Here is a 72,089-nt window from a genome sequence, read left to right on the forward strand (position 1 = left end):
AATTATTTACTTTACACAAGCTAGAAGCAAACTACAACGACCATTTTGATAGAATTCAACGACTAATTTGATATAACATCAATCTTAGACTAATACCATATCTCTAACTTTATCTCAAAATCAAAAAAGAAAGAAAGTGCAGAGATGAGAGAATAATTCCTCAAATTGAAATGGGATACTAAAAAAAGTTGAAATTTACAAAATAGGAGGAGCACAGGATAAGGAATTTGTTTACCAAGGATGTTGATGTACAAAGTTTTAAGTATTCCCACTAAGTTATTAAAAGTGGAATTTTCTTAAGTCAAAAGTACATACAAGATTGGGAATCAACTACAGATTTAAAAGTGATTAATTAAGCATTTATTTTAAATGGAGAAATTATTGAATCAACCTTGGGATAAAAGCATTAATCTTTTTTTTCTTAGTCAAAAGTGTGTACATCTTTGGGTTTCAACTTCAAAAGGTGTACATAGAAGCTTTGATTTGCTGCACCATTATATTTCTTTTGTTATAAAATAAGTTTTAAACATTTTTGTGGGGTGACCTATTATTTCTATTATATTATAGAAAAAATCAAAGAATCATAATAAACATATCAACAAAATTTGTTTCACCCATCTCTATCTTCGAATATTAATATAACAAAAAATATAAAGTTATTTTAAAAACGGTGAAATTTCTTATTTGTTAAAGGCACTAATATTTCTTTGGGTCCCAATAGTACTCTATTTGTTGATGTAACTTTGAAGGCATTGTTTCTTCTCATCAATTGGTTAGCATAAGTATGGACACATTGGCCCATGAATAGTTGGGCCAAGATATATTCATATATCAACATTGTGGTCTCTACTTAGCTACCTACTTAATCTAAAAATATGTTTAAGGATCTCTAATACTTTTGTGAATACTTTTGTTATCAGTCTCGTTTAATTGTTAATCGATATGCGAACCTATTGAGAGGAGTTATTGCTGTTGGAAGGGCTACACAAGTGCAACAAAGACATGTACATATAGCACTCTCTTTATATGGTGGATGTGTATCTCTTTTTCTTTTTCATCCTTTCTATGTTTTTTTGTGATCCTTTATGGTCATATTTCACTTTCTCATTTGTGTAGCTATAATCTTTTTATTTTCTTTCACAATTCATTCTTAGCATTACCTTTTTTTCTTTCTTTAAATCTTTTTTAAATGTGAGATAGCTTTTGTGTATATATATAGAAAAAAAAATACATTATTGTGTATACTTTCTTAAGTTTACAAAAAGTTTACATGTAATCATAAACAACAAGTGGATGTTTCATTATTTCATTATGATAAGTATTTGTTTGTTTATTTTTCAAATAAAATAAAATACTATTTTGGTAATTTTGATTTTAGGGCATAACTTTATTTCCCATTCTTATCTTTTTATACTACTTTCTTTCATTTCATTAATATACCTTTATTTATAAAGCTTTATTGATGATACTTTCTTAAAGGAAAAACAATTATTGTGAAATTTCGTTAAATGTTAATTTTCATAAATATAATAAACAGTCGAAATATTTACTAATGAAAAAGTCATAATTTTTTTAAATATTTCAGGTTTGTCCTTTCTTTTCACTATCTTTCTTCTCTTCCTCTTCTGCGATTTTTTTAGGTTCATCATCTTTTTCTCTTCTTCTTCTGCAGTTTTTATTTTTGTTTAAACTGTTATTTGGTTCAACATCGTGTAACAAAGATAAAATATATAAACTATGTGGTTGTTTCAAATATAAAAGATCGTGAAAAAAAACAGTTGGATATTGGATAGTCAAATCTAACGATCATGTACAAAGAATCTTTAAGAAAATCGTTTAGATTTGGGTAGCAAAATTTAAACGATCAAATCTAAATGATTGTGTTCCAAATATGAACAAATGTGTACCAACTCTAAACGATCATTTTTCAAATATAAATGATAATGTACCAAAAAAATCTTGAAAAAAAATCGTTGAGATTTGGGTAGCCATATTTAAACGATCTAATCTAAAGGATCAAGCTCCAAATATAAATAATCGTGTACCAAATCTAAACGATCGTGTGCCAAAAAACCTAAATCATTGAGATTTTGCTACCCAAATTTAAACAATCAAATCTAAACAAGTACCAAAAAATTATGAAAAATTAGTACCAAATAATTTAAACGATCGTAGTGTAGGAAAGAATAGTCAAATCTAAACAATCAAATCTATCTAAATAATCGTGTAGGAAAGAATAATAAAATTTGAACAATGGTTTCCCAAATATATTACGGATGTCAATTAATCGCGGGGCATTTTTGGTATTTCTCATTGTTGGCCTATGAGCTTTTTCCATTTTTGAAATTGTTTTATACCATATAAATATTTTGCCACTTTGTTATATTTTTAAAAAGATCCCTTAATTAAACTAATATAGTTTTACTAATAATCTATTTTGGAAATAGTTTAATAAACAAGCCATAAGCTAAGGAAATTAAAAAAAAAAATGTTATAATTAGATATAAAATAGCTTAACTCTCCCACGTGAATTAAACGTATGAAATAACTAATTTGTATCGATATAATTAACAAGTATAAGGTAAGATGACTATGGAAATACGTAACATGATGACTATGGAATGCGTAATAGGATTCTTACGTGGATGATAATAACAAGGCAATCAACCAAGGAAATTTTGTCAACGTTCTGCGAAAAAAGAAAAAACAACAAACATTAGCATGTGAATGGTGCATATAAATAAATAAATAGGTGTACACACTATACATTAAGATCATAGTTGAAATAAAAATGTTTATTTCTCCTTATAGGTAGACATCCCAAAAATGAAAGTAGAAAACATAAACCCTAAGCCCTAAACACTAAACTCTAATTATGAAAGATAAAATAAGCATTCTGCAAAATGGTACAATAATAAGAATACACCTATATATACTACTAGAAACTCTGAATCACTCTATGACGACTACACATCATGAACGGACCCTTCTTTACTTGCCAAGGTCCTTAACAATCGATTCTTTCTCTCACGGGAACATCAATGTCCACAATAGTAGGCTAGGTTGTTAGAACCACTGCAAGTAATATTTGAAGAAAAGGAATTTAGTGCTTACAAAGTGGTATAAGTCCTTCATGGTGTCATCTCTGCCAATGATGTGTGACACTAAAACTAAAACCAGAACTCTAGTTCATCATTGATGCATGGTAGAGGAAAAAAAATAACATCCATCTTTCTAAAGCACCATCATCTAGATCTAATTCTGTAAGCAAGGTCAAATCAAGAATCTAGAAGTTGTAAATAAAAACCAGATGCACAAAAGTCTTACGATTTATGAGAAAGCAATATCAAGGTCGATATACGAATCAAAATCTTTTCATTGTTCTAGTAGGACTAAGCTTCTCCTTCTTCAAGTTCAATATCACTATCTTCCATCTTTTTTCTGCACCATTTAGCTCTATTTCCTTCCTCGCAACCCTACCCCCACAAAAATGATTGAAAATCTACTCAAAAACAACAGAAAAATAACAACAACAAGAACAAAGAACAAGTCTTAAGTTTTGGGTTGAATTTAGAAAGTTATATGCTTTGCCATAAATCTTTATGACTTACATTTAAAAAAAATATATCTTGCTACTTTATTTTCAATCTCACACAATCAAAAAAATTTCTTACTCCTTTTTCAATTCTTTTTAAATTTAGAAATGTTTGTTGAAACACTAGCAACATATAAGAAAAAAAGATGCTTTAATACCTATTTGTTGAAGCTGACTCCAACAATGGCCAATTTATCCTAAAGTAAACTGAAGCTTTTGTATGCAAGAAGTTAGAAATTACCTGAAATAATTCATCAGACATGACGTGACTATTTGAAAAAAGAAAAGTACGAAAATATACCTAGTAGGGTGACCGACCGTCTGTGCGAAGCATCTGGAAGCGTGAAGCGTGAAGTATCGCATGCGTCAGCGTTGCCTGTGTGTGAGACGGTGGTTGTCCTCAGTCGTGTGTGGTGCTTGTGGAGGAAACGAATGGTTGTCGTACGTCTGCAATCGAAAAAGATTGTGTGCACAAACGGGCAAACGTACGTTGATGAACAAAAGTTGAACTAACGATTGGATGCTGACGAACGAAAGTTGAACTAACAATCTAGGAGGTGGTGGCGCACAAACGGATGTTGGAGATCAGCGAAGCCAAATGTATGTACAAACGTGTCGTTTGGTCATGGGAGATAATCGAGAAAGAAGAGGAAAAAAATTGGAGGAAAAAACTTAGGGTTTTTTTAGAAATTAGGGGAAAAAAGGAAATTTGGAAAAATAAAAAAGGGACATTTTCTTTTTTTTAGAAAATGATGAAAATATATATGAAAAATTGTCAAAAATAGCAAATTTGACAAAATATTTACAATACATAAGCAAAAAATTTTAGATCTTATCCATAATAAGCATTGATAGCCACTAATATGTTTTTATCAATGACATTGATAGACAGTGATAGAAGTCTATCGATGATTCTCATTGATAAAATCTAAATTTTCGCAATAGCTTGTAAATATTTTAATTTATTTTATTTTTTTAAATACCCCAATATATATTAGTTTACATTTCAAAAATGTCAAGTAATTACAACTATCTTGACTCTTTTAACATGTCAAGTATTTAAAATAAAAAAATAAAAAATTATATATTTTTCCACTCTGTTATTCTTGATGTTTTTTTTTTATGTTACTTGATAGTTTTTATTAGAAGCGTCAAGTATTTCAAAACTACAAACGTCAAGTATTGCCTCTTTTATAGTAATGAATTAAGCAAGATCTCAGTTCTTTACATATTATATTCTTGTAAATAGACATGTTGAGTAAATATTAATTTGTCCGTTACAAAAATTAATTGTGTTGTCTCTTAGAATAATTTTCCACAAAATAAATTTCAAGATTAAGCTATCTAATTATATACCTATATAAGAGCTTAAAATTGATTCAAACAAATCAAATTACTCATCCTATATCATTTTCACGCATAAGAGCTCAAAATAATTGAGACATCTAACTATATATATATCGTTTTATATATGTGTGTATACATACATAATACATTGTTTTTAAAAAAATATTAGTGAAAATAATGGGAAAAATGAAACACACATGAATAATGTATTCCTCGTCCTCATTATTATATTTTAACTCGAAGATAATTTTCAAATTTTATTGATCCCTTTCTCCATCCTCCACCTTATCAGATATGCAGGTTCCTATATTGTTAAAGTATTTAATATTATATGCAATAGCATTCTACTGGCCATCTTCAAGTCATACCTCTCTTCAACAACTCAGTCAATAATATAGCCCTTCTTGAGAATCCTTTAATGAACCAGTGATAGTAATCAGTCAATGATAGGGAAGCAGAGTAATTCTGTCACGAATGTGGGGGCTCTCCACTATTGGAACATCTTGAAGGAATATAGCCTAGACAGAGTGTCTAGACAGAACGTGTGCTTTCTCGCCCTGTGTCTCGCGTAGTGTATTGGTATCTCGCTTGGTCAGAATGCCTTCTTTAGTGAGCTGGCGTACTTGTTAAATTTTTTACTGGTCAAAATGCGTATTGATCAGCTCATTTGTTGCCTAGTCAAAACGCCTACTGTAAAAATGTACATAAATAAGTTAGAAGAAGGGTTGAGTCGCAGATGATCTCACTTTTTTTAAGACGTTTCACCACTCTACTCTTTTGTAAAAATAGATTTGTATCGCCCCGTCGTCCCCAGGATAAAACAATCGTGTTTCGTCAATCAAAACTACACCAAAATCTAATTGAAATACCAACACTCAAACAAACATTTTAATGCTCGATTTTGAGAGAAAGAAATCTTTGTGTTTGTTGTAGTGAAGATGAGAAGAGAAGTGAGGTACATACATAGTAAGCGGGGAGAGAGGCTCCTTAAATATATTATATTATAGCTCCTCTCCATGTCATGCCCGACTAACAGACGACAGCGACGCATACGAAGATATCGACAAACCTACTTTTGTCTATATATTCTTCCCTTTTAAACATAGGTGCCCCTTGAGCTCAAACCCATGAATGAATGTATAGGTTTATAAATGAGACTTTATCATTGCTATCGTAGCAATGTAGGAATGCATGTTTAGAATAAAATAATAATAAATATTTGTTTGCTCAAAATTTTCATTTAACATCCACTCCTTAATAGCTTGCAACTTATCCTCGTCCATTTGAATCTTTCCACATTCAATGACGTGACCCAGAAAATTGATACGTTGTTGAGCAAAAGCACATTTCTCTTTCTTAGCATATAACCAATAGATTATGTCGGAGCTTGTCAAAGACTAACTGAAGATGAACATGATGTTCTTCAAGACTGGAACTGAAAACCACAATGTCATCAAGATAAACCACCACAAACTAGTCTAAATACTTGTGGGATACCTAGTTTATCAAGGTGAAAAAGGTTGCGAGGGTGTTAGTCCAGCCGAAGGGCATTAATAGGAACTTGAAGGCCTTATACCTTGTTACGAAAGTAGTCTTCAATTGGTCCCCTTGTGTTATTTGAACTTGGCAATAGCCTAGCCAAAGGTCGAGCTTCGTAAAATACTGAGCTTCATTCAATTGGTCAAACAAATTCGTTATGATCGAGAGAGGGTACATGTTTCGAACTCTAAGCTTGTTTAAAGATGTGATACCACTTGTCACAATCGTAACCTTTCAAATACGGGACGGGCAACTGTGCGGTACTTGTTCTAACTGAGTGAACAAATCAGTTGTACTAAATCTGAAATTCGTGAGCAAACTCATGATATAATGTAACCTCCCTTTACGTTTTGAGAGAAAATGAATTTATAAAACGTGAGAGAGAAAGAAAAACATTGAAAACATCATTAAAGGAAGCATTGAAGAGTGTCAATTGTAAAGAAAGCTTAGATTGCAAATAGTATGACAAGGCTTAGTCGAGGATTCAACTAGTGGGTCTCTCCTATAGTACATTTTAAACATTTTTAGGTTTGACTGGCTTACATATGAAAAGTGTGAAATGTCACACACAAAGTCAGCGACATCAAAAGGAAAGCAATAAACTAAACTACATACAAAACATAAAGATAAGGTGGTTTGAGGAAGTTTGGGCATGCTCCATAGGCAAACAACACTTTGGACAAGAGAATCCATGAGGGAGAGTTTAACCTTCTAAGAGAAGTTAATCACTAAAGGAGAACCTATGGGAGAGCCTAAAAGAGTCTAGTGAAAGCTCAATAGACCCATGAAATGAACCTTATGTCACGTGGTTAGAGTTTTCAACTAATCAACCGTGCGACAGTTGGCTTGATTAAGTCGCCCCGAGTAGCCAAGTAATCCTTTAGAGAGGTTAGTGCACCAAGCACTATGAATAAACAACAAGAATATGGTAGTGGAAAATGAGTAGTGCAACAAAGGCAGTTAGAAAACAAAAGGGGTTAGGTAAGAGAGTGATGGAGAAAGTGTAGACAATGTGTTTGATAAAATGTCCAAGATAGCTCTTATTAGAGATTTCGAGGATTAATTACAAATGAACCCATTTGGGGTATTTATAGAAATTATACAACCAACTTACTAGCCTAAAACAACCTTCAAGTTCGGTAAAATTAATCTAGAAATGTCTCGAGCGTACATGACATTATGTGGCGTCATTGGGCGTGTCAGGGAGGTTCTAGAGCCTTCTATGGGTGTCTGGCGCGCGAGCGGGCCTTCCAAAGCCTTCTGCATGCATGTGTTTGTCTCCGCGTGCACTTTGTGAAGCGTCACGCGCCTTCGCGATTCTTCTGGAAGCTTCTCGACGCTTCTGGGCGTTGGGCGTGCGCATGCAGAGACGCGCATGCATGGTGCCGCGCGTGCCATGTCGTGTCTAGCATGGGCGACCGTTTGGTGGGCGTGGGCGCCTGTGTGCGTGCCTAGTGGGCTGGGCATCGTGTCATATGTAGTTGCCCATGAACATGGGCTATCTAGGTGGCATTGTGCCTAACGCCTGTCTGATGGTCGTGCCCATGGGATGTGCATCCATACAAGCACATGGGGTTGTCGTGGGCACGTGTCACAACATGCATGCGGGGCTCATGGGCTGCCTTTTGTGGGCACATGCCAATGTCATGGGCATGTGTCGTTGGCACATGTAGGCTGTCACATGGCCTTGTTGGGCTGCTGTTCGGGTGTGCTTGGCTCCTCCTTGGCTTTGTTTTGAAAGTCTTATAGCACGATTTGGTGTAAAAAGTGGGGTCATTTCGCGGAACATGACACTTAGTAGGCTTAGTAAGAGTTCAGTGGACTTATAAGTTGAGCTCAAGAGAAGCTTAGAGGCCTAAAAGAGAGCCTAAGAGCACTTATGGGTTCCACTAAGCTTAGGTAGGCTAAAGAAAAGCTTAAAGGAGCATAAGGGAGAGCTTAAGAGCATATGCTTACGAGAAGAAAGTCCACAAGAGCTAAAAGAGAGCTAAAGACGAGCTTAAACTTAAAAGAGTTCCTCCTACGAGGAACCATAGGAGGAGGATCTTCAAGGGAGAGCTTAGCCCATTTTGAAGAGCTCACAAGAGGAGAACCGATTAGGGAGAGTCCAGCCTCCTATGAAGAGATCACATAAGAAGAACCCACTATTAAGAGTCTAATCTCCTAAGAGGAAGAGGTCTCACTAGGGAGAGTCTAACCTCTTAAGACAAGAAGGATGCACAAGGAAAAACACTCCTAAGGCAATACTAAGGAGAGCTCAAATGATCCACAGAGGAAGACCTTTAAGCCATTATTGAATGAGAAATCATTCGAATTCCAAACGAACAAGTGCCATAGAGGGAGTCCTTGGGAGCATTTATGGGTCTGTCATAATGATAATGTAACCACCGATTAATTATCAACTCAACGGTTGTGGAAGTTTAAGAGGCGGAATTATGACATGAGCGTTGATTACGAGTCACCATATTATATAAACAACCAAGGTCATTGGTTGAATTTAGGTCCAAAGACACCTAAATATTCATTATTTTCTCTAATGTCTAGCTACTCGAAAACACAAGATTAACTTAAGCGTCGGAGTGTGTGTGGCTAGACACCTTAAACTTCAACTCAAATTAGATTGAGCACACTTTTTTACTAAATTAGATTGAAGGTTTTGATTATAAACTTAAATGTATCGTTACAAAAGAAGGATAAAATAAAAACATAACATCAAACGAAATCGAGTAACACTTTTCTTTTAAAAATATTAAATTTCCAATAGGATAAACTTAGCCTAACGTGATATATGGTATACTTTTTATTTTGTACAAGATGAGATGTATAATTTAAGGAAAAGAGAAAAGTGAGAGGGGTATGTACATAAATGTAACGAAGAAAATAATAAAAGAGTAAGAGAAAAGGAAAGTAGGTATAATAAATGAAAGAGAGGAAATTATGGGATGGAATTAAACACTGCCTTCTTACTTTTCCTTTGATATAATGTTGCTGTCTCTTTCTTCCTTTGTAGTTTGTAGTTTGTACATTCCTCAAATAGCTTGCCACGTGCTACACATTCTTCTTTTCCATGACATTGCCTTCACATCATCATCACCTCATCCCATTCTTTTTCAAAAACCCTCTTCTAATTATTAAATCAAGGAAGGAAAGGGTTTCCTTAATGCTTAAAATAACCCTCTCTCCCCTATTCTTTTCCAATAACTCTACTTCTCAACCACTACTTTTTTTCATTTCATTTCCACAACCAACCCTACTATCCTCTTTTTCCTCTATTTTTATATCTTATGTTCTTTACTTTTTGCCTTTTCATACTAACTTTTTCCCTTTTTTTCTTCCCTTGTGTGGTTAATTTAACCAATACACACAAATGTTTCTAAACTTTAAAAATTAATTCAATATTTTTTTTTGTTAGTTTTAATTCCAACCTAACTAATTTCAATAGTTATTATTGTAACTAAATAAAAAAAATATAAATATTTGGACTATTAACCCACACTGAAATCAGTATGATAAACTAAAGTTGTTGATGGATATATTGAAGTTTTAATTTTACACAAATTTCAATTTTCATGGATATTTATGAGAAAATTATAAAATATAAATTAGTAAATAAATATTTTATTATTTTTAAATAAGTAAACATGTATATTATTTATATTTGTTATTTTGATGTTTATTTATTGTGATTCATAGATTTTTTATTATGTAATTGAAATATCAATCCACCTCTTCTATCGATACTGAACCCATGAAAATGTAAAAATATTGATATAATATTGATTTATCGATGTAAACTTAAACTATGATTTTAATTTAAAATTTTGATTTTTATTTAGGGTCCTAACAAGTTTAGTGTAAAAATTAGATTAATGAAAGTATTTTATAACTTATTTTTTAAACAAAACTTAACAGATGGTAGATATATATTTTAATCATTTTCAAAAGCTTGAGGGCAATTTTTAAACTTTTGGAACTTTACGAGTATTTTTTATATAAATCACAAAACGAAGGGGTATTTTTTTAGTCAATTTTTCTATTTTTGAAAAAGCTCTTTTTTATAATTTAACCTTCTTCCCCAAAATGGTTTAACTTTTAAATAATTTTAATAGTAATAAAAGGTTAACAAAGAGAAATTGGCTTCTAGTTGATTCAATTCTTTTAAATCAATAAATAGACATTAATATCTTAAAGTGAGAGTGAACGTTTAATAAAATTGTCAAAGCCAAGAGTACAAATCTTGAAATTTAAATCCAACAAAAACAGGAACTCAAAATTCACATAGAAAACTATTTTAAATAAAATAATTCTAAAAATATTTATAAATATAAACAAAATATTATAATTATATTTGTATTAAATTATTTTAATATAAATAATAGTTTATTTGGATAGTTAATAAACTATAATATTTTGTTGTATGATTGATATGCTCGTTTGTGGAAATATATTATTCAATCAATACTCTAATCTCACATGCATATCCTTTATTTTTGTTATTCTTTTATCGGACTTTATTTAGGTTTTTAATACATAGGATTCAGATTGAGAAGATTTTAAAAGTGGATGATCAATTTTTTAAGATGTTTAATATACTTGGTCTATAGATTATACTATTTAGTTTATGAGATTTAAAGGCGTTTGATTTCTATTTGATTTAGTTTAGGATGTTTTAAAATACACCATATTCAAATTTAGAATAGATATAAACTATTATAATACACATTAATGTATCATATTGTTTACTTTTTTAAAAAAAAAAAAATTAGACCCAAAAATCTCATACATTTGGAATATTGTGAAATAATTCTCTCCTTGTCATGTGTGTTGGTAATTAATAGTCTTAATGATTCTCCCCATCCAACAAAGAATAATAAAGTCTCCTCTCAAATACAAATAATAAAGTCTCCTCTCAAATATTTATTTGTGTGTACTATTTGTCAACGTCAATTTTTTTACGGTGTGATTGGACACTAAAATAAAGTAAACAATTTGTAAATAAAATCAATAAAAAAAATGGTGTGTGAAAACTAAAGTTGAGTTTAAGAGTTATTTGTGCATAAAAAAGATGCTAGCATCTCACAATACTCATTTACAAAACAGTGACCAAGTTTTATATCTTGAATTAAAATCATTATTTAAATGAAATTTATCTAAAAAGGCTTTTTAAAATGTCTTATTTTCCTGCTCATCACTCTAATATTTGAAGCAATTATCTCATAGAATAAGTGGAAAGCACGATAGAAAATTAGGCAAACTCAACGAAAATTGAATAAAAAATTTACCCTAATTGCTCTTGATTAACAAGAATAATTAGGGTTAAGTGAAAATTTACCTTTGAAGCTTCATTTACTCGAAATTCATCACACAAACTCAACCGAACCACTATTAGAATTGATCTGCTATTCTCTAAACTCATAACCGAGTTATGGGACCTGGTGAGTAAAAAAACCTAGAGAGAGAAAGAGAAGGAAAATAAGGATGAAGGATTTTTCTAGTGAAATTGGGCTTTAGGGGCTTAAGAGAAGTTCTTTCAAAGAATAATTTTAATGATGATAAGAAGAATGACAAATTATGAGGTTTAGTTTGGATAAATAACAAATTTATTTTTAAATTATTAGAATAGCAAAACAGAAAAATTTAGAATAATAAAATAGATGGAACAATGTCTTAAATACCCCTACCTAAGTTAAAAACTTGATTTCTAAATAAAATTGTTCAATAAACCTTAAATATCTTATAATTAAATAAAACATCACACACACAACTAAACCTACAAAAAATCTAATTTTTCCCAAAAACTAAAAAATAGCATATATCATCATAGAAACTCCACTTAAGCTCTGCAAACGCGTTCCACATCTCCTTCAAATCGTGTAGGCATTGAAAGCTTTCCATTAATTTCTCGTTTTGAAAACCTAGGAACTTTTGAAAGGTCATCCATTCGCTTGAGTCCCACATCTCCAAAATATTCCGTTTGCTATCTATAGAGTTTGTTCCACCGAAAACCTTCAACTTTTTCAAATCGCTTCAAAACCTTGAAAACCTTCAATTTCTTCCTCCTACCTGTGGCTAAATCCATTAAGGTCATCAAGAAACTCGTTGGAACCGTCGTGAAACTCGCTCGAAACGCCGTGAACTTGCCAAAAACGCCGCTCAACCGTTCTATCCGCTTACTTATTTGAAACTTAACTGTTAAACTTAATTCTTGCATGACTCTTGATAGGTTGTTTTGTGAACTTTATCACTTGTAATTGTTGCCTTGATCTTAATTGATATGGCAATGAAATTGCAAACATCAGACGATTGCAAGATAGGTTTTGATTGAATGTCCAGGTTGAATAACTTTCCTAGGCTCCATTCTCGGTTGCTGGAATTTAATAATTTAAGTTATTGATTCTTTTCTATTATTTTTGTTGTTTCGTGTTGGGTGCCAAACTGAATTGATGTATCCAATAATTAATATATTTTAAATTGTTATTAAAAATATATTTTATGAATGGTCTAAAATATGTTATTTTAAGGGAGGATCTAAAATTCAATTTCAAATTGTTATTAAAACTATATTATGTATTATTTAATAAATTATTTAAAATATAAAAAAATTCAAAAATCTTGTATATATATTTGTCACTATTATACGAGAGGTTGCTCCAATTTTGTCCAGACACAAAATAGCAGATTTAGTTAAAATTTCACTATTTACAAAATATAGTGAGTTTATACTATTTTCAACATCTTGTCTCATTTTTTGACCTATTGAAATACATTGGATTTAGAATATGTGGATTATCCTATACCTAGGGAGTGATACTACATCTTGATAACCAATTTTTTTTTTACATTTTTGTGTCCCAAATCTGTTGTTTATAATATCATCCATACTCGGCATATACTATGTTTGGAAAATCTTAATTTTGTTGGGTATTATAAAGCTTGGTTAGTTAAACAACCGTGATTATGATTCAATGACACTATTTAAGAAACCGTTCTTATTGTGGTTTTGTAACAAATCTTCTTAATGTTAAGGTTTTTGGATTGGAAAAGTATATAATTATATAAGCAAATAAATATTAAATTTGAATATGTGATCATGATATAGATTAAGATACGACCTTTTGATCACAACTTGTTGAATCTATTCAGAATATAGTACAACCTGTTGAAACTGTTTAGAATACAACTTCGAAACTAAAATGCGTACATAATTGTATTTAAATTTAAGTTTTTTTATATATATTTTAGAATATAAATAATCAAAAAATGTTGAATTTATGTTTGTCTTTATTTGAGTGATATCAACAAAATAGCACGATTTTAGGGGATGATATAATTTTTAAAAAAATAAATAGATAATCGTAATTAGCACTATTTTAGGGAATGATAAAATTTTAAATTCAAATTGTTAATAATATAATCACGATTAGTAAGTTAATCATTCACAAGTTGTTTGTAATCTCGGTTTGGTCAAAATGTCGTTTTACCCTCAAGATTACATCTTGTTCCTTAAATTCCATTGATTCTCTAATGAACAATTAGTTTAAGGTCCAACCTATAAATCAAATCTCTATTTGGCGAATGAGAGGGTGGGGCCCTTGCTCAAGACTTAGATTCAATACTTAAAGGAACAACTTATCTACTAACCCTATAATGATTAGGAGTGAATTTCGTCATGTACCCCATATCTCAAGTTATTCACCCAATCTTATCCCTAAAATGGGAGGCATATTAAGCCAGATTTAAGGATAATCACATGCAAGCAAGAGTTCATAGTTAGGTCATCAGTTGTGAAACTTAAAATTTTTGGATGTTTGGAATTTATTAAGGATAAGAAAAAATGAGATTTAAGGGATTAAGGAAGTTAATCTTTGAAAATGTTAAAAATTGGAAAATAATTGGCTAAGTATCAAATAATAGCACATTGGGCGTTTAGAGGTTAGCATTGGGCGACCAAGGGAAGGAAAGAACCTCTAAAGGGGTTATTTGGCGTATTGAAGATGTGTCTAGACGTTTTGGGTTGGCTTGGCAAATAGTTATAGCAGTTAGAAAGAGGTTTTGAATGTTTAAGGTTGGCGAGAACGAAGGATCATAAAGGTTAGGCATTTTAGCTAACTTCAGTAAGGAGTTTCTCACAACTCACTTAGACATATTCAATCAAATTGGTCTTGAGGATCCAAAATTTGTGTCTAGTTTTATTAGGAGGGTTGCTGAGCGTTTTGAACTCAAGGAGGTTTGCATTTTGATCAAGAGAAGGCGAGAAGGTCATTTCTCAAGTGAATCAGAGCAAGGTGCACTATCAAAAGGCTACAAAACTCATCTTTTGACGTTTTGCTATGAAATTGTGAGGTAAGGAATTTAAGATATTTTAGACAAACTTTATAGCAAAAAGTTTCATCAAAAGAATTGTAGATTTTAAGTTATGATTTTTCTAAATCAGGTTATATAGTATGGACGAGAAATTAGGCTAGATGGTCATGAAGGCTAGCTTTGCGTTTTGAACAACTATGTGGCATATTTATAGTAAACAGTTTAAGGAATAATCTAAGTGTCTTAATCATATTCATATGAATTTTGATGTGGAGGTAAAGCTTGAGGTGTAATTAAGAGCTTAAGTGGTAAGTGTAATCGAGGTTGAAGTGTCAACATATTTTCATGCAAGGATTCATATAAATAGGCAACTTCAACATAGGATTTCTCACAACTCACTCGATCAAATTCCCTCAAATTAGTCTTAAAAGTTTAAAAATTATGTCTAGTTTTTTTTTATAAGGGATTTTAGACGTTTTGGATACAAGAAGGTTGTTGTTTTGATTAAGAGAATGCGAGAAGGTCACTTCTAGGGTGAATCAGAGCAAGGTGCACTCCAAAAAGGCTACAAAACTCATCGTTTGGCATTTGGCTCTGATATTTTGAGGTAAGGAAGCTATGACATTTTAAAGAAACTTTGTAGAAGGAAGTTTTGTGAAAGATTTATAAATTTTAGGTTATGATTTTTCTAATTCGAGTTATGTATTTTCGATGAGAAATTAAGCGAGATGGGAGAAATCGTTATGTTATAAAGGTTATTTTGGAAATTTTTAAGGAAAGTTTGAGATATTTTCATGTTCAAGGGATTAAATAAGGAATAAATATTAAAAGTATTATGACTAATAAATTATTTTTAATGTTATTTATAAAACATGATTTCAAGCTCTACCAGCAATAGCTCGTGAGTAACACTATGATTTCTAAATGATTTATTAAACATGTTTTCAAGCTTTACAAATAGTAGCTTGTGAAATGATTTGTTAAAACATGATTTCAAGTGAATATTTCAAGTTATGTTTTTGTTATAAATGTTTAATTATGAACTGTTTTTAAGTGATACCATGTTTGAATGATTTCACGATAAAGGAAATATTTCAAATACTTTCAAGGAAATATTTCGATGTTTTCAAATATTTTTGTGTCATGCCCAAATATAACATGAGACCTATTGTATACATATGGTTAACTTCATACTAATGATACGGTTGATGGACCTATTTTTAACTATGAGCCATCAAGATAGGTATATATATTTATGCCTTAAAGGAGAGGGATAGCTTCCCATTGATTGTTTTGTCTTCAGACGAAGGGGTACATACTGCCCGTGGTTATGAAGAACTGTCTTCGAAAATACAAAAAAAAAAAAAAAAAATTAATGTTTCAAGATTTTTGTTATAAAATGATTGTTCACTGATAAATGTATTTAAGCTTCAGTTTACAATAAAACTGTTTATGAAAACTTATTTTCTAAAACCGTTGCTCACTAAGTCTGTGAACTTACCCTTTCAAAAACGTTTTCAAACAATTGAATTAATTTTAAATAAAGATGGACAAAAATAGGTGGCTACACTCTTAGTTCTCTTTGAGTTTATGTTTTATCCAAGTGATGAAGCTCATTTTTTTCCAGAGCATATATACATATATCGAATTGTAGAAGATACAAGTCTTGACCATCAGTGGCGTATCCAGAAATCATATGTAGGAAACCCAAGATCCTGGAGTTTTAAAGGGGGCACAGTCACTATATCAAACACAAAATATAGTAAAAATAAAGCATTATTTCACGTATATTGTAATTTAACACTTCAAAATTAATATTAAAATACAAAAATCGAAAATGTGAGAGGGGGCACATGCCCCTTGGCCCCTTAATAGATCCGCCCATGTTGACCATTCATTTATCATAACTTTGATTGTACGTCCACCTCTCAAACAAAGTTAATTAAACACTTTTCTTTCTATCATATCATCTCGTGACATCACGCTTTATACTTTCATCTTTCCATTTGGTATCTTATTTTATAAAGTTTTTCTTACATGTTACGTTTAGTAAAATATACATGTATTGACCACTTCTAGTTTAATAGAACAATATTCTTTCATCTTTCGGCCTATTAGATCACCTTACTTAATAGAAATTACTTTAATCTTTTACTTTGACCTCTCTTGTTTGATAAATTAATTACTCCTCCAATTTCACACGTATAAAATCGAGATACTAGCCTAGGGGTATAGATCGATTTTCTAAGTGCTCTCCAATTTTCATATGACATTTAGAAATCCATCCCCTATATGTGATCACATGAATAGAGGTTTGAAAGTCATATTTCCTTTGTTTAATAAACGAAATATAAATAAGATTACACGTGATAGAGCTTAACAAGGTTAACAACCCTATAATTAAGCTACTATATATATATATATATATATATACACTTTAGGCATCCAATTGAAGAGCATTTGAATGTATAGACACATCCCAACTTAAAAGGGAGACATTTCAAGATCAAATATCTATATAGATTTAGAATTACTCCATTTCTAATCCATTGGGATTTGGGTTTTCAAGTTTTTTTTTTTTTTTTTTATATTGCAAGCAAACTAAAACACAAACAATCCAATTAACTACACTCTAACCACCTCCTCACAAATGATGAAGAAAATATTATCTAAAAAAACTCACCTTTTTGGATCAAAGAGCAGTTGACAGAGTTTTGTGTTTTATTTTGGATCATATCTTTCAAAACATTACGTTTATATTTTCGAGTTTTTGAGCTTTTCAGCTTTCATTTCATTTTTTCTTGAGAATATCCACTTGTAATCCTATTGCTAATGTCTATTAATTGATTTGAAGTAGTTTTAATTAATTAGTTTCACAACCTTTCAACACTAACAAAATTAATTTTGAATTAAATAACTTGAAGTCAACGCATAGATGAATTAGTAAAAATTTACGATAATAAAAGTGTGTAAATATATTGGAATGTAGAACCAAATGGCATATAAACATAAAACTTAGAGGGTAATATAAAAGGACGTAACACACATTTGGAAATGATCAATATTAATATAGAAGACGAATATTGGACCTCTTCTTCAAATTACCATAATAAATCACTATAATTAACTTAAAAACTAAAGTAAATAATTTTTGTAAAGAAACATTTGAAAATTGAAATTGAAATTTAAAAAGAAAAATGATCAAATGAATTGAAGTAGAATGTAATTCAAAGTAAAATTAAGATTCTTTTTAAATTAAAAAAACTATACACAAACTTGATTGCAAAAAATAACAAATTACATAATTGAACAAATTTTAGAAAAAAAAAAGTTTTAGAAGCATAATTATAATAAATCATATTGTTGAAAGGGTGATCAGTAAAGAAAAATAAAAGTAAAACAAACTAAAAATAAGAAAAGGACCTATGTCATTTCCCTCTCTTTAATTATCCACCAAACATTGTGCTCCCATAAATTAAATTTGAGTGTCCACTTATTCATTTCTCCAACCAATAATTTATATATTAAAAAAATTATATTGTCTTATCCTTAATTATTACCCAAATATCAATTTATATTCCTCAAGTTCAATCATTATATTAATTTAAACTAATTTTGACGTGGTAACAATTTAAATCATAAATTAATAGTTGTATCTACTGTTATAAATTTGGATTTCAATGACACAAGATATAAAGAGTTTCAATAACAATAGCTAGATTGGTGGGTTCGATGGCGAAGGCTTGTGGTGGTGACGATAGCAGTAGCTGGAGTGTGGAATCAATGGCGGTGAGTGGCAGAAAATTGAAAAAAGGCAAGGATTCTTCATAACGACGAGGTAGTTCACTTCGTTCCATGAGATTTTTTCGTGGCTTTGGTAGAGAGAGATATTTTGCGTTAAGGCTTCATTCAACGGCAGCGTTTTTGCTTAAGAGAAAATTTAAGGTTTTTATTTAGTTTTAATTGTGTGAGGGAGGTAAATAAATAAATTTTAAAATTTGGGGTTTTTTCATTTGGAAATTTTTTTAATGACACAAAAAATTTGTTGTAAATTAACGAAGCAAAAATTGTGTCAAAACAAATTAAATTGTGTCAAGACATAATCCATATTTTTATTTTTGATGACAATTTATTTCATCCCACCCTTTTTTTTACTTTTAACATCACACTGTCTTGATTAGTAGGGTCATTAAAACCCATTTTTTCTAGTAGTGATCAATTTAAATTTACCTTCAACTTTCACGAGCATATCCAAGTGAAGCATGATGGAGAATTTAAATTTTTTTACTTTTTTCTATAACGTCATGTTATATTAATTATTTAATACTAAAATATGTTTACGTATAATCCTTCCAAAACCTTGGATATTAATATTGTTTTATGAAAAAATAAATATATTTAGAGTAAAAGTTCATCTTACTTTATACTTTAATGTGTCTAGAAACAAAAGATATGATGTTAACCGGAACAAAGGCTAAAGCACATGAAAAGTTCGACTCCTCTTAAAAAGACATTTGAGAAGCAAACGTTGTACATGAACTTGAATCTAAAAGAAGCTAGATGACAGTTATACCACTAAGCCAGCTAATGATATTAGCGTTATGATTTTATTTCCATATATAAAGAGTTTAGAGTCGAAGGTTTTAGTCCATACTAAACTCATTTGTAGAAGTAATTAACTATTTTTGACAAAGTATGGAAGAACCAGATTTACATCAAAAAAGATGGATGTTTAATTATATTCACACATACAACAAAGGAAAGGAGGAACACTTTTTGGTGATTTATAATGAATCATCTCCCTTATTTATTAGTATTATTATTATTACTCTTAATAAGAAGAGTTTGACTTAGAGAGGATTAATAGAAAAAAGAAAAAGAAGAAATCATTAGTTTTTTTTTTTAAAATATAAAATATTTGGAAAAGTTTAGTCAAAACACAAAATAAAGAGTAGATGCAAAGTTTTTTATTACTATGAAAATGAGAATATTATTAATTGGGAATACTTAAATGTCCATGCACTCAATTCAAAACCCACACATATACTCTTTCCATTTCCAAACAATATTTTGTCTTTTTCTTCTTTAAACATCTGTTTCTACTTTTTAGTCACTAAGTAATGTGAAAGTGAATTTGAGGTGGAAAAGTTTTCGTTTAATCCAACTATACACACATCATTGTAACCACAAGTAAATCAATTTTAGTTTACTTTAACTACATTAACATCTGATGTGAGATTTCCTTTTGTAGAAGAAAAGAGTTTAGGTCATTTGTTACCCATCAAAGAATTAATACTCTTCTTTCTCAAGTAAAATGATTTATTTATATCAAAGAAAGCTCAATAAACTATTAATTAAGACTATTGGATATGGATTCAATAAATAATTTTAAATTTTAGAAGATTTATCCCACTATTTAAGTTGCAATCAAATTGATTTAGAAATATAGGACTCCAAATAAGAAAAGAAAGAAAGAAAGAAAGAAATAGAAGTGTGTATTGTAGTGGATATTTGAACAAGGTGAGGTACACGTGGAAAATGCACTAAATAATGCTCTTCAACTTATTTAGTGAAATTAAATTATAAGTCCAACCGCGGGAGAAAGTAAAAGTAAGAAATCAAACAAATACTGAAAATCATAATTAAATCAAATCTCCAGATTTTAATTTTGATTGTTGCTTTTTCTTTAATTAAAATCAAATAACAATTCCTCCAAATAACGCAAACAGACTAACCCCAACAAACTCTATAATAAACCATCATCACCATCATCATTATTATACTCAATTCTCTATTTTAAAAAAGCAAAAAGAAAAAGTGTAAAATTTTGAAAAATTATTGTAGATGAAAAATTGCAAAATTTAGCTATTTTTGGTTGTTCTTTTTAATATTTGAAAATGGTTTTCAAGTAAATATATTATTATTATTTCATTAATAGTAAAAAAAAAATAAAGTGACAAACAAGAGTTCTAAACTAAAATAAAAATCAGAAACTGAAAATCCCCCAAACAGCAAACAAAAACCAACTCAGGACAACAAACCCCAAATTCCGCCGCTGAATTCCGGGAACGCCAGCTTTGTCAAGACCCGACGCCTTGGGGGTAGGCGCAGCAGCAGTTTCATTAACACCGCCAACCACCGAAGTGGAAGGTGCAGCAGACGCGCCACCATGATCAGGGCGTGGAGCAGGACTTGGAGTACCAACAGGACTAACACTTCCGTCAAACACCAACACGCCTCTTGATTTCAAATTATCCGGTTTAAACTCATGCACTGCTGGAACACCCATACTGGAATCCACCGACGCCCCAACTTGCCAAACTTGGTTCAACGACGAAGACTTCTCCGGCACTTTCACGGTAACGAAGATCGCAAACAAATCGTCGGAAGATTGGGATGCAAGGTCCCAGAAGGGAAAGGAGAGCGTGGGGGAAGGACGAACGGAGTTATAAGAAGTAATGTTGAAAGTACGGACAGTGAGGGATTTGGTGAAGAAAGCGGCGAGGAAGGCTTGGGATCCAGCCATGCCGGTGGCGGTGGGGTTGACGGCCCAGGCGACCCAACCGGCGGTTGTGGGGGGAGGGGCGAGGAAGGCGATGGAGAGAGAGGAATTTTTGGGATTGTAAGACCAGTGGAGGAAGGCGTGGAGATAGGGGAGATCTTGGCAATTGGTGAAGGTTCTGTTTGGGAAGGATTGGGAAGAGCAAGTGAGGGAATGGGAGATGGAAAGGGAAGAGGAAATTAGGGTAAGGAAGAGGAAGAAAGTGGAGAAGGAAGCCATTGGAGAGGGAATGAGTATTGAGAATGGAAGAGAAAGAGGGGAAATGGTTTGTTTATATACAATAGAAAGATGGGAGTTTTGGTGTTGGGAGGTTGGGGGAAGATCATTCGTGTGGGAGGGAAGAATGCCACTGGGAACTTACTGCCCAATTAACTTCTTTTTCCTTTTTCTTTTTTCCTTTGATTTTGGGGTTACAATTTTTGACTTTCACTTTCACATTTCAGTTCACTTGGGCATTAAAGTTTTAAATATTATTTTGTTCATTCCACCTTACATTTGTTTCATTTAACTATTTGTGTTTGGATTTCAGTTTTTCAAATTTTAAGCATTTTCTATTTTGATGCAACTAAAATGGTTATTTTACTTTATCTACTAAATTTAACGTTTTAGTTTTGATCTTCTAAAATTTGCAATGTCATGGAGAGGATGGAAATTCATAATCTTTTCACTTTTGTGTGATAAAGTGTATAAACATGTATATAATAATAATAAAAATAAAAGTAATGAAATTATTTAGATTAAATACCAAATTTAATTTAAAATATAAAGTTAAGATTGATAGAGTTAAAAAAGAGATTGATTTATTTATTTTGGTAATGGGGTGGGGGAAGATCAAGAGTTGAAAATAAATAAGAAAAGTGAAGGTGGTTGAGATTTTAGGAGGGAGGGTGGGAGAGGGAGCATTATGAATAAGGGAGTTTAATTGTTGAAGTTCCCTGTTTTTTTCTTTCCCTAAAATTAGAGATGTTTGTGTCACATTATTAGTTAACAATATTTGTTTTCAAATAATACTTTTTTTTTAATAATTTGGGAATACTTCAATAACCGCTTTCTTTTCTAATATTTCTACTTGAAAATGTTTTTGTGATTAATTCATTACTTTTCAATTAATTTTATATATTTTTAACTTATCTAACATATTTCTTTGTTTTCACCCTTTTTAAATAATAAAATAAATTAAAATATTTACTAACACAACCAAAAGTTTAGATTTTATTCATGGTAGTTTTCTATCATTCTAATATATCAATGACTATTTGTAATAAAACTTGCTATAGGTCGTAAATATTTTATAAAATTTGCTATTTTTAAAAAAATTTCTGGTTTTTATTACTTTCAATTTTTTAAAAAAACTAATATAGTTTTTTGCTATTTTACTAATATAGTTTTATTTTTATTTGCTATTTTTCTAAAACACAATAATATGTATTAATTCAAAAATGTATAAAAAAAAAGAAAAAAAGAGGACGTTACCTTTTTAGTTCCTAGTTTTTTTTTTTTTTTTTTGAATATGTGCATTTGATGTTCGAATTTTCAAAATATATATTTATAATCCTCGATTTTTAAAAATAATTTTAAAAGACTATTCAAATAACTTTATACTTTTATTTTAAGTAATTATATGACATTTTAATTAAAAAAGTGATTTCTATCAATCATATCCTTCCTAAAACTACTTTTTATATTTTAAATATCATATAATTATTTTATGGAAATCAAATATAAAATACTTTTATGGTCTTATAGAGCTATTTTTTAGAATTAAGAAACTAAAAAGGTATATTTTGAAAACTGAAGAACCACATAGATCTTTTTTTATAAATTTCGAGACTGAAAATGTTCATTTTTAAAATTTAAGAACGAAAAGCACAAATTCATCGAAACTTTAGATAAATTGAATTTAAATATCTTTCTAAAAAAATTAAAACAATAACAAATAGTGATATTTTACATGTGTGTGTATGTGTATGAATAAAAGAAAGGTTTAAAAAGTAAAAATGGATGACTTGAACACGATATCCAAAAACACTTGAAAAGCCCGAGAACAGCACCAAGAGGCTCAAACCAAAGTATGAGTAATGTGTAGATGTTTGAATTCTCAAGAAATAAATTACTCCTTAAATTTGATAGAGAATTTAAATGATTTTGACTCAATTTCATATAGAGATCGATCTTTATTCTCTCCTCACCAACAAGGCCTGCAAGGTTCCACTACTAACAAGGTAGAAAATTCTAATGTTGGTCGAACATAGGGGAGAATGTGGGAGGAGAAGATATCTCCACGAATCACTACACGAATTTGGACTTTGTCGATATTTTTCTTGGCGATGTAAAAAAAACGTCAGCAAAGATACATTGTGTCCACTCCTTTTCATTATAGGGACACATCAGTATTTCTGCCAAAGAAAATATTTATGTGACCAAAAAGTTGTGTAGTGATGTTAAGAAAAAGATTTATGTTGAATTTCTACTGACATTTATTTTAGTTTTTTCATATGTATTTTGCGTCGACAAATATTTTAAGTATTTGTCGGAGACATCTAACATTTTAGATTTACTCACAAATTTTAAAAGCTCTATTCTTCCTTACTTCTATCCGCATTATATAAAAACTATAATCTTATTTCCTTTCAATTATTTTCTCGTTCCCTCCTATTTTTTTTCCTTTTTTTCTAAAATATATGATATGTTGCCTCTATCTCCTCCTCTCTTCCAACACACTCTCACACTATCTCCCTTGCGAAGAACTAGTCGCCCATCGTCGTGCCTCCCTCATCCACCATTGTACCTCCATTCATTCGTTGTCGTGCCTCCAACCGTTTGTTGTTTTGCAGCACCTCTAATTATCTGTTGTTGGGTCTTCAACCGTCTGTCGCACCTCCATTCGTTTGCTTAGTTTGCTCTATACCAGTGCAAGCTCTAAGTATATATATATATGATCTTTTGCCACTAAAAGGTAAAATTTTTTATCTCATTTGTTTAATTATAATTCTTGTCGTGATTTTGTTGGATTTTAATTATATAAAAAAAAAAAAAACAACAAAATCCTTGAAGATAAAATTTTGCAATTACAGTATAGGTACCTTATAGGTTGTGGACACTCGATCTATAAGACTGTTTCATTTTTTAATGATCATGAAGATTTCTATGGCGTATTTTTGCAATTACTAGTATAGGTACGTTATAGAATGAAATAGTTTTGAGTTGTGTGATGAGATGGTGGAGAAAGCTCGAAGAAATCTAGAATGAGTTGTGAGATTGAAAAGTTTAATATATACTGTTTGAACGAGAATAAGACAAGCTCCTTGAAAAATTGTATTTAGTAAGTCTTAGATTTGAGGATTAAAGTATATATTGACATGGATATTGATATTAATTTTTCAATTTAACTATTATATCATTAGAAACTTTTTATGTTGATTTTGAGTTTGAAAGTCACAACCACTCGTTTTTAAGTTGTTTTAACAGTTAAAGTGTCGCAACTTAGAATTTTTGTTAGTAATTTCTAGTACGTTTTGAGTTTAAAAGTTACATTTGGGCATTTCTTGGATAGTTTTTAGGTTGGTTTGAGAGTTTATTTTTTGGGCTATCTTAGACATGTATATTTTGTTGATATTAGATATAGTAAATCTCAATGTTGATATGGTACACTTTTGGGCTAGGCATATATTTTGTTTATATTAGACATAGAGGTAGGTAGAACAATTTCTCCATATGATAGAAAATTTGGACTATTGTAATTTTTAAGCGTGTAATGACCAACTATATGCAATTTGTTAAAATATTAGTTCTTTGATGGAAAGTTTTGGTTGATTCACTTGTTCAATTAATGTGTAGCACATTTGTGCACTCTCTTGTTTTACTTATGTTCGTCATTGTTGGACTTCAAAATAGGTGCATGATAAATTATATGGATATTTTAAATATATAAATTTTTATTCGAAAATTATAAAAAAAAATAAAAAATGACATGCAAAGCGTGTCAAGAATAAACAAATGCTTGACGCTTAAAAACTGTAAATGAAAAAAATAAAAAATTCTTATTATTGACACTGGATTACTCGCACGTAAAAAATGTCAAGTAATCTCATATACTTAACAGTTATAAACTGTCAATTATAGTTTTACTTGATACTTAAAAACTGTCAAGTAAATCTCCTTCATTGAAACGCGTCAAGTAAACAAATATTTGACAGGTAAAAAGTCAAGTAACCATTTTTTGTAGTAGTGGTAAAATGTTTGACTTACATGTTTTTAAGTTATCTTGAGATTTGATTCACACTTTTAGTAAACTTCACATGTGAAATCATATTTCAGTAGTTTTAACTTGTTTGGAAAGTTAAAGCGTTATTTAAACACTTAATTTTATTTGTTAGTTAGTTTTGTGTTTGGAAGTCACACTTAGACATTTACGAGTTGTTTTGAGAATTAAAATGAAGCTTTGCACTTCTTCTTCTTCTTTTTTTTTTTTTTTTTTTGTACTTTTTAAGTTTGTTTTTCAAGTTGAATGTTTCAATTATAGATTTTCAAGTTAACTAAAAAAACTAAATTATTGAAGCATGCATCGATATTATGTGTGAATATGTTTCAGTTACGATAGTCAATCATGTATATTTCATAGTTATTGTATGCTTGAGTTGTAATATTTTGTGGCTATCTTACATATACGATATTCTAAGTAGATTATTTTAAAAGTTAAAATGAACACTTGGACCAAAGAGATTTTGTGTTTGGTTTTGAGTTAAAAAAATACTCTTAGACATACATAGTTTTAGCAGTCTCGGTTCTTCACCTCACATCCCAATTCCCGTCCTTTATTTCTTTACCTTATTTTTATATATCGTTTCCATCGTTATTATTATTATAATTACATATACATAATATTTGAGTTTTTAAATTCTAGTTTTAAAATTTATTCCCTTCGATAATTTCATTGTTTAATTAAATCAACATTAATAACAAGTTGTAGAACTCTCAAAACAAGTTTACTAGAGAAAACATCAAAGGATGATATATATGAAGTTCACTTCAACGAATCAAATTTTTCGAGGATCTCGTCCAATAGGTATTTAAGACCAAAAGATTGGGAAATTGTTTATTTTATTCCTACATTTTTTCATCTATTTATATTTTCTTAACTCATTGAGAAGAACCATACTTTTCTTACATTTGTTTTTTAAATTCTTTGAAAATTTAAAAACAATGTTCTTATTTTTCTTAGGCAAAGAAAAAGAGTAAAAATTAATTTTATTTTTTACAAAATGAGAGAGTTAACAATCTTGCAGTCCTATCGACTTTTTAGCATGAACTAAACAAGTTCCTTTTTAAAAAAATGGCCATTTAACGGACTTTTTCATTCTGTTATATATACTGTAAATATTTTGTCAATTTGTTATATAGTTCGTTTGGCCCATTTTTTCCCCAGAATCGTATCATCTACGTCACTTAATTCTTTAAAAAGAAAAAAGAAATATTTAATTTTATGTTTTACTTTAATATCTTAAAATTTAAATAATAAATGGAGATATTATAAAAGAAAATGGATGAGTTGTCAAATGTATACTTATAATAAATATTTTAGATAAGTTCATGAAGAGATTTACTAATAAACACTCATCTAAGAATTATAATTTCTTGTTATTATCATTTCAAGACCAAATTCACATAGCATGTTCAATTTGATAGCTTCAAAGTCGTAGTTTTACTTAAATTCAAAGTAAAGGCCCTCTAAATAAAATATTTAGATTAGTAAAGAGTGTCACATGAAAAATTATTTTGATGTTTGCTTATACATTTATTTTAAAAGTTTCTTCTGTTTTGCCCATTGCATCTATTTCCACTCTTCTCTTTTTCCCACACAAAAAAAAAGATACTAAAAACAAAATCATTTTTACATTAAAAAAATGTATGTCATATGGCACAATATGATTGGGTGTTGGGTGAAACTACACCCAAGTTTTTTCTTTCTTTTGTATAACAAAGTTATTAAAATGAAAGTATGTTTGATGATATGCAAAACCCAAAAGTGAAAACTTTATTAAAATGGTACCCACCTTTATCCAACACATCCATTTTATTAAAATGATGCCTTATAGTTAATCATCATTTTATTAACTATAACTTAAAAGACCTAAAATTCCAAATTATGAACCTCTACCCCCACTAAACTTCTAGCACATTATTTGTTTTCTTTATGTTATTTTATATTTTATTATTCGTTTACAACTTTCACGTGATGTTGAGTAGTTTAAATTTCAAATCCTACTTTGATCCTTACATTTTATATTCCTTATTATTCGTCTTGGTTTGCACCAAGAATGAACTAGGCTTGGATGGATTGTTTGTGATCACGAAGGTTGAGTGATTATGAAAATTTGTAATTTCACTAGGAAGATGTGAGGTATCAATTTGTTGAAGCTAAAGGGGTCTTGGAGGGCTTGTCAACAATTCAATAGGAATGGACCAAGACCAACCCACAACTCAAAGTAGAGTCGAATGCAAAAAGAAAACTTTGCTTGTTGGGTTCGACAACCTCGTTGAAGATATTGTTTTTGTTGCAAACTTTGTTAGTACTGCTCTTTTCTTGTCACATCTCTAGAGAGGAGAACAATACTGATCATATAAAACATTTAGGTTGAGCAAATATCAAATTAGTATAATCGCGTAGAAAATACAATAAGAAAGTTTCGTACCCATTTTAATGAGAAGTTCTTATAGAGTGAAATGCTAGTTTTACACATTAATCTATGGTATAACTTAATCAAACTAATTAGTGTTACAGAAAAGAAAATTTGTAAAGAAACTATTCAATGAAGACATCTTGATGTGACCAAAAAAATTGTAATTGTTAGATGTGTTAAGGAAAAGTACCTTCCATCTATATGCCATGATTATCGTGAGGTGGTCGCCTATGACGACTTTATTGAATATTTGTTTTCAACATGGAAGTATATGAATAATGAACTATTGAGGAGATTGGAGAGGAGAGACAGACATGAGAGGTCTTCCCTAAAATCCATTAAGGATATACAATATCATAAGATGGATTACATCAAGGAAACCTCGCAACCGATCCTCCACTACCAATAACTAACACATGGATCTATCATAAAATCAATGTTGTAAACTAACGAGTGATGCTTAACACTCGCCAACAATTTACCCCTCATCCAAATAAGGATTAAAATGAGGTTTCTAAGATATATCTATCAAATATCGATATCAACAAAATAAATTTGACTAAGATTATCAAAATTTATAAGAACTCTTTGGATTCATAATTAAATTGTTTGTACTCCCAAATTAAGTTATGGGAATTGTTATTAGTTTCTTATTGATAGTGTAACTAGTATTCTTATTGATTTTCTTACTAGTATGGCAATTGTTATTAGTTTCTTATTGATATTGGAATTAGTATTCTTATTTCTTATGTATTGCTATTGTTATTTACAAAATGGACAAAATTTCTTTTATGTTGTATGATCATTTATAAAAGATGTTAGAGATATCTATGAATATTTAATATTGATATCAACCACATCAATTCACAGATATATCGCACATCAACAATTATTCTCAACGTCTCATAATGGGGCAACTTAAAGAGGCACTCGAAGAGGGGCAACTAGCCAGCCATAGTCTCTCTTTTAAGTGACCTCATCAAAAGCAGATCACTTATGTTTGAAAAAACTAGCTGCTTTAACCATTGTACTTCTTTCACTACTTTTTGAGAATATGTCAAAATTTCAATCATTTTTGTACAAATGGATCCAAATCAGATAAACACATCTACTTTTATAAACTCTAGATCAATTATCAACACTACTTTGAGCTATCTATGTATACAATTGAACTATCTATGTATACAAAAACGAACAATGCCGACTCTAAAGACTAACCTTTTTCTGTTGAGGATTTGAATCTTGGGTTCTTATGAGATTTCTCTCCCACTCAAATACTCGTGAAATCTCAATGTCTTGAGGTAACAAAACTTGAAGATCGAGAGGCTTTTTACTCAGAATATTTGAGATCACGAGTTGAAGAGTTTGACATGCATGAACTTCATCCATCTTCTGCAAATTTGTTAATTCCAATGAATAATCTTTCCATGGTTGGTAGAACGTCCTGAAATAAAAGAGATTGATTTATTGAACATAGCTAGCACCATCAAGAGAATATAAAATATCAGACAAACTATATTTTCATTTTTAAGCTGGCAAATTCTTATTTGAAGCTGCATTGTTTTAAATTATCATACTCGGTTGGCATGATAAGTTCCTCAGCTAAATGTATAGAAGCTGCTTATATCCAAAATGCAACATTGAACAAAAGAAGTTTTGATCTAAATAGGAATAAGCTAAAAACCTAAATCAAAAGGGGGAAAATTTTAAATAAATTTCAAAACTAAATCTTCGTTACTTCACCACAATAGAATTATAAGTTGAAGGGGGGAATTGTCATTCGTCTTGAATTAGTAATGGTTCAAATATGCCAAAATAGTTTTAAATGGGTTGATATCATGGCATCTCTCGTAGGGATTAGCTGAAAAGACGTAAAACAAAAAGGGTTTGGATAGGATTTGGATACCATCTCCATGCAGGATTAACTTCTTCCGGACAACGTATCTTTGACAAATGTTGTGCCAAATCAGCTCCTTCACTATGAAAGAGATCTGTTTCATAATAAAAACTAGGTTATCAGACTACATGTGTGACAACAAAGTAATGCAAAAATGCAATCGAAATGCTTTTGAATTGACTTAATGCATTGTTCAAAATATCAAGGGAATAAATTAGATTAAAGCTGCTAACACTACAGAAATGCTTTGACCAGGTGCTCATCTATCAAAATGTCAAGGGACGGTTTCCCAGGTGAGCAGAAAGAAAATATAGGGATCGAGGGCTTAACAAAAACAGACCGAGTATGTGCATCAAATGCCATTTGAGTTGGGCTTGTAGATATGAGTTTCAAAGTAAGAAAAAAGAATTTACCCCAAGATGATAATTCAATGACAATAAATTTTTGTTAGAAAAATGAAATGCAGGAATACCTGCAGAAATGAGAGCATCAAAAAGGAGGAGACAAAGGGCAGATATCACCACGGGGAGCACCATGAAACTACTCTGAAGATGTTGTTGAAGATAGAAAATATTTGCAGCTAAGAGCCCCTCACAACCAAATTCTTGTAGACTATTGTCATCACGTGTATTTTTAACATGTTCCAATAGAGAGTAGAGCGTTCCACTCAATCTTTCTGAAGTTCGGAGATGCATGCAATCAAATTTCAGGGAAACCTTTCCAAGAATTGCAGAAGCAGATAACCAACGTAAAAGCTTTGATGTCAAGGATTCGTCAAAATGCTCTTCATCAGATTCACTTATTAAACCCAAATGAGATTCTTTGGCTATCATTCTAGAATCAAACTCTAAAGCGGTGGAAACTGCCCATGACAGAAAACCTGAGCACCTCTTTGGGTCCTTCAAGAAATCAAAGAATCATATCACAAACCCTTTAATACATTAAAATTTTCTCTAGTTATTTTAATATAAAATAGAATTTAAAAATTCATTGAATTTGTTCACTACTTATGTAATAAATCGAAAAAAAGGTTCTGATAAACCGGGAAAAATTGAAACTAAGAATAGGGATCTTTGACGAACGGGATCAAGAATAATTCATTAGTTTATTATTTCGACACAAGAACAAGAAAAGGAATTCTTCTGGTATCACTGTTCATATTCTTTGAGCCCTACATTAATTCTCATTAAAACATTTTTCAAAAAGCAAGCATACAAAGCAATGGCTAGATTTCTTCTTTTTTTTTTTGAGAGAGAGAGAGATACCATGCGTAGAAGTGATATTTGTGGCATGTTCATGAGTATCATTTTGAGTCCGCTAGCTGAATTTGAACCCAGTCTTGTACAATCTAATTTGTGAACAGCCTGATAAATGTGGAACAGGCCCTCAATGGAAAACGTAAAATGGGGCTGGAAAATTTTTCTTTTCTGTGATATTCTGAGCACGGATGTTATTATCTGCAAAATTTGATTAACAAGTGCCCCTTCTATTAGCAGCAATTGCTCACCACCAACCAGGATTTTGAAAATATTAGATGAAAATTCCATTAGCTGCTCGAGGGCATCTTTTTGCAACCACTCACAGATGTTTCTGAATGAAATGACATTATTGACAACCTGAATCCAGAAACATTGATGAGAAAATGAGTTATTGATTTAAACTTATTTTTTGATTGAGGAAAAAGATGGTACTCAGTCTTTGAGTTTTAATGGAGAGCATCAATTCTTGTCTCCGTTTCAGAAAAAAATGGAGAGCGTCAATTCAGTTTCAGGTATAAAATCCATAATTATGGACAAGTGCACACCCCCCGTGGTAAATTAATGAAAATAATTAAACACGAGTGTAGTTAAGCTATTAACCATGAGTGAAAACAATTGTTACCTCTAATACCAAAGCCAGCTGCTTCGGAAAAATGGATTTCTGATCTTCAGTAAGTCTCCTGCTAGAGGTTGAAATGATAGAGCATAACCATGAAAACAGGCCATTTTCCACCAAATAAAATGCCATCCTTTGCAACTTAACAGACTTCTTCATTACCTAAAATGTAAATAAAGCAGAAGACAATAAAAACTCTTTCGTAAAAGCCCAATGGTAAAAGAAAATCGAAAAGCAGATACAGGAGAAAACTACTTGTGAAACTAGAAAATACTATGTCCGAAGGACGTGACCGTCCCAGCAGGACGAGCCTACCAATAAAAGAATCCTCCCCACCCCACTCTCAATCCATCTTGAGCAAGAGAAAGAAAGATTCTAACATATGGGTTGTTCTTGAAGGATGTTAATGTCAAAATAAGGTTAGCTCAACAGTAATTGGTATGACCCACCATCCTAGAAATATATTCGCTTCATCCACAGTAATTGGTATAACCCACCATCCTAGAAATATATTCGCTCCAAAGGAAGGATGATCAAACCACATATTCTCGAAACGAAAAAGGACTGCACCCCAATTCAACCTACCATTAGTCAAAATAAGGGCCTATTGATCCGAAGTGATTTTAGACCCTCTTACCTACCTAGGGTTCCCAAACCTCTCAATCCAAGCTTCCGACATAAGGACCCTATCAATAGCCACCCTACTATTGGCCCAAGTAAATTTGCCCCCGACAAGAGGAGGGTCTCAAATAACTCAGTCATCGATAAAATTATCAAAACATCTCATAGACCTCTCCAAAACTCTCATTCGGAAACTGAACAACATTAAAATTACCCATCACCACCATCTCGACCCACCATAACCAAAAATATCTCCTAGCTCCTCACAAAACAAACTTCTATCACTAATCCTTGGGGGACCATAAATTCATGTGACCCAAAACTCTTCACCATCCAGAAAAGCAATAGTAACGGAATGTCTACTAGGAATCACTTTAATGGCAACACACGATCTTGAGTTCCACAGCATCAGAATCCCACCCACCTTCAACCTCAAGAACTTTCCACTCCACCTTCCCATGCTTCCAAATACTAGCAATCCTCCAACTGCAAAACTCACTTCTTCTGGCCACCTGTCTCCTAAAGAATAGACAGGCTCAAGGGATAAGGCACAACCCGAAGGAGAGAAAACATTCAACTCCCGAATGACCAAAAACACAATTTAGAAGAAAAGACACCACCTCCCCTCTCATACTCTCCCAAGCCACCTGGAAGACAAGGAACCAAAGAAAGAGGTCTTACCTGATCTGTCCCACCACACGAGCTCTCCACTTGATTGGAGTTGGGAGAAAACCCACTTGCCTAACCTACAAAAAAAAAAGTGCCTAGTGCGTACTAAAGGCGATTTCAAAGTCTTCACAATGCAAACATCCAACTTTGACAAGTCCTCTTTAGGAATACTCTTAACAGGGTCACCCTCTGAAGCCCCCTTGAAAGGAATAACTCGCTCAGTAAACTTCTTGATCAACACGAGCGAAGATGAAAACTCTCTTGAACCATCCCCATTTTCAAACAAATCTTCCATCTCCACCTTCGAAGAATTCTTTCTAACTGGAGTCAACAAAAACTCATAATCATCATAATAACTTACAATCGACAAGTATGAATCAAAATCTCCATTGTCAAAAACCAAATCCAATGGCCCAAATCTAAACTTCTTTTCCAAAAGAACCCTCGGATGCTCGTCACCTTCCTTAGCTGGTAAATTTTCAGTCACCAAATGCTAATGGATTGAATCCAAACCCATAGAATTCCTCTGAACCTCGTCATAGGCCTCAAGTCTAAACCTCGACAGCCCACTTTGAATATTTCCTTTGCTCAACAGGGATTTCTTGAGAGACCCTAAAGAATGAACAGATGAATAACTCTTGTCCACTCCAACTCAGCCCATCTTCACGTCACTCCCACCTCACAAATCAACAGTACCCAATGGCTTGTCTTTACCCTTCTTATGCCCATTGTGGCCTTTAACCACCGCCGGCCCATCACTATTAGTGGAATTCAACGTGACTTCCCCTATCCTTCCTCTTCTAACCCAACGTTAGACTAAATGACTAAGGGGCTGCTAGGTTTGTACCTCCAACAAGTTCTGACTTTCTTTTTCTTGTCCCCAGCCAACATAGAACCTCACCGAAAAGGAGAACCCCTGGTGATTCACAATACATTCGACCAAAATAACCCATCTTCATTGTCGTTTGCCTTAAAGCTCACTTCCTTTAACCAATTAGACTTAAAAGAAGGTTCTTTTTTAGAAAGACCACCACACCAAGAAGCTAGGGATTCGATAAACTCCCTCGTTACATTGTGACCCATCTTCGACCAAATTCCTGTCTCCTCTCCTCTCCAATCACATGAAAATCCCCATGTTGAAAGGAGAAATCTTGAGTTCAAAATGACGACCCAAGTCGGATAAGGTCCTTCGCCTCTGAAACTGAATCACAAATCCCCACCGCCAAATTCGCACAAAAAATATTGAATCCACAACTAATATACGAAGGCTTCTCAAATAGTTGCTTCAAGACTCCCCAATCTATCAAAGCCTTAAGTTTCTTGATTATAATCGTCGAGTGACACACAAACACAAAATCCATAACATTGTCTCTATCAGCTTTCACCGCCTTAACCTCTTCCTCCAATCTCTAGAAATTTTTTTGATATGGCCGACCACCATTCGACATGCTGTTCTTTATATTAGCAACCGACAATGGGGAACACTTTCTTCCTCTTCGAGTCAAGAAATTTGACTCTTGCATTTCGTTGCTTGACTTGAATCCAGAAGACCTGTCAAGACCTCCCTTGCTAATGAATACCAACCACTTCCTCTACTTCCTTCCAGAATGAAAATCCTCACTTACCTTCCCCCCTTAAACGATTTTTGGGAAATAATAGCAAGTCTCTTAAATTCTCCAACACTTGAGAAAAGATTATGGCGAAATCCATCTTTTTTCTTCGCTAAAAACCCAAGGAGTAACTCGCATCTGCCACTACCTTTAAACAGTCCCTTACCCAAGATGAGGTTCCCAAATCCAACTCCAACTTACTGGATTTCCTTCCATTCCATTCCTCAATATAGATCTTCCTATCATTCCCTACAGTTCCAACCTAGAACTCCTCTCTAGCAAGCGTAAACTTACCCATCTCTTAATAGAACTCACATTTTAAGAGAGAACTAGGACTTGTCTGACATTTTTGTAATTTACTAGTCTTTAGTTAGAGTTTCCATGTATGCCTATATATATTGAACCCAATTGTATAGAATGAAGTAAGGGAGATGTTTCATACTTTTGCTCTAACTTCAACAGAAGTTATTGGAGCTAATTTGGGGTCAGTAGTCATCTCCATGGAAACTTTGAACTTTTTAAATGCACCAGAAGCCAAAATTCAAGTAAAAAAAAACTGTGGGTTAATTCCAGCAACAATAGAAATCAATGAAGAGAAGGGGAAAACATTTTCTTAAATTTTGGTGATATCCCGAGATTTATTTGTTTATGATTTTTCAAACCCAGATGATGTTAGATTAAATCAAGTTTTGAAGAATGAAGAGGTTGAAAGTGATCCATTAAGTGTTAAGCTTGAATACCTTCTGCCAGAAAAGTTGCATCCACAATTTGCCAGAAGCCCATTTGTCAAATCGGTAAATTTCAGCAAGTTAAAGCTTCAGAATCAACTGAAGAACACTCAGAACTTGCCGACTAAATTAGTGCTCAATTCACATCTAGTCAATCCTTGGTTCCTACAAACCGGAAAATCAAGACCTTACTCAAAGAGAAGCCGGAAGTCCTTGACAGATCATTTTCTGTTCAGCCATCCAAGAGCCAATTGGGTTCCCCACCTTTTTATAAAATTGCAGCAATGAATTAAATTCCAAACAAGTCCAAAGGTCATCCGGTTTTATTTAACAGGAGAGATTATTAATCCAGTTTTATTGAAAAAGGTATCTCTTCACAATTAGCTTGTCTCACCTCTGGAAATTCAATAGACAAAAAAGTTTAAGAGTCACTTTTAAATAAGAGAAATAAATTGGAACTTCGAGGGAATAAAGTATTAGAAGTTGAAGAGGAGCAATTAAGGAGGAAAGAGAAAGATTCGGTTCAGCCTCCTTTATTGCTCATGGAATCCATTGGTCAATCATGATTCAAACAAGTTTTTATTTCCTTCTCAAGCCATTTGCTTCCGTCCAACTACGAAGACTTTTCAACTGGAGAATGGTTCTTTTGTTGTTCCAAATCCCTCCATAAGCAGGTCACCTTCCCTTGTGTCATTGGGCTCAAATCGGATAGCAAGGTGTGCATGCAAACAAACAACCAAGGGGGATGGGGGCACACTCCAGTGAGGTTAGCAAAAGCGTGTAGTTTGACAAATGTGTGGGGTCACTCAAGTCTGTGCAGTGTCAAGGAGCTACCTTGACCAGCTTTCGGTTTCCTTTAGTCCTCCAACGGGACTAATACTCACAAATAGGTTCATGGCATAAAAATCACTTGAGAGAGATAGAGACGGAAGTAATTAGTGGAAATATCTTCTTTATTGACATAAAAATCACTACACTATACAAGATAATCAAGAGAGAAGAACCACTCTTCAGATATGTGAAAACTAAAATGTGGATGTGTGTTGGAAAAACCCCAAGCACACTTATATAGTGGGGAAGGGAAGTTATTTGGTGATAGGGGAGTGGCATTAGTGGGTAGTTATTCCTGCCACTTTACATGCTCGGCTACTCCTTTATCAACTACACTATTAGACTAACAAATGGGGTAGTGGACTTTAACTTCCAAAAATAACTCCCCCTCCCACTAATGCTCATTTTTTACCGCCTCCTAGCCTCCATGGATGGATGACAAGTGTCCCTCCACTGACCACTTCTAGTGATGCCACGAGTGCAAAGGAAGTTCCTTCGAACGGTTGCTTGAAAGGTAATGCCCGAGGGTTTGGTGGCATGTCCACTCGAGGGCTTGGTGGCGTGTCTGCCCAACCCGTGGCATTGCTACCCATGGCACTGCCGACGTTCGTGTGTGCCTTGTTTGGCCTGCCATCACACACGCACACACTTGCCACCCACTCCATGTGGCAGTTGCTCTCATGCACACCACCCCTGCGCATGTCATGCACCCATGCTCCACAACAGGTGCGCGCAATTCCCACTTATAGCCCTTTGTCCACTGCGTTCAAGAAGGTTAGCGCTGACACATTGGTACTGCCAAATGTGCCACACCCCACCACCTACTTTCTAGGCGCTATGTCTTGTTCGGCCTCCCTAAAAGTTGAGGCATTCACGCACCCATCTTACTCAACCACCGTCATCAGGTGGGGGTCCTAGATGCATTGACCGTTCGTTGACTTCGTCCTCGAGCAGTCCACCATCGATCAGTTGTCACTCTATTGTCTGTGGCCCCATGCCACGACTAACCTCTCAAGGCAAGCTCGATGTTAGTTTTAGGGGTCTGACACCTTGCCTCTAAAAGTCTTTAGCTCCCATCTTCAATCCAGTTTCATTGCCCTCTGAAATTCCCTCCGGTAGAGTTCCAAGTTTCAACCCATCAGCCAATTTGTTTTCTTCTTCTTCCTTCTCTTCTTCGTCCAGATTTGGGAAAAGGGCAAAGACAAAAAAAACATTCAAAATCAAGACTTTACCGAAACTCTTTAAACCATTCAGCATCCCCAAAACACTTTGTTAGAGAGAGACGTTGAAGGGGGTCTCTAAAAAGAGGTTTACAAAGGCAAAGTTCATTTGATTTCATATCAAAATACTCGTCTTTGGGCTTTTAGAGACAAAATGTGCAAAACTTCAAGCCCCTATCTCTTTCAACAGGCCAATTCCTCAGAGTAAGATCCATCCAAAGTTTAAATACTTTGTTTTTTCTTTACCTAATTCAAATGTGTAAAGTTCTTGAAAGGTTCTTCTAGCCAAATTTCAGTTCCCTCGTAAAAAATGCTTGTATCAAATTTTAGTTCTCCATTTAGTGTGAGTATTAAGAAAGATTATCATTTGATAAGATCAGATGAGAAGATCAATCGTTGAAAAACCCTTTAGAAATGAGTCTAAATTCTCTGTTTCAAACTGGGGAAGATTTAATTTTTTAGAAGCATGCCTCTACCTCTGGAATTCCCTCAAAAGCTCATCAATGTGGTATTCCAGCTCATTTAAAGTCCTTTGTTGAAGAATATGGGATAGCTTCGGCTTGAGCACTAAATGGTTCTTCAGACATTTAATTTTAAAAGATGTATGGGAATTTAGTGATTCTCAAGGCCCATTGGAAGGATTGTGTAAGGACCCTAGATAGGAAAATAGTGGATTATTAGGAGAAAATAAAAATGGTTGTTAGTGAGGTCATATTAGTAAATAGATAGTAAGTTGGTTAAGTCTTTTTGTTATAAATAGTAGGAGAGGGGTTGGGGAGAAGTATGAAGAATTTTGTAGAGAGATTTCCTTGTAAGGGAACCTTGGGAGAGTCTAGCCCTCTCGAAAAGCTAGAGTTACTTGTTACTTGTTCTTATGATCTTTTAGTATATATTTCATAATTAAATGTTCTTTTAAGAGTTCTTGAGATCATCTTTTCTTCTTGAGATAATCCTTGTTAGGTGGGATCCTAACAGATTGTTCAACCAAGATAATGGTTTTTTTTTGTAAAATGAGAGATTTCATGTTTGGACTTTTTCCTCTACATTTCTTTCTTCCTTGCAGAATTTTGTTCAACCAATTGAAGCTTTGATGGGCTTTTTCACTAGTACACATGCAGTTTTTATTGGTGAGATGAAAGATTTCAACAAGTCTTCCGGGGCACAGGATTGTATTTTTAAATCAAGCTTGAAGCAGCCAGATTGGTTGCCTTCTCTTGGTGTTTTCCTTTCCATTCGTTTTTTAAGCAATTTGTGATCAAGATTTCAGCTGATTTGGGGCTCCTTGTTGAATGATCTTTCATTTTGCTTTGTATTTAGTTCTTGTTTTTCTTGGGTTCCAGAGGGTTTTGTCCAGCTCGCTGTATTTTTAATATGTTATCTTGGTTTATGTTGTATTTGTTCTTTTAGCCTTTTCTAGTCTTGGTATATTTCTCTTGTACTTTGAGCATTAGTCTTTTTTATTAATTATAAAAAGGCTCGTTTTTCGTTTCAAAAAGAAAAAATAGAAAGTTGTTTCAAATAAAGCTATGCCAAAATAGTGAAGAGCTACTATTACAAGTAAAATAGTAAAGAGTTACATCACTGAACAAAAGATCAACAGGGCTGGGGATAAAATGACAAGAACCTAAAAGTTGATTATTTGGCACACCCCGTAGTGAAAAATACACAGAACACACCACATAACAAGCAAGAGAAAGAATTAGTAAAATTTAAAATAAGAACATCAATGATCCCATGAACTTTTTTTACCTGAAGGATAAGCTCCTTAGACTCATTATCTGAAAGAGAGGAAACATAAAAACTCTGCAGATCCTCATGAATTGAGTTCTTGATATATAACCGGGCATCATCATCAACATTAATCCCCACATAGACTAGGCGCAACATCCATAGCCTTTCAGATTTGAAGTTTACGGAGCTGCTCCAGAGAAAATTCTTAAACAGAGGAATGGACTGCAATTGCCAATAGAATAAAGAAAATTGGGCAGCTTCAGACGTGAATTATAAAGTACAGTGTATGCTAGAAATTTGGAATTTGCAAAGAAAATCTAACTGCAACAGCAAAAATTTTGAAATCATGAGCTTAACCAAAAAACTTTTTTTTTTTTTTTTTTGCCTCATGTTCATTCCACATGCATATTTTCACTGATTTCTTATTATAAAACACATATAACTGCTTCGTTAAAGACATGCATCAATCATAAAAATATTACCTTACTATTCAACCTAGTAGATCGCACCAAAAATTTACTTATTGCTGCATAATGATGATGGGATGGTTCCAATAAAATAAAGGATGCCTCTGCAGCGAAAAGAGCAATGATGGAAGGAATTCTCTGCCATGGCTCTTCAATGCCGTTCTGCACGTATGTTAAGAGGAGCCGAAGTCTCGTGGTACCCTTTCTTCTCTTACCATTCTGCAAAGAAAAGGTTTTGTCTTGGCTGTAAAAGAGTTGGAGGAAAAACCCATAAACTTTAAAGGGGAAAAAAGTGAAATCCAGTGATGCAGTGCAATATTCTATTTTTACTTGGGTTAGGTAGACTTAGACTCCACCCTCCATTCAGTTAAGGGAAGTTTGTTTCTTTGGCCAAAAAAACATGTATTCAACTATAAACCTAACAAGTGTATCTAGAGTGTCTCAACACCCTTTGAGCCATGTGAAGCACTCAATCACAAGCTGTTGCACATAGGTATTTCATTAACAAAAAAAAATATTTGTTTGATGAAATCAATGCCTTTCATGGAGAAAAAAGGAAAGAATACAAGGGCATACAGCAATCCAAAAAACCACCCAATTCGGAAACCAACTAAGTAAAATGTTTCTTGCGGAATAATTACAGCAGCTCTTTGAAATCAAAGCCCAAAGGGACACACGAAATCTAACCAAAGACCAAATCTCACTATGCACCTGCTCCCTACCCTGAAACACCCGATTGTTCCTCCCACCCCAAATGTCCCAAATAACCGCGCGCACCCTGACAAGCCATAAAAAAAACTCTTTATTTCTAAAGGGCAGATGGAGGAGAACTCCTCGATTGTCGCACTGACCCTCCACAAACCAACAAAGCTAACACCAAACTCCTGAAGGAAAGAGCTCCAAACAGCTCGAGCATACTGGCAATCCCAATATATATGATCAAGATCTTCCTCTGCCTTCCGCTAAAGCATGCAACAAAAAGGTTCAACAAGCAAAGTTCTCCTCCTAATAAGCCTATCAACGGTATTAACCCGACCAAGCATGACTTACCAAATAAAGAACCTAACTTTCTTAGAAACCTTAGCAGACCACATCAAAAACTGACTCCTTGAGGGGCAGGATCCAACAACAGATGAAACAAGGATTTACAAGTATAACCCCGACTAGGATTAGGGTTCCAAACACTAACATCCCTTCTCCCCTTTCTAAAAAAGCACTCCTCAAGCAAGGAAGAAAGAGAGGCCACCTCCGTCGTTTCCCTAGTGGTTAAATTACGACAGAGCCTGAAAGAGAAAGACACGGGATTCTCATAACAAACCAAAAGATCTGAAATCGTACAATTTTTTGAAGAGGATAAATAATAAAGATGCAGAAATAAAGAACAAAGACAATTCTCCCCTACCCACTGATCCTCCCAAAAATAAGTGTCCTTACCATCCCCCACAAAACAACAAGTAAACCGAGAGAAAGTAAGGAGCTCGAAAGAGATATTTTTCAAGGATTTTTGGAATGTGCCTTTAAGGCCCCTTTTGTCGTCCACTCAAAGGGATGAGAGTCATGCTTGCTCACAATAATCCTATGCCATAAAGAATCAGGTTAGAGAGAAAAGCGCCAGAACCACTTTGCCAACAACGCTCTGTTGCAGATTCTAATATTACCAATCTCTAAACACCCCTAACTCACAGCCGCCCCACCACCTCCCAACTTACCAAATACGACCCATGACCTTCATCCACCCCCTCACGCAGAGAATCTCTCATGTACTTTTCAATGCTCTTGTACACCAAACGAGGGGCCCTGAACAAGGAAAGGTAATACACTGGGATCCCACTCAGCATGGATCCAATCAGAGTCAATCTACCAGCTTTGGAGAAGAACCCTTTCTTCCACACCGCCAATCACTTATGTATTTTCTTACAAATGGGATCCCAAAAGGATTAAAAAATATATATGCTATATAACCAAATTCCAAAATGAGAACATTGTAAAAGCAAGTAAACAATTACAAGAGCCATAGAACTACAAACCACATACACCTAATTCCAGCTAAATTAAACTCTACTTTTATGCCCCTAAATATGGCTTCGTTTCTTTTGCATATTTTCTCACTTTTTTATCTGAATTCTAATACGCATTCCATTATTGAATTCTTTTAAAGGTGATAAACACATGTTTTCACACATAAGACAGTAGTGTCACCAAAACACTAAAAATTCTTCACAGCATTCTTTACAAGCCTGGCTATCCTCTGCTAAATCAACTAGAAACCATATTTTAAAAAGAATATTAGGATTACCTCCACCGTGTTTTTCAGTGCCCCAAGAGTTCCGTAGCCTAATTTTCTTAATTTGTCATTAGCTGAAGACAAACTAACAAATGCAACTGCAAGCAAACCCAAAGTAGCAAATTCTAAAGCTTCGATGTATCCCATTGACAGAGCATGAATCGAAAACCGCAAGACATAAATCGGATCATATCGTTCAGGTTCAGTACCATGATAATGTCCCTGCATCAGTGCATTAGGGTATTCATTTGGAACAGAAAAGTATAAACAAATTGTAAGAAGACTTTTAATTTGTGGCAATACATGATACTAAAATTATTGTTTACCTTAAAGAGATCATCTAGATCCTTTACTCGATATTTCTTCAAACGTGATTCTTCATCCGATTCAGTTCTATCATAAGGAAACCATAGCACCGTGGACACACATATTCTGGGATCAACAGGAAGATTTTCTCTAAATTGATTTCGATGACGTTCTTTAACAGCTTCAGCATCATTGCTGATATTTGAGGAAGGTTCCTGCTCTAGAAGCCGTTCTTTTGAAACTCCCAATACAGCATTCCCCCATAAGAAATCCATTTGGACTTGATTTTTTGCATCTGATCCAATTATAGTTTCAATGTCATTTAATGTCATCAAGATAGTAGAGTCAGTTTCACTGACAGTGGCACCATAAGAAGACAGAAGCAGTGCATACAGTTCTCTGAAATTTATGGTATCATCTTTTCCATAGCCACCATGGCATACCTTCATCAGCACAAGTATGTGGACCAACTTAACAATTACCAACCGTTTCAAGTCTGTCTGAGTGGCTTTTGAATCTTGCTTGAAATTTGTTTCCCGCTGACTACTTGATGGTATAACAAGTGATCTTAGTATGCTGGACATCGGCCTCAAAAAAGTTTCAATGGAATGAGAAGGTTTTGGAGTTGATTGGATAGTGGGAGCAAACTGGGAGTGTGCAAGAAGCAGCTGCAAATATGCATCTACTGCGAACTTGCCATCAGATAACAAATCTAGAATGCTGTAAAGAATGTTTACTGTTGTTGGATCCTCGAACCTATACAAGAGGGAAAATCTCATCAATTGCTCTAGGAAGGGAATGGATGGTTGTTTGACAAGCGCACCATGCATTTCTGTGCTGAGTTCAAGAATATTGTTCAGTAAGAAAAGCTCCAAGTATCTGAATAACCTTGATTTGCCCATTTCTTTCTCATAAATATCAGAGATAAAAGCAAATCTTTTCACTATCCACTGCCAGATGCCCACCAAAGTATTCAAGTACTGCAATCTTGAGGATTCTTCATTATTTGACCTTCTTGCTGAAGATTGTTCTGTTGACTCGTCTTCTCCTGAAAAAGATTGAATGCCGCAGCCTTCTGGAAATAACAACACCCTACAAAATGATATCTTCGAAACAACCTTGCTGAGAAAATTGAATACCTGGTTTGGTGAATAAGAGTCAAGTTCATCAACCTCAAATCCTAAAACTTCATCAGTTGAACAAGAAGCTGGGAAAATGTAATTAAAAACTTTCAATCGCATCTTCACTGTCACCAGATCTCCATTAAGTGCAAAGCAGTGCCTTAGCATACCCACTGCTTTTCCAAGAAGACTGTTATTAACAAGATCAATAAAATCTCGAGTAGTTGATGGAATTAAATCACCAAATTCTTCGTCGAAAGTACTATTAGTCACAAAGATCTTCCATTTACGAAAAAGAATTCTTGAATATGCTGAAGATATGACTTTGGAATTATAACAGCATTTCTTTCCAAACTTCGCAACAACTGAATTCAAGTATGTCAAAGAACTGGGCAGAAGAATCAAAAGTTTGTCTTCCATCTCATTGTCCATGTGACGAGAATGCCTGTCCATAATATCCACAATGGAGTGCCCAAAGATTGACAAATGCAAGGAGCTAGCCTCAGTAAGAAAAAACAACAGTTTAGCTTTTTCCTTGTTGGTCCTATCGAAGCAATAAGAAATCAACTCACTAGGCATGTTCATAATAGATCTGAACGTTGCTAAATGTATTTGATCAAAGTATTCACATAGCATGGATTTCTTAGCACAAATAGCCTTAACCACTTCAAGCAAGCATGCATCTGCAAACTCTGATTTGTAATGTACTGCAAATACATTTGTTTTAGTGTAAATTTCATCAATGATGTTACATACATCCTTCTCATCCATTTTCCTGAGTAAATGGTACGGTAATCTTTTAGATAATGGTAACTGCAAATAGCCTGTAACATCTTTAAAAGCAATGACAGCAATACCGAATCCAAATGATAGACCATGAATCTGGGTCATTTCAGATTTCTGTACGACAAAGCCATTGGTATTTACTCTCTTTAATATCCAAATCACTAATTCAAGAAGATCAAAAGGAAATATAAAATGATTTAAAGAGTGTAAAGCAAAAAACAGGGGGAGAAGCGGTATTGGGTCCATTGTCTCAGTAAAGATATCAAATCGGTCCCTGAACTCAGATAATAGCCTCTGTATGAAGACATTAAAAGTCTCCACTACCCCTCTGAATGTCGAATCTTGGTCATCACATGAGGTTATGAGATACTCACAAGAAGTGGTCAATAAGTTGACAATGTGATGATCTAATATATTAACACTCTTCCGAGACAACTGAACCAAAGATTCCAAATTTAAATCAATAGCATCGAACACCAAGTTCCCAGGACAGTTTAGGGAGCAGGACAAAGATGATATTACAGCAGGATGAGAGAAGATGGTTTCTGCTACATCTTGAACCTCTAGCCTTAACAGAGAGCCCTTGTAATCTCCTACAGCAACAGATTGAGTTCTTGTAGCTAGCAACTTAGCTAAGATGTTCTGAACAAGTACAATGCAAATTTGGGAAAGCTTCTCAAGTTCAACTAAAGGCTTAAATCTATAAGAGATCCGTATTTGATACATCCAAAATAGGACTAGCTGTAAATAAGGCAATAGAAGATGATCAAATGTCAACTCACTTAGTTTTAGCAGAAGGAAATCTTGTATCTTCAGGAGTACGAGAGAATTGGAATGATGAGTGCACATAATTGCAGGAAATAATACATGAAATGGAGTTTTCTTCAAGAAGGTGGAAAATCCAAGGGACGATGCTTCAATTTTATCAAACTCCATGTTACAATTTTTTTCTTCGTCGTTCATTAAGTGACAATGATCAGCAAAAACATCTTCCCTAGGCATAGTAGAAATTCTGCGGGAGAAGAGTAATAGATTTTTCAATGGTCTCCACTCACAGTTTGAACTTCCAGATTCCACATCTAAAGGACCATGGTCGTCAAATCTCTTAGACAAGATAGATTCAATCGCTGAGGCCAGTAATTGAGCATCAACCTATCACAAATAAATACATAATTTGATGTCAGTTTTTAAACAACCTCACTACTAGAAACCCTCATAAAAATAACGTGCACCTGAGTCTGCAGGAGATACTTTAGCGTACTGCTCACATAATTAGATATAGCGGCTTTGTCAAGTTGGGTGAAGGTTACAGAATCAGAATTGAGCAATCTTAGACACTTCTGCAGAACACATATGACGATTGGGCTGAAATTAGGTGAGACATCTGCAAAAAGAACAATAAAATGACAGATGGAAGTGTATGCTTCATGAGTTCCAAATATTTGTGGTTAAATGTATAAAGGCCATGTGAAATTGTAAGAAAATTAGGAAAAAAGGGTAACAGTAACATCATCTTTTCAACATAAAGTCAAGCGCCTCAACAATTGGTTTATCAAGTTAATCCAGAAAATATGTGATTAAGTAAAACAAAGCAGCTGAGATAAAAGGAAGAAAGTCTACGTATACAACTTACAAATTACCTTTAGCACCTTTTAACTGGTCGGTGTAACTCTTCACAATACCCCAATATTTGAATAAGTTATTTCCTACTGTGGAAATGGCATCACATAAAAATGAAATTACTGTATAAATTAAATTCTCTGAACTCTCTTTCCCAAGTTCCATAAATGATGTTTCTCGATCATAGTTCGATAAAAATAAGAACCATGATCCACCTTCATAAACATTTTGGTCAAGTGCACCAGTACTTAGAATAGAAGCTTGGGCCAGATAATATGCCTTATCCCTTATGCCGTTGTCTGGTGAACGTATGAACAAGGTAATAAACGGTTGCAAATGCTTGTACATCCCCGGTGGAGTTCTAAAATGTGTTGACCTCACTGATGATGATGGAATATATTCAATTAGCAATGATAACAAAGAATGTTGCAGAATAGTGGGCAACAATAAAGGATTTCCAAGAAGATTGATGAAAAATTCAAATGATCCCTCCAATGTATGTGGCAATCTTCGCTACAAAAATAATAAGTTTCAAATAAAAATCATGAGATGATAAGCTCAACAATGCCATACAGTTCCAAGAATGAGTAATAGCGTTGCACATTATAAACAACTAGTATACCAATTATCCCAGAAACGGAAGCATTATACTTTTCTAAATGTTTGATTTATGAATATAAGACATTGCATAGTATGCATATTCATATCAATGCCATCAGCTCAATGATAACATTGTATATTATTTTTTTTAACCCTAAACCCTAGATGGTATATCAACTATCCCAAAAAATCAAAGCACGATCCTCTTTACAAGTGTCCAAATACAAAAGCGTCCATCAATTGTTTGAGTTGATAGCTATAGTTGACCATCTACGAAGTCAACTTTGATTCAAAACATAAAGATTACCGTTTTCATACATGATCCAAGTTCAACAATTAAACTGAATAAATTAAGAAATTCAAATTTTAATTCCAAAAGTTTTAGGGTAATCATTTAATTACAAAGCCTCCCGCCAAAGAAGTAACTTAATGCTTCCATTATATATTAATTTTTTTCTAATTTCACATAATGCTTTAAAAAAAATTAGTATTATGTCACAATATTCTCTTAAATTAGACTTACGTGATAGATTGTAAGACCGTTCAATAGCTTTGAAACGAAGTACATCTCTGCATCCTTTACTTCAACCAGAGCAGACAATGGATCCAAATCCCATAGTTCGGCTACAGAAATCATGAGTTCCCTTTCCGGTTCGGATGTCTCTACCGTACAAATATCCCCCATTTTTTCATCGATATCTGGATTTGACACGACACCAATAACAATGATATCAGTATCACGATCTGGTGAAGTTGTTTTTAGTTTTTTAACACCATGGAAGCTACGTTCCAGACCAGAGGTTCTTTTCAAATTAACTCCTTGAACTCTAGATTGGCTAGCCAATGAAGAAAGGAGAGTCAGTAGCACTTGTGGATCAGGGAGCAAAATTTGAACTTCATTCTCCAATTCCTGCTTGAGAGACAACCAATACAACATCTTTTCCGTATTGATGGATGATGCTTTGTTTAAAACAACAAACAAAGAGTCAACCAACTTCAATGCTTCAAGTAGAAGTCGTAGAGTTCCATGTTTTACAAGAATATTCGAGTGAAGCAATCCTTTGTTGATTGTTGATCGATTAAATGGTCGAGAAGAGAGGCACCTCAAAATGCTTTTTAAATAAGTACTGTCGAACAAAGTAGTATCATCTGATTGAGAAACAATAGATTCAGTGGACAAGCCACTGCTCACAGAAGAAACCAACTTAACTATCAAAGAAACAACAGAAAACCTGCAATTGGAACAGTCACCATTAGATATAATAGATATAGTATGAAGTAAAAACTACAAACAAGATCATAGTAGCCAAAAAGAAACCTGACCAGTTAGATGATAAAAAGTCTTCAAGGTTGTAAGGAAATTCCTCCAAGTATGTTGAACAGAAAGCTGGCTGCCCCCTAATAATTGCCAAAAGCAAGTCTCTATGATAAATAACTCCAGTTGCTTTCAACTTCTTCATGAGATCAAGTAGTCGTTTAGGATTACCTTTTAAAGGATTTGGGCATCTTTTCAGACTTGGCATCAACCCATTGCAAGGATCAGTACAAACCATAGTTAAAACCTGGTATGCCGTCTCTGCAGCAAGACCGCCATTCTCTCTTTCACATATGGTGGCCAGTTGCTCCAAAGTAACACTTCCAAAGAGCACACTTCGAAGACCTGGAGGTACCAATGATTCATCAACAAGGACCTTGTCCCTCAATGTTGATAAAACATACGTAATAGTCTCTTCATCATCATTTGCAAGCCCACGAAGCACACCAGCATACACTTCCCTTTGCTGCAAGACCCACCTCAACAATTCAGGCTTCCCCACCTCCAAAAATGACATAGCAAACCCAACAAACAACTTTCTTGACGAATGTTTTGATCTTTTCTGACTTGGCTTTTGTCTAAACTCAGTCAACTTGGAAAATGCACGAAGTTTAAAATCAAAATTCTTTGCAACTTGAGAAGCCAAACGTGAACCACGTCGAACAATTGAAGACATCAACAATAAAGCTGCATTTTGGCGCTTTACCTCTTGGGAGCCTAATTCACTATTAATGTCTCCCAAGCATTCTTCAACAAGTGATCGAGCTAACATGTCAAGAACACGACTAGTTGATAATCTCTCCAAGTCATTAACACGGTAAATTCCATCAGGGTGACTCAGAATAGCAGAAACTAATGAAAATATATATGGCATTCCAGCCTTCCCCCGCTGAAGCTTCCAAGCATCCAAAAGCTCTGAACACTTGGGGGAAGTTTTTGCATATAAATTGAGCAGCTTACATCCATTATCCCCTGTTAATAACTTTATGAACTCTTTTGTAGCATCTGAGCATATCTTAACCTCCAAAGAGTTGATTTTAAATAGTAACTCTTTGAGTTTAGCTTCAAGGTTTGCATTTCTTGCATCCATAAGATATAAATTTGAATGTGTTCTGGGAGAAAATTGAAAACGACTAATATCTCACACACACCATATTGAAGTACGTATACAAAGGAGGCTAATGCGGAATGAGTGGAAGAAAGCGGCAACAACGGCACGAGTTGAAGGAGGAGGACCGCAGCGGGAGCTCTGTACGGGAAAGAGCCGGCAGCGCCACTGGGCTGCTGAAAAGGAGTGGAAGTAGACAGAGTCGTTGGAGCCGGGAGAGAGAGTGAAAGGAAAATAGTTACTTTTAGGTTTTCCTTTCTTTTCTACAATTGCAAGTTAGTCCCTGGCAACGTTGATAATATAGATATCAAATAGAGATATAGAAGTTTGATTTTATGGAAATATTGATGAAACATTAGAAAAAAAATGTATAGATATCTTTATAACTAGTTTATGAAATTTGGATGGTAGTTTATTAGACCATAATTGACCAATTTTAATTGTATAGGAATACAATATTTAGATATCTATTATATATGTATCTGCAAAAATGGGTGAGAATTAAAATAAATATATTAATTTTCATACACATAACAAAACGTCAAAATATATTGTGCATGTAACAAAATCAAAAAGTTCATCAAGTCAAAATCTAAATTTACGTTTGCCATTTGTCACTTTTCTTTTCTTTTTTTCTTTTTTTCTTTTTTCTATTTATTCATCGGTTTTAAAATTCTCAATACTTAGTTTATCAAATTTAATATTATAACATTCAATTTTTAAACTTTTATTAAATAGAATATGATTACAAACTACAAATTTTAACACATAAATTTCAACAAATATTTTACCGCTTGCTATGTTTAAAAAAAATCTTATAAAATAACGATTACAACATGATATGAAATTTAATAATATTTTTTAGGTGAAATGACTAAGTTTTAGATGCTAAAAGAAAAAAAAAACCTATATCAATTCAATTTTTGTGGTGAGGAGGTGTTATAAAAATTCATTGGAAAACTTCAAATGAAGCTAAAAATAAATATAGGTTCTTTTCGTTTGTATAGTTTTTTAAAATCCAATTTCTTTATAAACGAGAGCTTTTGAGTTGAAAAAACGGAATATTGAGAAAAGTTATAAATTAAAAAAATAAAGAGATCTTAAAACTTCCCATATTTGATGTGTGAAATTATAAATACTAAATAGTTATGTAATAAGAACACAAACTTGAAATTTTTATTTTAAACTAGGCTAATGTAACTAATTTTTTAAATAAAACTTTTAAAATTTGTCGAAATATCTAAATTTCTTTATATGTTATGAAATATCAAAAATAAATAAAGAATTGTCAAAATGGGGAAAATAAAATTAAAAAGTAATCATAATGAAAACTCTGTATTCTCAAAATATTTTTAAGAATTTTGAAAATTATCTAAACCCTAAATCCCAAATTTTCTCAAAACTTGTCGAATTCCCAAAATTTGGTCCAAATAATGGTTCTTATTTAGATTTCGATTGCAATTTTAAACAATGTACTTTGCACTGTATATTAAAATCAATTTTCAATAAAAGTTGAAACAAGAAATCTCCGGTATGAAAACAAACAATAAAAAAAATCAACGTTTCACCCATGTTTCAATAACATTCACTACATTTGTAGCAATAAAAAAAATCGACAATTTTCACATTATTTTTTTAAATGTAAATATATAAATTAAAAATTTGCATCAAAAAAAGAAAATAACAAAAAAAAAAAATACATTTTTCATGGAATATTGTTAAGAGAGTAGAAGTTTGGATCACCAACGTCTCTAACATCATGTTGGAGTAAAGCCAATTATACAATTAATTTTAAGGCCTTGCTCGATGCGACACCGTAGACGTCAATAGTACCGAAGGCAATCCCAACGTTTTCATTTGGCACGTCGGGGCTTGTGCAAGAGTACAATTATTTTGAAGGTAAGGTCTTGTCCGACGTGACTTTGTAGACATCGGCAATACCGAAGGCAGTCCCAAACGTTCTCATTCAACACATAAGGGCTTGTCCACATTTTTTTTCGGCACCCATTAGGGTGCATTGGAAGAAACCTCCTCTTCTGACCTAAGATATTGTATTGTAAATATTTTGTAAAATCTATTATTTTTTAAAATTTCCCTATATAACATGTATTTTAAAAATTTTAAAATTTCAAGTTTATCACGTGTAAATTTGAATATTTTTTGTTTTCAAAATCTAAGTTTTGAAAAGTATTACAGTTGAGTTAGATATGAGATGAGATTGTTTAAGATAACCAGTGAGAGATGACATTGTCCATTAAAACTGGGCAAAGAATAAATACAACTTTATTATTATATTTAGTTGTACATCAAATATAAATATGAGGAATCGTAAAAGATGATAAATTTGACAAGATATTTATAACATATATAAAATATTCAGATTCTATCAATAATAAATATTGATAGACATTGATATACTTATATAAGTGATATCGATAGACAATGATATAAGTATCACTGACAGTTTCTATCATTGACAGAATCTAAAATTTGTAAATATTTTAATTTATTTTGCTATTTTTGAAAATGTCACTTATATATATTATTAAAGAATGCACCATTATACTATTATAAAAGGAAAACTAAACAAATGAAAAAAAGAGATAGTTATCAATCAAATTGACGTTTCTATTCAATAAATAGAAAATATAAATAAACATGTTTTTGTTTATTGTTTTTAAAATACAAGAGCGAAATACATACTAACATGAAATGAAAATCGATATAAAAGTACATTTACATAAGTATTCTTACAAAATAAACATGTCGAACATCATATTAGAAAATAAACTAGTATCGGGTCTATCGTTATAAATATTGTCGTTCATTTTGCTTTATTTAAAAGTAAAAAGAAAATGTAAATATTTTAAAAAACCATCCTAAAACTCTTTTAGTCTCCTAAATAACTCGTCTTTCTTCGCCACGGCCTACGGTTGCTCATCTTGTGAGCGGAAAGCCAACGCCGGACTTCAATAAATCCCTTCACCGATCCGATAAATTCCATCTCCGGCGAGAATCACAAGATCCAGACTGCAACTTTGAAGTTGAGTGCTGCTTTTAGTAAGCATTGTTATGTAATTTCTATTTCTATATTCAGTTTCCAGTGGAATTGAAGCAGGATCCGCTCCTACTGAACTAAAGAAAGGAAAGAAAAATGTTGAGGCTTAGAGCATTTCGGCCTTCGAGTGAGAAGATCGTGAAGATACAGATGCATCCGACCCATCCATGGCTTGTTACCGCCGATGCCTCGGATCACGTCTCTGTATGGAATTGGGAGCATCGGCAGGTCATTTACGAGCTCAAAGCAGGCGGAATTGATCAGAGGCGTCTTGTTGGTGCCAAGTTGGAGAAGCTAGCCGAGGGAGATTTGGGTTCGATCCGTTGTGATTTTCTTCTTAATTTTTTCGTTTTTAATTATGTTCGGGATGTTACTCTGAAAAATTTCTGCTGATTTGTGTATCTTGAACGTGATTGTTAGATTCGAAGGGGAAGCCGGCTGAAGCTATACGAGGAGGAAGGTGTGAGTCTGGCATCTTCCCGTTTTTCTTCGTTTCCGTTGGTTTGAAATCTGTCTAATGGGATGCATTTTTTAACGCAGCGTCAAACAGGTGAACTTCTATGACGATGATGTACGCTTTTGGCAACTTTGGCGGAACCGTTCTGCAGCTGCCGAAGCTCCTTCAGCTGTCAACCAAGTCACATCAGCTTTGAGTACCCCTGCCCCTTCCACAAAAGGGAGGCATTTTCTAGTTATCTGTTGTGAAAATAAAGCCATATTCTTGGATTTGGTGACGATGCGTGGTCGTGATGTACCGAAGCAGGATCTTGACAATAAATCTCTTCTCTGGTAAGTTTGTTACCCAGTTTGATACCTTGATAGAGTATTTGTAGAATTAATGTGTTTTGATTGAAAGCAATCTTGAATTCAGTTTTGAAACAAGAGAATTAAGAGAATTTATTTGGAGAGGGAGAGAAATAAGGGAGTTTTTAGAGGTGCAGAGACGTACTGGTGATGTTTGGTCCTTAATGAAGCCTTTTTTTGTTACCCTTCGGGCAATATTTTTACTTCGGTGGAGTCCCTTTCTTTAGTGGGGTTCTCGTGGGCTTGATTTTCGTGTGCCTTTGTTTTCTTTTATTTTTCCTCAAGGAAAGCAGTTGTTTCCATTTGTCAACGATCTTCTTATCATTAGGCCTAATTCTTGTGGTAAACTAACACTTCTATTGCTATGTAGACTTCATTTTACTTTATCCAATTCTCAGTTGTTTTCTTTTTGCCATTCAAATGTTTCCAAAATTTACGAAAATTTCCATTTCCTTTTTGCAATGCAAATCTTTCAAAGTTAAGATTTCTAATAAAGACCCTCAATTTCCATCTACTGGAACATGACAAATGTATTTAATTGTATTATTTAGGCTGCTATCAGTTTTTTTTTTTTTGTTTGTGGTTAGCGGTCTTGGATCACTAAACTGTTTGTCTTCCTTTTTCCTTTTCTTTTCTAAATTCCTGCTATCATTCATGTTGCAGCATGGAGTTCCTTTCTAGATCTTCGGGAGGAGATGGTCCTCTTGTCGCCTTTGGTGGATCAGATGGTGTTATAAGGGTTCTTTCAATGTTAACCTGGAAGGTTTGAGAAATTTACCTACTGATCAAGTTTGATAGCATTATCAAAATCTCATTCTTATTTTATAATTTCACATTTTCTTGCAGCTGGTACGCAGATATACTGGAGGTCACAAAGGATCAATTTCATGTTTGATGACCTTCATGGCTTCCTCGGGTGAGGTAACTCCATAAAATGTGATCTGGCTGTAATTTAGTATACATTGACTCAGTTCAAGTAATTTAATAGGAACTGCCTGTCTCATTTTTATCTAATGAGGTAATGTAGTCGTCAATTAAGTAAATAACATTTTTGGAAGAGAGGAATGATCACATTTTCAAAAACAGAATGAAGACAACAAAGGACATCCTTTAATCTTCTATTTTTGTTGTCTTTTCTTTTTTGTGTGTGTAAGGATTATCAACCTCTCAAAGACCATAACTTAGATTTTCTTGTTGCTAATTAGTCACACCTTTTGGACTTCTTTTGATAGCGACCTTTTGTACATCCTTTAGATTATTTCATAAATCAATGAAAGTGTTCCTTACAAAAAAAATCAATTTCAGTTTAATCTACATTTTTTTACATTTCTTTTCCAATTAAGAATCATCATGGGGAGCTAAAAAAAAAAAAAACAACAAAACATCATCATAGGGAAAAGTTGTTAAAATTGGAGATGCCATGTAAGTTTGAGGGAGTGAAGTTTGGATTATAAATGTGAGGACTTTGATGAAGATGATTGAACAATGATGGGTTTGCCTTTCTCGCGGAAAGTTCTTATTGGTACTTTGATGAGTATGTGCTGTGATCTCGTTCAGCCACACACACACTAACAAGAAAGACACATCATTTCCACTATCAAAGAAGTTACAAAAGGAGGGAGAGATGAGATATCCAAGCACATCAATGGGTTACAAAGAAAAAGTCCTAACTAGTGTAAATCTGAGCTAAGTTATAGTTACAAATTTCTTGTGGAGTAGAAGACCGAGTAGAAGTAAAAAGAATAGCCAAATCCCAAAAGACATCCCTGTTCATTTGTTGACCATGAACAATTATGGAATTCCTTTAAAACCAAACTCTCAAGAGGAGGGAGAAGATTCCATTGGATCAAATGATTTTCGCTTGAGCTTTGGGATGAGGGCAATCAATTAGTTGAAGGGAGGGCATTCCAAGCTTTGTTTGGCTAACACTATTATTTAGCCATATTATTGGCCTCATAACAAGGACTAATGGTGATGGCGAGTCAACAATAGTTTCCTTCAATATTTGCTAAAGCAATATATATATTAGGTTTTGAAGCAATATATATATATATAATATCCCTGTATGTCAAAAAGTGGTAAGTGGCTACTTTTGGAGTTTTGGAATACCCTAAACCAAAATATTGTTAGGTTTTGAAGCTTTTCGTAGGTTTTGGTTTGCGGTATCTTTCTTTCTCACTTTTTCGAGTTTTGTATAAAGTTTCTCTTTTCATCTCTTCAATGAAAAGATATGTCTCTTCCCAAAAAGTGGCAAGTGATTATGCATGATCCACATGGTTGCCCACATATCTGTGTTAAATCGTTGATTATGTAATTTGTTATCAAGCTTAAGCTTTTGGGTTAGTCATTAATTTAACTTGGCACCTGAGCAAAAGAGCCAAAAGGTCTTGTGTTCAAACTCCTGCAATGTTATTTTCTTCCCAATTAATATTGATTTCCACTTGTCGAGTCTTCTACATATTTCAAGCCCATAAGTGAGGGGGTTCTAGGGTGTTCATATAATATCTAAGTTTACCATTATTCATCAATGCATGGTTTTGATTTAATCGGTGATTTAACATGATATTGGAGTAGGAGGTCAAGGAGGTACTGTGTTTAAACCCCTTCAATGTTTTTTCCTTCCTAACTAATATTGATTTCCACTTGTTGGGTTTTCAGCAAATTTCCAAGCTCACAAGTGATGGCCGAACAGAAAAATGAACGGCTTTTTGAAAACCCAAATGAATTTTCATTTTTATTTTTGAAGTTAATTGTTGTTTTCTTTTCCAAGTATTTTGAACTCTGAAGTTAGTTAATGTTCTGATACTTATTTTGGAGTTGCTTAATATTTGATTATTCATTTCTTTATTTTAGGCTTTACTAGTTTCATTTATATTTTAATGTTATTTACCCAATTGAAACTTATAATACACGATATCTTACAGTAAACAAAACGCTAAATTTTATTTTCGATACGTGTTTTATTTCATGAGTTAACAATCTTGTTTGCACTGTCTTGATCTCCATTTTTTTCTTATTGATGCTTTCCCTACTTTTCATTTTGGATTTATTATCATATTGTATTTGTGAATTTGATTGCCAGGCACTTTTGGTATCTGGCGCTAGTGATGGCTTACTTGTACTATGGAGTGCAGACAACAGCCAAGATTCACGAGAACTTGTACCAAAACTAAGCTTAAAAGTTTGTCCTCTGACCCTCCATTTCTATTACTACTTTATTTGTTGGTTTATTAGTTATTATGTTTATATGTTTTACGGTTATGGCTTCTTCACAAAACTTTTTGTTGTCCATTTTTTCATCTTGATCTTATATTCTTCTATGTGGTTATTTCATAGAAGTTGTATACTTAAAGCATTCACGTGTCCTTCCATGATAAGTATATTTATCTGTGCTCCATAAAGATTAATGAACTTGGTTAATGATAAGATCTATTGCATTCTTGATAGGCACATGATGGTGGGGTAGTAGCTGTTGAACTTTCCAGAGTGATTGGAGGCGCTCCACAGCTTATCACTATTGGTGCGGACAAAACACTTGCTATTTGGGATACTATCTCTTTTAAGGTATTTGCATATCTATGGTGCATTACATTTTACAATGTTGGAGCGCTTAACATATGGACCTTCTTGGAAGTCTTCTTGAATATTGTATGATATCCCATATAATCTTTTCTTCTCAGGAACTGCGTCGCATTAAACCTGTTCCAAAATTGGCCTGTCATAGTGTTGCATCTTGGTGCCATCCTCGAGCTCCAAACCTTGATATTCTTACTTGTGTTAAAGATTCCCACATATGGTATGACTTTTTTTATTATTACTTCTCATTTTATTAATAGATTATGTCATCTAAGAATGTTGAGCATTTCCATCTTTTTTGGGAAATAAAGAGTGGTAATTGCTAAGCTTATGATATCAGCTCCCACCTATTTCCTAGGTTATTTAATTTTAGTTCTGTTTTTTCAGCTTCTTATTACATCAAGGCTTTTATAGGTTTTTAATCATGAAAGTTGTGTTTCTTATAAAAGAAATAAAAAATAAAATAAATAAAATCAAGGCTCTGATAGATTAGTTTTTTTCAGGGCTATCGAGCATCCCACATACTCAGCTCTCACAAGACCGCTTTGTGAACTTTCCTCCCTTGTCCCTCCTCAAGTACTTGCTCCAAACAAGAAAGTTAGGGTACGTCTTTTACCACAAGCGTGAATTTTGTAACTATTTCTTAATGAGTGTGTTTTGTTTTGGCTTCTATAAACATTCAACCTATTTTTTGTTGTTTTGTGGGGATTTTTTTACCTACTCGGCTACTCCTTGGTGTTCTTGCATTTTTTAAAAATTATTTTGTTGCTTTTTATTTTTATTTTTTGTTTTGTTATTTATTTATTTGGGGAAAGATGGAAAATATATTCTCCAAAAGAACACAACCAATAGGCTTTGGGGATGTGGGGTCTTTCAGCTTAATTGAGAGGGTTGACAAGGAAAACCTCCAATCTAATTTAATGAGGACACTCTATTATAGAAAGAATTGTGTTAGGCAGTCCAAGACGAGGCAGTAAACTCTACATTTTCAAAAAGAGAAATTTGTATATCCATTTGCTCCATATCTGCATTTAAGAAAGACCAATCAACTTTAGTAATTTGTGCCGTTTCTGACTTGTAAAATCTCAAATCTCCAGCCCCGGTGGCTTCCATGCTCAGTTTCTGAAAATGATTGAAACACCATCAAAACCAAATTGTTTTAGGTAAAATCAAAGTTTTTTTTTTCTGTTGTTGGAAAGGGCATGATCAACAAGAGAACAAATGAAACACATATGACAGGTGGGAGATTGTAGACCATTTAGTTTCGTTTGTTCTCTTTACTAGAAAATTGGGAAGTTCCTAACTGAAAGAATTAGAAAAGTGCTCCCTGCTATCACAAATGAGACTCGGTTGGCCTTTGTATAAGGAAGACAAATTGTACATGCTATTCATTCTACCCCAGTGAATTCCTTTTCTTTTCTATAAGAAAAATTAAACAACATGAATTATCAAACAGCCACCTTAACAATCATGTTGCTGGTTTATTGTATGACTGCTCATCAGTCTCATGTTGTAGGTTTACTGTATGATTGCTCATCCGTTACAACCTCATCTTGTTGCTACTGGAACCAATATTGGTGTTATCATCAGTGAACTTGATGCTAGATCTCTTCCAGCAGTAGCTCCTCTTCCAACTCCATCAGGCGGACGAGAGCATTCTGCTGTTTATATCGTTGAAAGGGAACTAAAGTTGCTAAATTTTCAATTGTCTCACACAACAAATCCATCTTTGGGAAATAATGGATCCTTATCTGAAGGAGGAAGGTTAAAGGGAGATGAGCTGCTACAAGTCAAGCAGGTCAAGAAACACATCAGCACTCCTGTTCCACATGATGCATATTCAGTTCTTTCCATTAGCAGTTCCGGAAAGTAAGTTGGCCCCATATTCTTCTTTGAATATTTCCGTGTAAAGTGGATTATGACATTTGGTTATGCATCCATATTAATAAAAGAGGGGTCATCAGAATTTTCATTTTGGATTGTTAAGTTTGATCTGTATTTCTTTCAAGTTTTTGCATAAGGATCTATTATTGATTTCAGCATCTCTTGCAATAATCAATCAATACGTGGGTGTTTTTTTTGTTTGAAAATTGTGCTCTAGGACTTGACAGCTTTGTTTTTTCTTTATAGTGCTATTCTTGCCTTCATTAATTTCTAGTAGACGAATACAAGAATCTGGCTAAAGGTGGTAATTTCATTCCAAAGTTGTAATTCATTTGATGCAGGTACCTTGCTATAATTTGGCCTGATATTCCGTACTTTTCCATATACAAAGTAAGTGACTGGTCCATTGTTGATTCCGGAAGTGCAAGGCTTTTGGCTTGGGATACATGTCGAGACAGGTTTGCATTACTGGAATCTGCTATACCTCCTAGATTTCCTACAATTCCTAAGGGGGGATCATCAAGAAGAGCAAAGGAGGCTGCAGCAGCAGCAGCACAAGCGGCTGCAGCAGCTGCTTCTGCTGCTTCCTCGGCCAGTGTTCAAGTTCGTATTTTGCTCGATGATGGGACATCAAACATATTGATGAGGTCCATAGGTAGCCGCAGTGAACCGGTATTTGGCCTTTTGATCTCGCCATTTTTGTTTCCTTCTTATACTTTCTTTTGGGACAATGGTAGAATGTACTTCTAGTTCAATGTGATGGCAAATGCCGTCCATGATTTAATAGACTAGTTCAATTTTACAAGGTCTAATACCATGGAATGAGAAATGAATATTAACCGACTCCTTTTGACCTAGTGCACTCTTTTTTTTTTTCATTTTCATTTTCTTTTTTCTTTTGGTTTTATTTTTTATGAAAAAGTATGCTCTTACCTTTTAAATTTTAAAGTAAATGAGAACTATCTGTTTATGATTTGATGCTAATTTAACTATTCTCCAACAAATTGTTGCCTCCTAAAATTCCTCGACACTCCAGGTGAGATTGCCACATTAAGGGAAACCTAGGTGTAGATTAAGCATTGAAAGTGAAAACAAAGAAGTTGGTGATGAGGAATTCTTTTTGAGGCCATATTGGTTTATGAAAAAGAGAGGAAAGTCCATTGAGATTGTATAAGCCTGAAGGATAAATCCTAGAATTACGTATGTTACTGTGTTGTGAGAAAGTAGGGTTATATATAGTTTGATTCAGGCTACTGTTCGCTCGAGCTTTAATTGTCATATTATTATCTATATTTATATATTGGGGAATTGATATGTTAGATATTTGGTTGGTTTTTTTTGAAAATAAGAAAACAGAAATAATATTGCCCCGCCCAGTGCCCATATATGGCTGAATGCTTATGGAGCTCTTTAGCATTATTTATGTCTAATGTTTAGCTATTTGTTAAATATGCATTATTTTTCAGTCGTTGGATATTCTACTGCATTCATCTCATGCAGTGCCAAGCTTCAATAAGATTAGCTAGTCATTGCACTTTTCATATTATTTTTCTCAAGTCTTATTTACTTTACATCATTATACAGTATGGGGAGAAAATGTAATTGCTAAAATAACGTTTTTAGGTTGTTGGTTTGCATGGCGGGGCTCTACTTGGCGTTGCATATCGAACATCTAGGAGAATTAGTCCTGTTGCTGCCACAGCAATTTCAACAATGCCTTTATCAGGATTTGGCAACAGTGGTGTTTCTTCCTTTACAAGTTTTGACGATGGTTTTTCATCACTTAAATCTTCTGCTGAGACAACACCACCAAACTTCCAATTGTACAGGTGACAATTTAACGTTACCCCCATCTCTCCAGTTCTATTTCCCCCTTTTATTCACTCTGGCTGATGTATCTCTTGCAGCTGGGAAACTTTTCAGCCTGTTGGCGGGCTTCTGCCCCAGCCAGAATGGACTGCATGGGACCAAACTGTTGAATATTGTGCTTTTGCATACCAACATTACATTGTCATATCTTCTCTTCGGCCTCAATATAGATACTTGGGAGATGTAGCAATTCCACATGCTACTGGAGCCGTTTGGCACCGTAGACAACTTTTTGTGGCTACTCCAACTACCATAGAGTAAGTTATATTTCCCCCTTGTTTTTGTAACTTCTGGTTGTATTCCTGGCTTAACATTCATCATCTTCCTCATGAATTCTGTTTTCCTCTCAAATAATGGGAGAGACGTGTCTTCTTCAATTTTGGAGTTCAATCTTGTAATGTGTTTGTTTCTGAAGTTCAATCTTGTAATGTGTTTGTTCTGAAGTTCGATCTTATAATGTGTTTGTTTTGTTTTCGTTTCTGTATTCAAATTCATGAGTTTTCCAAATTACAGTTGAGCATTAGCATGTCACTCACATCAAATCAAGGTACTTGGTATCCATAATTCATTCTTTGTTGAGGTGGAAGAAGATTTAGATCACCTTATTTGGAGATGTTAATTTGCGAGATCTATTTGGAACCACTTTGTTGCTTGTATAAGTATAAGTAAAATTTGTGGTCCCTTTTTTTTGCTTGTATAAGTATAAGTAGCTTTTCTCATTCATCCTTGTCATTCAAGGTAATTCATATTCTTTGATATCTTATAAATTATTGTTAGTTCTAAATGTTGTCTTCTAAATTGTATTTCACATTGCATTTGATAGATTTTTCAAGGCATTCCATTTCGATAGATGGATCTTATTGGGTTCTGCTCGTCTTGGTGTTCTTCATCAAAACCTTATGCTAATTATTCTGTTCAAAAGATTTGCTTGTATTTAGAAGTTTTTATTTTCTCTGTTTAAGCTTTGTATTATCTCTATTAACTACTCTTCTATGCTTTTTGGTATTGTGTATATTTTTAACATTAGTCTCTTTTCATTTTAGCAATGAAAAATTTTGTTTTCTTTTAAAAGAAATGATAGAAATTTGAAATTTAAACTTAAATGAAATACTACTAGAGCTTATGCTACTTTGTTCTGCTGTATGTTCTAGATGTGTTTTTGTGGATTGTGGAGTTGCACCTATTGACATTGAAACGAGAAGGATGAAGGAAGAGATGAAGTTGAAAGATGCACAAGCAAAAGCCATTGCTGAGCATGGGGAGTTAGCTCTTATCACTGTAGATGGTCCTCAAACTGCTACCCAAGAAAGGATAACGTTAAGACCCCCAATGCTTCAGGTAAAATCTTATTCCTTTTCTTTATATGTGTGTCTGTGGTCATAATATTAGAAATGTTATCTGATTTCCTGTTGTGCGCATCCTTGACCAATAAGGGAAGACCCTTTCCAATTGACTTTAGAATATTTGCAGATCCTGATGGGGAAAGTTTCTTCCATTGTGAAATTTAACCATTTAAAATTTCTAATAGTGACTGAACACCTCTTAAAAAAATAATGATGACATTTGGTTTCCCGATTGGACAGTAGTTCCTAAATCCACTTTTTTAAATAGTTGTATTGTCTACTCACCATCCAATATATTGTTCTACTAACCATCCAATGTTTTGTTTTGGCATGTCCTAGGCTCCTAACAAAGTAAAATTTATGAATAATAATAAGAAAAATCACACTAAGAAAGTAGTTCCATGTTGAATGTATGTTCAATACCTACCCTTCATTCAAAATAGTGTGTAAAAAAATACTCTTTATTCAAAATAGTGTTTCTCTGGCTAAATATTTGGTATATTTACTGTTTATAGTTTTTGAACCAATATGAGTTATGCTAATTTCTTTCTAATCTTTAATTTTATCATACTATTTCAGGTGGTGCGATTAGCATCATATCAGCAAGCTCCTTCTGTACCACCATTTTTATCATTACCCAAACAGTCGAAAGCAGATGCAGATGATTCAATGATGCAAAAAGATTTTGAAGAAAGAAAAGCAAATGAGATAGCAGTTGGCGGTGGTGGAGTGTCAGTGGCAGTTACTCGTTTCCCAGCTGAGCAGAAACGACCTGTAGGACCTCTAGTCGTGGTTGGTGTTAGAGATGGAGTTCTATGGTTAATTGACAGGTACTTGAATCTTGTAATATATATCTATTTTTTTATATATATATATATATGAATTTAAAGGACATAACTATCGTTCCTCCCAAAACAAAGCACAAATGTTGAAGTTTTCAGCACAAATGTTAGAGATGGTTCAGTATGCCAACGTGATGGCTTAACTAATCGCTAATGTGCATGATTTTACTACTTCTCCTTTCAAATTGAAGAATGTGGTATTCAAAGTTTCAGTCTGAAGTGGGCGCTTTTAATCAAAGTGTTTATATTTTCTTTGTATTAAGATCTTTACTAGTGTCTCAACTCTTTGTTACTTTGGTTCTTTCAACTTTGTGATCATTTATTGGTCGTTTTTCCATATGTTTTGTCTGGGTTCATCTCTGTTTAGTTTGTTTGGAAAACTTTGTCTTTTTCTTATTTTGCTCTTAGTATATTACTATTGTACTTTGAGCATTAGTCTCATTTATTATTAATAAAGAGGTTTGTCCCCGTTTTAAAAAAAAATGTGCAAGCAGTTCAATCAACAGGAAATTAGCACAAAAATTTGCTTGTATCTATCAGTCTCTCTGCATGTCTTTTTTATAAGAAACATGTATATTCATATAACAAAAGAGAACAACCTAAGGGCAAGGGACAAGAGGGCCTTCCCCAAAAGAAACTAAAAGAATGATGATCTTTCAATTGTTGAATATCATAGAAAGGCTATAATTACAAAAGTGTTTGGTGTAATTCGTACTCCACCAAGAAGCTGTGTGTTGCAACCCAGTCAAAAAAGAATCAAAAGAATTTTAGCTCTCTTAAAAAACGTTACTATTCCTTCCTTTCCAAATGCACCACAAAAGGGACCGGGCAAGTTGCACATTTCTGTAAGATGTTTCCTTTTCGGGTTATAACCTCTAATGTTGAGCCCTTCAATTAACCAACTATCAACCTTACTAGGAAGACAAAGCTCCAAAGAAAAAATTCTAAACAAAGTGTTCCAAGCTCTCCTAGGAAAGATACAGGGCAAAAATAAGTGGTCCAAGGTCTCCTCTTCTTTGAAACAAAGGCAACACATCGAAGGGCTGAGCATAGTAAGTTTCTTATGAGTGTTAAGACTTCCATAGGCGGGAGACTATAAGAAAATTTTCACCTTTTTTGGAATTTTAGTCTTCCATATGTGACGAATCAAAGGATCAACAATGGAGGGGGATCTCTTGGTTAAATTAAGGAAAGTAGACTTCGTACTAAAGCTGCCATTAACGTTAGGAGTCCATTTAAGACTATCACCATCATACAAGGGGTCTAAAGAATGAGGAATTTCCAGTATTGGGGCCACATTGTCAAGCTCGTTATTGAGCGCATTTCTTCTAAGGCTTAAGTTCCACGAATGAGTAACAATACACCAACAGTCAGCCACGAAAGCATCCTTGTTCAACAACAAGGAGAACAAGGTAGGAAATTCTTCTGCAAGGCCCAAGTTCTACGAATGAGTAACAATACACCAACAGTCAGCCACAAAAGCATCCTTGTTCAACAACAAGGAGAAAAAGGTAGGAAATTCTTCTGCAAGGCCCAAGTTCTACGAATGAGTAACAATACACCAACAGTCAGCCACAAAAGCATCCTTGTTCAACAACAAGGAGAAAAAGGTAGGAAATTCTTCTGCAAGGCCCAAGTTCTACGAATGAGTAACAGTACACCAACAGTCAGCTACAAAAGCATCCTTGTTCAATGACAAGGAGAACAAGGTAGGAAATTCTTCTGCAAATCTGATTTTGGTACCTTTTCTCAACACGAAAGCTGAGAATTTGAAGGTCTCCTTGTGCTTCAAAATACTGGCCCATAATCTGTAAGACTGTTCTCGGTTCGGATCTTTAGTAGACCACTCATTCTCCTCTAGGCCGTAAATGGCCACAATTAAGCGCCTCCATAAAGAGGCTTCTTCCTTGCTAAACCTCCAAAACCATTTAGTGGGAAGAGCAATGTTCTTTTGCCTCAACGAGCCAATCCCTAGGCCACCATAACAGATTGGGCGAGAAGTACAATCCCAATTGACAAGTTGGGCAACCGAATTAGTAGACCTTCCTATCCAAACAAAATTTCTAAATCATATTTTCCAATGTATTGATAACACCAACTGGAGCTTGTGCAAGGGACTAAATAACAAGGAAGGCTATTGAGTACTAATTGCACAAGAGTTAACCTACCCCATTTAGAGAAGGACACATTCCTCCACCTATCGATTTTATATATGAATCGCTCTTCAAGGGCGTTCCACATCTCTTTTCTATTACAACCCCCTCCAATAGAAAACCCCATGTAGTTAAAGAGAAGACTTTCAACCGAGCACCTCAGAGAATTAGTATAAGGAGTCAAGTCATCACTGTTAAGGTTAATATCGATCAAAGACGTTTTGGATTTGTTAAGGGATAAACCAGCTCCCAGGAGAAAGATATTGATCACCTTCCACCATGTCTCCAAATTTCCATCCTCCCAAGAAGAAAAAAAATGAGAATCATTTGTATACTGAAGGTGGGTTAGATCATTTGTCAAGTTCTCTAAATGGAAGCCTTTTAAACTCCTTTTCATTTCAGTAGTGAATAAGACAGCTTAGAGCATCTCCCACGATTGTAAAGAGAAAAGGGGCAAGGGGATCACTCTGACGAATGCTCCTTTTAGCAAAAATCTTTCCTCTCGGCCTACCATTGACAATGATGGAGGAATTAGTTGTCGACAAGCAGCCCCAAATCCATCTCCTCCATCTTTTACCAAAGCCTTTGAGTTTCATGGCCATATCAAGAAAAGATAAATCCACCTTGTCGTAGGCTTTCTCCAGATCAAGCTTCAAAAGAGCGCCTTTTCTGCCTTTTAAAGACCATTCATCAACACACTAGCCAATTCTTTTAATATTTCATCTAACCATGTCTCCTTGTGAAGTATTTAAAAAACCACACTAGCTTTCTGATTTTGATCATGCTAATCTGCATAGAGTTGATACAGTCACTCGTCATTTTTCATTTCATTTCCAATTTCGATCTCTTTTATGCTCAGAAGGATTCTTGAATTTTGAGTCAGAAAAGAGTTTTTAACTATAATAATGGGAATCTGGACTTATGCTGCTTGAGCTTTTTCGGCCAGGTACATGAGTGCACATGCTTTATCCTTAAATCATCCTGGTATTCGTTGTCGGTGTCTTGCTGCCTATGGTGATGCAGTCAGTGCTGTCAAATGGTATTAACTTTTTTCTCTCTGTTTTTCATTTTGTCATGGCAGAAAATGTTTCAAGTCCTAAATATTTCTTTTTCTTGCAGGGCAAGTAGGCTTGGTAGAGAACATCATGATGACTTAGCTCAATTTATGCTCGGTATGGGCTATGCTGCGGAAGCCCTACATCTACCTGGAATATCTAAGAGGTAAACATATACATGCAGTAAAGATGGTATCCTAATGTAAAATTAAAAGGCCTATGTTGTCATTTGTTGCCATCTTGCCAATCCCCTTTATACATATTTCTTAATCACCCATTGCCTGGAGTCTGTCACTCATTTGACATGAGGTCAATGTGTCAAAACAGTGACAGTGGTATAACAATCTGATTACTCTAGTCCTACTACTTTTTAATCCATCTCTATTTGAAAATTTCAGATTGGAATTTGATCTGGCCATGCAAGGAAATGATTTGAAAAGAGCACTTCAGTGTCTTCTTACTATGAGCAACAGCCGGGACATGGGACAAGATAATGCAGGGCTTGATTTGAATGACATTCTTAGCTTAACAACTAAAAAGGAAGATATGGTTGAAACGTTTCAAGGAATAGTGAAATTTGCAAAAGAGTTTTTGGATTTGATCGATGCTGCGGATGCTACTGGACAGGCTGATATTGCTCGTGAGGCTCTAAAGAGGTTAGCTGCTGCAGGTTCCTTGAAAGGTGCATTACAGGGTCATGAGATAAGAGGATTGGCCCTGCGATTAGCAAATCATGGAGAGTTGACACGACTAAGTGTAAGTTCTGGAAAATACTTTTCTTGCCTTAGTTCATTTATGCTCAAAACTTGGTAATTGTTTTTATTATACAAAATATGTTGTGCTCGACAGTATATGCTTTAACTAGGTTATTTCATCTGATCCAAATTTTTACCTCATACTGTTGTTTTGTGTAGATTCTATCTTAACCATTAAATTTCCTGTTGCATTTAAATGTCATTTCAGCTTCTTTGTTTTCTCTTTATAAGTATGGCCTCGAGCAGTCACCAATCATTGCAAATATGGGATCTTTAGATTACATTTACAGTCGCATTCCTTTTCCCTTCATTTTTTGGTCACAGTAATTGGTATTCATGCCAAGCCGAGCTAGAAAGGTTGAACTTTCTTTAAAAAGTGGAAAAAATATCAGACAATTAGGCATTAGCTAATGAATTTTGACTGGAGCTGTTTTTCGAAAATTACCTGTTTCATCTCTAAAACTTGGCTAGAATTTTATGAACTTATCTTGGAGTAGAATAAAAAAATGAAGCAAAATATTAGAAAATATGTGAAGGAAAACAAAAAGAAAACATAAGCAAATCGGCCTAATTTTGTATATTCTTTGTTTTTGTGTAAGTGGCAGACTGGATCATCGTGCCTACAGCGGTTGCGCTGATTTATTAATGTTTCTCAAGATGTATAATATTCAATGCTTTGTTTAAGATAAATGACAGATGTAAATGCTACAGGGATTGGTAAACAATTTGATCTCTGTCGGCTCGGGACGCGAAGCAGCATTTGCAGCAGCAGTTTTAGGAGACAATGCTCTCATGGAAAAAGCATGGCAAGACACAGGAATGCTTGCGGAAGCAGTGCTTCATGCTCATGTATGTAATCTTTATTTGTGCTGCATATGTACTTCTGTTTGGGTATTAACTTTCATATAATTTCCAGGCTCATGGGCGACCGACATTGAAAAGCTTGGTTGAGTCTTGGAACAAGATGCTACAAAAGGAGATGGAGCACACTTCATCAGAAAAGACCGATGCTACAGCCGCATTTTTCGCATCACTTGAGGAACCAAAACTCACAAGCTTGGCAGATGCAGGGAAGAAACCTCCAATTGAAATCCTTCCTCCTGGAATGCCAACTCTTTCATCTTCCATTCTTGGTCCAAAGAAGCCAACTCCTGGAGCACAAGGTGCATTGCAACAACCAGCCAAGCAATTAATGTTGGAGGCACCACCTGCTAATCCACAACCACCTCCAGATGGTACATCAACGCAATCGGAACCAAATGAACAGACTGCAGGTGGTAATGCCCTAACTTCAACAACAGCTACTGACACGTCTCCGACTACTCCAGCTGAAAATGGTCCTACAACTTCAAATGGTTCAGAGCCATCGGATATTCAATTAGCATCCTCCAACACAACACCACCAGTAGAGACTCAAATACCAACACCATCAGTAAATGATACCATACATCCTGAGGCCATATTAGAGTCGCCTGAAGTTCAGAATTCCTCTGTTCCGATTTCATCTTTCACAAATGATGCACCACCACCATCAGAGGCCCCATCCGAGGTACCTGAGCTTCAGAATACCCCTCTTCCAAATGTATCACAAATCTGAAATCCAGCTATAGTCGAGTATAGAAGGTGAGATTGATTTTGGTAACAGTTGTTGCCGCCTCTCGACCGAAGCGCCAACGCACCTCACTCCCAAGAGGGTACTAACTAACAGCCGAGTCCTCTCCGAACCACAAGTTGTAATGTATTCTTCATGTGTTAGATTCTCTCTCGCCTATTGTGCCATACAAAGTTGCATATATTCTTTCGTTCTTTATTGCCTTAGAACACATTTCAATATATATGCAGTTCCATTTGTAAAATTTTTCTGGTGTGATTGTGTAATTTAGTGTTAGCTAGAATTTATCTCGAGAGTCGACATTGTTTTACAATGTTCAATATACTAATTCTTAGTATTTTTTCCTGTTATGAACGTTTTTGTATTGTTGTTGCTATGTATTGTTTTTGAATGTGTCGTCTATAAAGTATACCTGTATGAACTTCTTTGATTGTTATGGTGAATATATCATATATCTATTTGGAACTACTGATCGCATTTTGAAGACTTCATTTTGAAATTTGAAAGGAAATAACCCATTTTTAATCTCATGAACTAAAATTGTATTTTTACATTTAGTTTTATATTATTATTAATTGTGATGGGAAAGTATTCTTACATTGCTATGACAAATGAAATTAAAAATAAAATTCATTAATTTCTCCCATGCCAAAAACTTCTCTATGCACTTTACATAGATGAGAAAATTGAGATAATAGTAGTGACTTATATAATTCTTTTAGTATACAATTTCACTAACAATTCTTAATAGTAATTACATTGCAGATATTGGATATGAGAAATTTCCATACTATTGAAGTACTAAAAGTCTTACTTACAACAAACGAGACATGAAATCTCTATTCATGATGAAAGAATGAAGGTAGTGGAGAGAAGAAAATCCTCTCAACAAAAACGAGGAATACATTAAATATATTATCACTAACATTCATACGTATGTATGTACATACTTACATTTATAAGTACATGTACATGTTGATTGATAGGATAAAGAATTTTTAATAAATTTCTCTCGAACTAACCTTTTATTTAGAGTCATTTCGATTATTTTTATTTTCTTGAATGCTCAAAGATTATAAAGATAGAAAAGAGTATTGAGACCGGATTGACTAATACTTAGTGGGGAAAAGAGACAAGAATTGTTTAATTAAGTTAGGAAAATTTCCCAACTTCCATAGCCTAATTTCCTCACGTTACTGAGCGTCTACTTTTCTCATTGCGTTGCTTAATTTTAACGCAATTTGATCTTCAAAATGTCTACTCTAGAACACATTTATTTTTCTAAAACCAATCATTCTATTCAGAACACGAGTCTTACATGGTTTGGTTATAATCACTTGAGCTCATCTAATCAATACTAACCCTTATGAAAACCACTCATTAAACTGTTTGTGGTTGTCAACTGAAGTAGCATGATGAAATGTTTGAAAGGCCCACAACTCAGTTGTGTTATCCTGGATGGGAGTTGCACTAAGCAACAAGTGATGTAATAAGAATAAAGGTAGAGAAAGTTATAGTTAGTTAGAGAATGGAAACAACTATAGTTAGAACAATTAGATACTTTATTGTTTCATAAACAATTTTCTTGTAAACTACTTTGTAACAAACTTACAAAGCATTATTAAATACATCATCTCTTAATCTTTGAAGGCAGATATTTCATTTGGAAAAAAATATCCAACTTTGAATTATATCAAAGTGGTATCAGAGCAACCCTGATCTTTTGGGATAGATGGCTGGTCGGAGAGTGATAAACCCAAACGCGAGGAACGATCGTGTGCAAGAAGAAGCGAAGGATCCTTGAGAGATCTTCATAACAAGTTTGATAGACTGATGGAAAGCGTGGATTTATTGAGCTTGAGAGTGGAAGAACCACCAACGCCGCTGCGAATTGAAGCAAAATTTTTAAACGATCACCATTTTGGTGACAGAAGAGGCTGATGAGCAAGGGGAAACCTCATAAATTTTAACAATTCACGAGGCTTCCATAGAAGAAGACCTGACACCTTGCCACAACACTTTGACGATGATTTTCAAGAGGATCAAGAAGCATGATAAGAAATTCAAGAAGATGACTCCTCGAGTGGTGACGAGCAAGGAGATGTCTGGAATTTCAATGACGAATTGCGGACAGGACGAAACAATAGAAGAGGCAAAGCCAAAAGAGAAGAATATGACTACAAGATAAAAATCGATCTCCCAACGTATGATGGCAAACGAAACATATAATCATTCTTGGATTGGATAAAGAACACTGAGAACTTCTTTAACTACATGGATACGCTTGAACGTAAGAAAGTCCATTTGGTTGCCTTGAAACTTCGAGTTGGTGCCTCGACATGGTGGGATCAGCTGGAAATTGATAGGAAAAGGTGTGGGAAGCAACCGATCCATTCTTGAGTGAAAATGAAGAAGCTATTGAAGGCACGTTTCCTACCTCCAATTTATGAACAAACCTTATACAAAAATTGTTGCTAGGGTACTCGGATAGTAGTTGACTATATTGAAGAATTTCATCGTCTAAGTGCAAGAATAAATCTGAGTGAAAATGAACAGCACCAAATTGCAAGATTTGTGGGAGACTTTTGGTTCGGTATCAAGGAAAAGGTAAAGCTACAACCATTTCGTTTTCTTTCTGAAGCGATTTCTTTAGCAGAAACAACGGAAGAGATGGTTGCAGTTAGAACTAAGAATCTAAATACGAAGTCAACTAGGAGACAACCTCAACAAGAAGGAACAACTATCTGGATAAGGCAAATGACCAATCCTCAACCTCAAAAAGAGAAAAAGGGAAGGAGGTCGACAAACGGGAGATAGTTAATGAGAAGAAGAAGAAGGAGTCAATGTACAAGAATAACAGTCATAATAATTACACTCGATCTTCATAGTCAAAGAGATTTAAATTGCTTTAACCAACAAAATTAAATTGATCAAGATTCATGTCTCTTTGCATATTAAGAGGAAAAAAATGCATTAGAGAAATTGCTTTCATTTATGCATTAATTGTTCAACAAGAAGAAGGTAGGGCATGAACTTTTTTCCAAGAATTTTGAGAAAATAATAGACTGTCTAATTATGATGCCAAGGAATTGATGCTAGAATTAGAAAGAAAATTAATCAAACAAGATTGCTTTAATTTCACAAAAAAGGGGGCATATTGCATGCTTATGTATCAAATCACAAATTGAATTCAACAAAATTAATTTGGCCAAGAAAGAAATAATTTTTTAACACAGTTTGTAGAGAAATTAACGCAAATCTAGCAACTTCAATCAAGGCTTTGAATCAAGAATTGTAATGAAAAGTTCTTTCTTTTTATTATTAGTTGATTTGAAAATATTTTTGAAATCTTCCTTTGAAAATATCAACCCTCGAGTGCTATAGATTTTATTTGTGTTGTTTTTGTGCAAATCTTCCTTTAAATCGTTGTCGTTATCCTAACTATATTAAAAATAGTTGAAGAAGAAAATTATTTTTGGACGATTCTACCTCTTCTCAAATTTTAAATTTACAAAATTATCATATATTTGAAAATAAATATTAGATGGTGTTTAAATTTTAAAAAAGAAAAGTACAAGATCAATTTTATATAAGAAATTTATTTATTATATTATTTATTTAATACAAATAGTAAAATCAATATTAACAATTCATTGTATATATCTTTTCAAATTCTTACCTTCATCCTAGAAATTGAAAGGCTTTTATTTACTTATTTTAATAATTTAATTTTTAAAAATTATGAATTTATATTTAACGATGACATCTCAACAAAATATTGAAATCTTTATTTCTTTTGATGGTATACATCACTGTCTCTTCAACCATTTTCTTACCAACATTTGAATTTCTATCTGTTTAGGTTAACTTTTTATTTTTTGACTCACTATATATGTATGTTTTCCGTTATAGCAAAGGTATATGATTTGTGTGGCAAATGTATATGATTTGTTTTACTAGGCCATGTAATGTTGAAATTACAAAACTCCGAATAAATGCTAAAAATAGAATTTGAACACATTTTGAAATTGATGGACATTTATTATTATCATAATTTTAGTTGTAATTAACTTTGAAGGTAAATATTAGAATGATAGTCATTCGCAATAGTCCCATCGACGCCTTCGTGTTGAGACTGATTTCTCGAATTGAAAAATCAGCACACCAAGAGTACGCATTAAGCCAAGCTGATTTCAAACGGGTCTGTCAAGGGGAGGATTTTCCTGAGAAACCCGTTTCTTTCAAACGAAAGATTCCATAATAGGGTCTTTACTGCATTACACGCCTTGATTTTTTCTTGAGGTTAGGGTTCTCGTGTAAGT

At 33.8% G+C, this 72,089-nt stretch overlaps 4 protein-coding genes across 14 annotated transcripts in view; 2 read left to right on the forward strand and 2 right to left on the reverse strand.

The window, feature by feature from the left end:
- Positions 1 to 20,258: 20,258 nt before the first annotated feature.
- Positions 20,259 to 21,696, reverse strand: LOC101215707 (auxin-induced in root cultures protein 12). The gene has a single exon (XM_004149281.2). The coding sequence runs from the start codon at positions 21,564 to 21,566 to the stop codon at positions 20,772 to 20,774; it is 795 nt and encodes a 264-aa protein (XP_004149329.2). The 5' UTR covers positions 21,567 to 21,696; the 3' UTR covers positions 20,259 to 20,771.
- Positions 21,697 to 28,966: 7,270 nt separating this feature from the next.
- LOC101215477 lies at positions 28,967 to 49,096 on the reverse strand. Of its 4 annotated transcripts, XM_011660911.2 has the most exons (14): positions 47,880 to 48,040; positions 47,717 to 47,791; positions 46,917 to 47,625; positions 45,814 to 46,306; positions 45,406 to 45,557; positions 42,287 to 45,325; positions 41,973 to 42,182; positions 39,692 to 39,895; positions 39,228 to 39,431; positions 31,806 to 31,961; positions 31,190 to 31,540; positions 30,397 to 30,823; positions 29,934 to 30,018; positions 28,967 to 29,471 (listed from the first exon to the last, which is right to left on the reverse strand). In XM_011660911.2, exons 1-14 carry the CDS (start codon positions 47,897 to 47,899, stop codon positions 29,234 to 29,236), a joined length of 6,363 nt encoding a protein of 2,120 aa, XP_011659213.1. In that variant the 5' UTR covers positions 47,900 to 48,040; the 3' UTR covers positions 28,967 to 29,233. The 4 variants fall into 4 exon arrangements, with proteins under 4 accessions (XP_011659213.1, XP_011659212.1, XP_031744360.1 ...); XM_011660910.2 differs by having other exon boundaries at positions 47,717 to 49,093; XM_031888500.1 differs by lacking the exons at positions 28,967 to 29,471; positions 29,934 to 30,018; positions 30,397 to 30,823; positions 31,190 to 31,540; positions 31,806 to 31,961 and adding an exon at positions 31,991 to 35,691 and having other exon boundaries at positions 47,717 to 49,096.
- Positions 49,097 to 51,713: 2,617 nt separating this feature from the next.
- On the forward strand, positions 51,714 to 68,235 carry LOC101213309. Of its 2 annotated transcripts, XM_004149271.3 has the most exons (20): positions 51,714 to 52,187; positions 52,295 to 52,334; positions 52,415 to 52,663; positions 53,342 to 53,441; positions 53,525 to 53,599; positions 55,761 to 55,859; positions 56,126 to 56,242; positions 56,359 to 56,474; positions 56,758 to 56,857; positions 57,771 to 58,123; positions 58,480 to 58,810; positions 59,762 to 59,967; positions 60,046 to 60,264; positions 61,159 to 61,345; positions 61,930 to 62,180; positions 65,292 to 65,384; positions 65,465 to 65,566; positions 65,799 to 66,156; positions 66,867 to 67,004; positions 67,072 to 68,235. In XM_004149271.3, exons 1-20 carry the CDS (start codon positions 51,971 to 51,973, stop codon positions 67,750 to 67,752), a joined length of 4,032 nt encoding a protein of 1,343 aa, XP_004149319.1. In that variant the 5' UTR covers positions 51,714 to 51,970; the 3' UTR covers positions 67,753 to 68,235. The 2 variants fall into 2 exon arrangements, with proteins under 2 accessions (XP_004149319.1, XP_031744424.1); XM_031888564.1 differs by lacking the exon at positions 51,714 to 52,187 and having other exon boundaries at positions 52,295 to 52,336.
- Positions 68,236 to 71,868: 3,633 nt separating this feature from the next.
- The window catches only part of LOC101213064 (ubiquitin-like-conjugating enzyme ATG10), a 4,813-nt gene continuing 4,592 nt past the window's right edge, over positions 71,869 to 72,089 (forward strand). For 3 of the 7 annotated variants that reach the window (XM_011660913.2, XM_011660914.2, XM_011660915.2), the window contains exon 1: positions 71,871 to 72,069. The gene's annotated coding sequence lies outside the window, so the exon portion shown is untranslated. The other 4 variants (XR_004218384.1, XM_031889164.1, XM_011660912.2 and 1 more) reach the window with 2 other exon arrangements.

Source organism: Cucumis sativus, chromosome 7, assembly GCF_000004075.3.
Source record: "Cucumis sativus cultivar 9930 chromosome 7, Cucumber_9930_V3, whole genome shotgun sequence".
Classification (NCBI taxonomy): Eukaryota; Viridiplantae; Streptophyta; class Magnoliopsida; order Cucurbitales; family Cucurbitaceae; genus Cucumis; species Cucumis sativus.

What these genes read in the sequence shown, in the direction of transcription:
- LOC101215707 (XM_004149281.2), bottom strand. Translation starts at nt 21,566, where the DNA reads ATGGCTTCCTTCTCCACTTTCTTCCTCTTCCTTACCCTAATTTCCTCT.
- LOC101215477 (XM_011660910.2), bottom strand. Translation starts at nt 48,798, where the DNA reads ATGGATGCAAGAAATGCAAACCTTGAAGCTAAACTCAAAGAGTTACTA. An exon ending in CTACTAGGTTGAATAGTAAG is followed by an intron (nt 39,432 to 39,691) that starts GTAATATTTTTA and finishes TGGCAATTGCAG; the next exon opens with TCCATTCCTCTGTTTAAGAA. An exon ending in AGCTGGCTTTGGTATTAGAG is followed by an intron (nt 31,541 to 31,805) that starts GTAACAATTGTT and finishes TTCTGGATTCAG; the next exon opens with GTTGTCAATAATGTCATTTC.
- LOC101213309 (XM_004149271.3), top strand. Translation starts at nt 51,971, where the DNA reads ATGTTGAGGCTTAGAGCATTTCGGCCTTCGAGTGAGAAGATCGTGAAG. An exon ending in GCTACTCCAACTACCATAGA is followed by an intron (nt 60,265 to 61,158) that starts GTAAGTTATATT and finishes TGTATGTTCTAG; the next exon opens with ATGTGTTTTTGTGGATTGTG. An exon ending in CTACCTGGAATATCTAAGAG is followed by an intron (nt 65,567 to 65,798) that starts GTAAACATATAC and finishes TGAAAATTTCAG; the next exon opens with ATTGGAATTTGATCTGGCCA.